At 58.8% G+C, this 69,030-nt stretch overlaps 2 protein-coding genes across 2 annotated transcripts in view; one reads left to right on the top strand and one right to left on the bottom strand.

Annotated features, from left to right (window-relative positions):
* Positions 1-1,028, top strand: part of TNNT2 (troponin T2, cardiac type) — a 10,169-nt gene extending 9,141 nt beyond the window's left edge. The window contains 3 exon segments of the mRNA NM_001257353.1: positions 101-191; positions 713-753; positions 983-1,028. Of these exon segments, the coding sequence (NP_001244282.1) occupies positions 101-191; positions 713-753; positions 983-1,028 (178 nt within the window).
* Positions 15,099-61,162, bottom strand: PKP1 (plakophilin 1). The gene is made up of 15 exons (XM_021064508.1): positions 61,091-61,162; positions 60,772-60,999; positions 51,921-52,027; positions 34,002-34,396; positions 30,439-30,583; positions 29,185-29,392; positions 28,291-28,468; positions 26,390-26,504; positions 24,837-24,992; positions 24,031-24,207; positions 22,718-22,871; positions 22,207-22,393; positions 21,666-21,750; positions 19,188-19,291; positions 15,099-17,535 (listed from the first exon to the last, which is right to left on the bottom strand). Exons 2-14 carry the CDS (start codon positions 60,971-60,973, stop codon positions 19,217-19,219), a joined length of 2,184 nt encoding a protein of 727 aa, XP_020920167.1. The 5' UTR covers positions 60,974-60,999; positions 61,091-61,162; the 3' UTR covers positions 15,099-17,535; positions 19,188-19,216.

Below are 69,030 nucleotides of genomic sequence, written 5' to 3'. Positions count from 1 at the left end.
CTGGGCACCAAGGCAGGAGAAGGGCCGGCCTGCCAGCTGGGTCAGAATCAGAAGGAGGCAGATGAGGGTCTTTCCTTACTGAACCCCCCGGCCTGTAAAGGGAGAAGGCCAAGGAGCTGTGGCAAAGCATCTACAACCTGGAGGCGGAGAAGTTTGACCTGCAGGAGAAGTTCAAGCAGCAGAAATACGAGGTGAGCCAGCCGCAGCCCCTACCCTGCCTCTCCCCCACGACCCCACACTGTGGCTGCCCTGTGCCCCTGTCACCCACCACCCTATCCAGCCCCTCTTCCCTGTGCCTCCCCTGACCAGCTCAGTGCCCCGCACAGGCTGATGCTTCTGGAGCCTGGGGGTTACTTTCCTGGGGTTCCAGCTCTGGGGTCTCCCCAGCTTGCGGCCTCTGGGCAACAGCTCAGCTGTACTGAGCCGGATGGGAGGGCCAGGACTCACACGCCAGGCCTCCAGTGCGGGGGGTGCTCATGGGCATTGCAGCCACTTCACTCCCCTCCAACACCATGCGGGCGCAACTGGGCGGGGTCCTAGGAGCAGTAGGGGTGCCAGCAGCAGAGATACAAAGGGACTGGCTCAGTGCTGTCCTGTGCGCCCCCAGGGCCTCTGCTGAGTGCCCTCCTCCCCCTCTAGGCCACTTGGAGCCACCTGGGCCCCGAGGGCAGCCGATGCCAGTGATGCTCTGTCTTTCCCTGTTTTCTTGCAGATCAACGTTCTCCGAAACAGGATCAATGATAACCAGAAAGTGTGAGTACCCAACTCCCTCCCTCCCCTGCCCCTCCGGTCCCCCAGCCCTTGCACCCTTTCCCCTGTCCCCTGGGGGCTGGGAGTTCTCACCTGCCTGAGGCTACTGCCCTACTCAGCCTCTGGAGACCGGTCCAGGGGCCCCCCTCGGCCCTCAGCGCCCCCGCTTCCCCACCATGGATGCCCACTGCCCTGCTCCAGCCTGTCTGACGGGGCCCTGATTTTCCTGCAGCTCCAAGACCCGCGGAAAGGCCAAAGTCACTGGACGTTGGAAGTAGAGGTGGCCTCCTTGGAGGCTGAACCTCTTCCTGCAGGGTCCTGCCCTGCACCCCCCAGCCCCTGCTCCCTCCTGGGGTCCTCCGGCCACCAGAGGCTGACTGCCTCTGCAGACAGGAGCTGGCCCAGCTGGAAACCGCCTTCATGCCTGACCCCACACGCCCGCCCCAACCAGCAATAAAGGACACCACGCACACACCCATGGCGCCTCTGTCACTTCTCTTTAGAGGGAGAGAAAGAGAGACACCCTGTCCTTCCGGGGGCTCAGGCCCCTGGACCCGCCTGGCCTCAGAGCAGAGGGACCATGACGGGAGCCCCGGGCAGCAGCTTGCGACCCCCAGGGGAGGGCTCTCAGGAGCAGGGTCCCTGCATGAGTCACTCCCGGGAACAAGGTGGCCTCTGTGCCTGGCCTTCCTTTCTCCTCCAGACTGGCGCTCAAAGTGCCATTCTCTGTCCACCCAAAGGGGCTGCTTGAACACTGGGCTGGGGGCCTCCCACTTTTCCAGGCAGAGCCAATTCTTTGCTCCCTGCTGTGTGCAGCCTGGACCTGTGCAACCCTAGTCACTGTCACTCCACCTCCTGCTGCTCGGCAGTGACCTTGGGCGTCACCCCTGCACACTCGAGAAATGGTCTGGACTTTATATCCTGTGCACATGCCATGCCCTGCGGTGGATGCTGGTGACGCCGAGGGAAGGGGATACTGTCCCCAGATGCCTGGGAGAGCTGGGAGAGCGGAGCCTGGCGACTTGGCCTCGTCCTCATACATTCATTCAGTTCAGTAGATATACGCCAGGGGCTGGCTGGCTGGATGGGGTCTCTGATGCCACAGCCCTGCCTCACCCTCAGGAGCTCGCAGCAGCCACAGAAGGTCTCAACTCCCTGGGGCTGGCAGGCAGGAGGGCTTTTTGGAGGCAAGTGTCCTCATCAGGCCACAGAGAGGGAGGAGGAGAAAGTCAGGGTGGGGGGCGGGAAGGGAAGGGGCCCCAAAGACCAGCCTAGGTGTTCCTGGAGCCCAAGGGCTCGTGGTGGGTACAGGGGGCCCCCTGCTTAGCCCCAAAAGGCAGGGAGGCAGAAGCAGGGCCTCAGGACACCGAGGGCTCTCACCATGGGAGCTCCCAGGTGGCAGTGGATCAGTGCCCCAGCCCCTCCCCCATGATGGGCACTGCAGCCCCTCCCTCGCCTGCCAACCAGAGAGAGGGGTGTGGGGCCAGAACGGATGCCAGAACTTTCCCACCCCCACCAAGCCCCCACAGGGCCCTGCCTCCTGGGTCTCAGCATCTCCCTGGAGCAGCAGGAGGGGAGCACTTTGTGGTCTCGGGGCCTGTGGCCTTCATCTTCTCCCGTGACAGGGCCTGGGGACAATCCTTCTGCCCTAGTGGACGTAGTCTCACCTTTGAAAAGCCCATGCAGGGGCGGACGCGGAGGGCAGCCTGGCTGGCTGACTCTGAGCCTCCCTGAGGCTGGGTCACCTTGTGCTCAGGTCCTCATGCAGTGCCAGCTGTGCTCTGACTGCAGCAGGCAGTCTAGGGTCCCATCCTGGCATCGTGACCCCAGGGTTGCCTCTGATCTGAGGCCAGCAGATGCCCATGTGCACGGAGCCCAGAGCCCTTCCGAAGTGGAGAGTCTGGGCAGGTGAACTCAGCAAAGAGGGTTCGACTCAGAGTCCAGGGGCCCTTCCAAGCCCAAAGACAAGGGCGGCGCTCTCCCTGTGACCTTCCCTGGGGGGAGCGGAGGGGGTGGCCGTAGCAGGGGGGTGGGGGGTGGCGGGGGGACTGTGACATGTGCACAGAAACCCTCAGATGGATTCAGGACCAGGAGGTGCCAGGGGCACACCTGCCTCCCCTCAGCTCTCCGTGCCTGCTCTCACCCTGTGCTGTCCACACAGCAGGAGCAGAACCAGACCCTGAAGGCCAAGGGGGCCTGGGCGTCCTGAGCAGCTACTCCCAACTGCACTAACGTCCCCTGTGGCCCCCTCCTCCTCACCCTGCCTTGGGCTCACCCCTAACTCAAGGACCTGTGGGGTCCCTGTGCACCACGTGCTCAGGGAAGATAACCTCCAGGCCCCGCAGCCCTGGGTCTGAGTGGACCTGTCCACACCAGCACATGTCCCGAGTAGAGCTGGATCCATCTCAAGCCCACTTCAGAGGAGGAAAAGCCAAGAGAGAACGGTGGCTTCTCCAGGGTCTGCTTGCTTTGAACCCAGCAGCGCTTCCAGCTGGAGACGCCTGGTTCTGAATCATTCTCCCAGCAAAGGCCGGCCCTACCCATCCCAGCTCTGCAGCTTTGGGCAGGTTACTGGCCTTGGCTGTGCTTGAGTTCCCTTATCTGAAAAATGGGGGAGTTCCCATTGTGGCACAGTGGTTAAGGAATCTGACTAGGAACCATGAGGTTGCAGGTTCGATCCCCGGCCTTGCTCAGTGGGTTAAGGACCCGGTGTTGCCGTGCATGAGCTGTGGTGAAGTTTGCAGACGTGGCTCAGATCTGGCATTGCTGTGACTCTGGTGTAGGCCGGTGGCTACAGCTCTGATTCAACCCCTAGCCTGGGAACCTCCATATGCTGCGGGAGCGGCCCTAGAAAAGGCAAAAAGACCAAAAAAAAAACCAAAAACCAAAAAACAAAAAACAAAAAAAAACCCCAAAAAACGGGGACACCTCTGTGCAGTGACCAGCACGGTGCTCATGGCACACAGGGTGCATGATGAGTGTTGGCCGCTGTTCCTGCTGTTTTGGTTGTAACCTGTCACCAGCCCCTTTTAGGGCTCATGGTCTAGGGAGGCCAGGTCAGTGGTGCTGGGTCCTGGCTGGCCCTCCGTGTGTGGGGTCTACGGAGCCCCCAGAAGCCCCTCTTCTCTCTGGGTTTCTGGTCAGGCCTTCTCCCTGAGAGACCGCTGGGGACAGGGGTGGCTCAAGCCTGCAGGTGCTGACTGTTCCTCCCTGGGGCCGGCCTGCGATGGAGGTGGCAGAACTGGCTCCCAGGTGGGGCCCCACCCCTGACACTGCAGCCTGGTTTCTGGAAAGGGTGGGGCAGGACCCGCCTGGCCGGTGGGGGGGTGGGGCTCCTCCTGGCCAGCCTGGGGTAGACCCAAGTGGGGGTAGGGCCAGATGTGCAGGGTGGCCCCCCGCTGGGGTCTGTGCTGCAGGCGTGGCTGTGGGTTTGTTTCCCACCTAATGTCCAGCCTGCCCATCAGTCCGACCCTGGGGGACACGGCGGGGAGACCGTGTGAGCTGGAGAAACGCCCGAGTGGAGACAGACCCATTCCCTCCTGCTCTCGCTGTTTCTCACTCTGTCCCTGTGCGGGCCTGTGCTGGCTGCTTTCTGTGTGTTCTATCCCGCCAGACCCCCGTGGTCCCTAGTTGCAGTCCCAAGGCCACGTCCCCTGTTGACAAGGAAACCAAGGTTCCCTGGTTCAGGCAGCGTGTGAGGGCTCTTCACTCAGTCGGTGCAAAGCTGGGGCTTGAACCAGGTCTCTGGCTCCAGAGTCATGACTGCCCAGCATGTGGCCTCATGGCAGAGGCTCTGCCACCCGGCTGGGGTGTCCCAGGGTCCACCCAGGGCAGGCGTGCTGGGCTCTGCTCCCTCCCCCTGCCCACCCAGAAACAGCAGCCCCTCCTGGCGCCTCTCTGCCCCTTGGGAGCCTGGGGATGTACCATGTTCGGCGTGGAGGATGGCCTTGGGGGGCCTCTGGAAGGAGCAGCAGACGGGACCTTCGAGGGGGCTTTGCCCTGCTTGGGAGGGCACCGGCCATGGCTCCCCTTCCTGAGGTGACCACAGCACATCTTGTAACCCATGGGAGGAATTGGCAAGCACTTGTCATTGCTTTGCTGCTGGGTCACCCACTGTACAGAGATGGACCCCGGCTGGCAGCGGTGGGGGGGCTGGGCCTAGATGCCCTCTGTTGCTGGGGTGGCTGAGGGGGATGCCTCAGGGACACTTTGCAGCCCTGGCAGCCCTCTGTCCAGCCAGATGGAGCAAGCCCTGCTGTTTCCCCAAATGTCCCAAACTCTCCCACCTCCCCAAGGCTCTTCCCTGCCCCTAGATGGCCCCTGCCTTCTGTCTTCTCCCCATCCCTGGGGGCTTGAGTCGCTATTTCCCCCCAGAGCAAGGCAGTCCTGGGGGGGAAGACTGAGCTCACGTGGCTTCCTGGCAACACCCCCCTCTCCTTGGCCTGTGATTCAGAGCCCAGGTCTGGGCGCCCAGCCCCCTCCTTGGCCCCCTCCCTGGAGCCTCAGCCCCACCCACCTGCTCCTCCCTGTTTCAGCCCCCACCCCAACAGGGACAGGAATTTAAATTGCTCTCAACTGAAGACTCAGGAGAAAACTGCTTCCAGGAAAAGCGCCCAGGCCCGAGGGTGGGGGGGGCAGGCAGCCCCACCCTGCAGCCCGGCACTCCCACAGACCTGACCACGTGGCCACACCTTCAGGGAGCCCCAGTCCCACAGCAGTTTCCCTGCAAAGTCAGGCCTGGGCGCTGCCACCCCGCAGGGGGCGGTGGGCAGGGCCAGGGGGCGACTCCCGGGACGCTCCCTTGGAGACGTGCTGAGATGGGGCTGGGATTGTGCTGGGCTGGCAGAGGGTGGGCCAGGGAGAGCCTTTTAGCTCGAGCTGCCTCACCCCTGCCCTCTCCCCACCCTGCTCCCACCAGTTCCCCAAAGGATAGAATGCAGGGAGGGGTCACTTCGTATCTGCTGGGCAGTAGTGGACCGCAGCTTCCCCTCTGAACTTGACCTGCATACCCGTCCATGCCAAGAGCCCTCACTTGGTGCTTGCAGCCCCTGGGTCACCCAGCTCCTTGCCCTGCCCTCCCTCTGCTTCTAACTTCTCTGTTCTCACCGTGTACGGACCCCTGTTCACTGTAGGCTTCAGCGAAGCCCTGGCTCCCATAGTCCACGTGTGTGTGTGTGTGTGTGTGTGTGTGTGTGTGTGTGTGTGCGCGCGCACAGGCTGTGTCTGTGTGTCTCTTCCCTGCTGGGGCCCAGGGGAGGTGGGGAGCAGTGGGCTCTGCTGGGGGAGACTGGACATAACTTACACGCCAGCTCCCCGATCGCGCTAACAAGCGCTGTTAAGCTCCACGTGAGTTATTTGCTATGCACAGGCTCAGTCCTTCCACACGGAGCCAGCGCTGCATCAGTAACCCCACTTTACACCAGGCACCCAGACTCAGAGAAGTTTGGGTGATCATCCATACAGGGCAGGAGCCTGTTTTTATTTTTATTTTTTTCTTTTTAGAGCCACACCCGTGGCACATGGAGGTTCCCAGGCTAGGGGTCGAATTGGAGCCACAGCTGCCAGCCTACACCACAGCCACAGCAACACGGGACCCGAGGTGCATCTGCAACCTACACCACAGCTCACAGCAACGGCGGATACTTGACCCACTGAGCGAGGCCAGGGATGGAACCTGCAGCCTCACAGATACCATGTCGGTTGGATTCATAACCCATTGAGCCACAGCGGAAACTCCAAGCCTCCTTCTTGTTTTGCTTATGATTTTTAAATTACTTGCAGGGTATGCTGTCTACCAAATCGGGTGTCTGTTGCAACTTTTGATGGCTCTCTGGACACTTGGCCTGGGCAGTCTGGGAGGCGAATGTGAAGTCTGACTGCCATCTCTACTCAGAGAGAATGACTTGTGGAGGAATTCCTGTCATGACTCAGTGGTTAATGAAGGCGACTAGTATCCATGAGGATGTGGGTCGATCCCTGGCCTCACTCAGTGGGTTAAGGATCCTGTGTTGCCATGAGTTGTGACGTAGGTCGCAGACGCAGCTTGGATCTGGTGTTGCTGTGGCTGTGACACAGGCTGGCGGCTACAGCTCCAATGCAACCCCTAGCCTGGGAACTTCCATATGCCGTGGGTGCAGCCCTCAAAAGACAAAAAAAAAAAAAAAAAAAAAAAAAAAAAAAAGAATGATTCGCTGATTCACGTCGGCATCATGGCACTCAGCTGTTGCTCGGTTTCCTCCTCTCTCTGTCTAAACTGGGTGCTCCCTGGGGCTCTGGCTTGTTCATCTGTGGATTCGCCATTTATGGTGAATGGATCTGGCACATCCAGGGATCTGGCACAGGATTTGATCATGTGTGTATCTAATACCGATAGGGAGGGAAAACAGGGCAAAACCATCCCCTTACAGCCATAGCGTCCTGTACGGTTGTCAAAGCACCGAATCAACACAAAATACTGCAAACTTGGAGTTCCCGTCGTGGCTCAGTGGTTCCAATTAGGAACCATGAGGTTGCAGGTTCCATCTCTGGCCTTGGTCCATGCGTTAAGGATCCGGTGTTGCCATGAGCTATGGTGTGGGTTGCAGATGTGGCTCGGATCTGGCATTGCTGTGGCTGGCAGCTACAGCTCCGATTTGACCCCTAGCCTGGGAACCTCCATATGCTATGGGTGCGGCCCTAAAAAGACAAAAGACAAAAAAAAAAAAAATGCAAACTAGAAAAAGAATGATTTGATTTCAAAAGGTTGAGATGTCCACCTCACACACGTGATACAAGTGTGAGCATGGGGTCTGCTTGGTCACCAGTGTTTCTGTCATGAGGGGGGCAGATTCATTCACCAATTCTGTCCTTCCATGAGCCCAGGGCAGGCGCTGGCTGTTGTCAGGGCCATAGCTGGCAGCAGGACAGGATGCTCCAGATCTTCACAGACCAGGAGGAGAAATGAAGCAGACAGGAAGCCAATGGATAGATAGAGAGAACTATCCAGTAGAAGGACACACACGCACCCACAGACCCACCCAGGCACATGCTCACCTGCACACAGACACACATGGACTGTGGAAGCCATGACTGTGTTGGAGCCCCGTTTACAGGTGTCTGTGGACCGGGAGATCGGAGATGTTGAGAGCAGACAGAGGGTAAGGCAAGGAGCCGGGGGTGACCCAGGGGCTGAAAGAGCTAGGGGAGGGGAGCGGGAGTGGGAGGGGGATGAGTCAGGGGGAGGGCAAGGCCCTGGGGGCGGAAGTGAGGGAGGGATTTTACTCAGTGCGAGGAAGTCGTGGAGGGTTTTAGGCAGTAGGACAGACTTTGGTTTACGTTTCAATAAGATCATTTTGGCTGTGGAGCTGCCAGGCGGCACATGGGGAGACCAGGCGGGAGGCTGTTACCATGGCAACGGCGGGGACGCTAGCAACCTGAGCAGAGGTGATGGAGACGGAGAGATGGGTCCAAGAGCTGGTGGTGCAGAATCACCGGGCGAAAGTGCCCCGCAGGTGGCTTTGTCTTCAATGCACAGGTTCTGATCCACTCCCCAGCTCCGCCTCATACGGTTTCCTCCAGCATCACCCCCGGGCCCCCAGGCGGGCCTGGGAGGACAAGGACTCTGCTGCCTGAGGGATGGGCCCTCAGAGTCACCCCACAGTGAGACAGGGATTTTCCCCAGAAACTGAGCCCATGTCCTGTTTCTTTCACCAGGGAAGTGTCACTGCGGCCAAAGCACACACCCAGCTGGGTGTCTTCCCAAACCCTCCTGGGAGCAGGCAGTTGTCAAAAGGGGTTGTGCCCCCCCCGGGGGTGGAGGACAGTCCTGCTCCCTAGGCGCTCTGTCCTGCCCACTGGAGGGTGTGTGGTGCTGGGGGAGGTTCTAGGCAGAGCCCGGCCTGGGCTTTTGCTGACGATGTCGTTAGAGGAGACGGAGCTGGCAGGGCCAGTCTCAGAGCCTGACTCACCGGCTTCTTCATGGCAGAGCTGGGGGGCTGAGGCGGGAGGGAGTGGCTGTGGGCCTGGCCCCATCCTGAACCCTGGGGGCAGGGGGACAGAGAGGCAGAGAGAATCGGAGGCCAGCACAGGGGGGCGGACCTGGAAGGGACCCTGCACGTCCCCTCGGTTTAGCAGAAAGGACTCTGATGGGGAGTGGGGAGGGGGCGTTCCCCAGGCCACACGTTGACGCTGGCAGCTCAGGGCTTTTCTGGCAATTATCCTGAGGCATAAGTTTCTCCTGGGCAGCCCCCCCCACCCCTCCCCGCCAGAGCGGAATTCCCTCAGAATCAATGTGCCCAAGACTGGGTCTGTCCACACCTGAGAATCCCCTTTTCTAATGCACATGCCAGCTTCCTTTGCTCCTTGGGATGCCAGCTCCCCGAGGGGGCTGCAGAGTACCCGCCCCCGCACCCCAACCCCTGTCAAAGCGGGGGCTCTGGGGGCTGGCCCCTCAAAGAGGACAGCGCCTGGCGATTTCCTGGAGGGGAGAACAAAGCAGGTAAGAAGTGGATGGCCTGAGCCTGAGGCCACCTGCTGTCCACTCCTGACGTCCCCCACCCTGTCCAGTCTGGCCCTCAAGAGGGACGATGACAACCTGAGATGCGCTCAGAGAAGGCCGACAAGACAAGGAGAGGGACTCTGGCCTGTGTCCCCCAGGGAAGGGTGACGGGATGGAGGGCAGAGCCTGGATGTGAGCTGGCATGGGCACAGATGGCAGAACGCAGGCAGTGGGAGGCCTGTCCTGCAGAGATGGCCCTGTTCTCTGTGGCCCTGGGTGGGGGAGATAAGGCCAGGACGTGGCGGGGGTGGGGGAGTTGTCTCAGGGGGAGCCTAGCCATCAGAGCAGCTTCCACCAGGGGGTCCTTGACCAGACTCCCAGGGTCCAAAGCAGGAGGCAGGCCTGGGAGGCTTTTATTTATTTATTTTTCTTGGCTTTTAGAATCACGGCTGGATGTGAGAGCCTATGACTCCACACCCGGCGTCACCTTCAAGCGGTTTATGAATGTTGGGTCTGTGGGCGGATGACTGGGAAGGGGCAGGGCAGGGAGGGGAGTTTTGGGGGGGCACCCAGCCTGGGAGAGCCTTGCGGGGCAGCCTTGGAATCCCAGCTACGGAAAACTGGGAGCCAGCTGACGTTTGTGGGCAGAGGAAGGGTACCAAAAGCATCATTCTCCGGATGGCTCTGGAGGCTGGGGGCCTTGGGGACACAGGTGCAGAGGCAGCTGGAGGTACCAGCCTCTCGCGATGGTCCCAGCGGGGCTGGATGGGGGCCCAGCCAGGACAGGGTTGGCGGCATTTTAGAGCGCAGGCCTTGGGGCCCGAACGGGAAAGGAAGTAGCAAAGATGAGGCCAGAGTAGTTTGGGTAACTGGTGTGTGGAGCTGTCATCAACCTTTGTCTTTTGTTTCTCTGAAGCAGACAGTCTATGTGGAGCCCTTGGCGGGGGTGTGGGGGTGGGGAGTTTGTCTTATTAAGCATTTCTCTCCCCCCTCCTTTCTTTCCTGTTCCTTTAGAAAATGACCCCCGCCTCTTCTCTGTGGCAGGAGCTGCTGGATCTCTGCTGAGACAGGGGTTCCCTGTCCAGTGCAGAAGAAGACAGGGATTGTAAGGACCATTGGGGAGGTGAGGGCTGGGTGGGCTCCCAGGAAGTACACCCGACCCGTGGGAGGTGAGGCTGGTGCAGGAGGAGGGCTGGGCCCTTGCTGCTGGAGCTGCTGTGTGACCCTGAGCAGGTGGTTTCTCCTCTCTGGGTTGGTTTCCGCACCTGCAAATGGGGGGCGGGGGGGTTGGACGTGACTGGAGGTTTTCCAATAACTGCTGGGGACCAGGGTTCTAAGGACCAGCGCCCCCCCATGCCCTGCCACCCCGCCTCCTTCACCAGGCCGGCCCCAGTTTTACCAGTTTGGTGATGTAGCCTTCCACGTTTCTGTGGCTGGAAAATGTGAAAATCAGTTGACAAGGAGAATTAGGAAACCCTGCCACAGCTCCAGAGGCGCAGGTCGTGGATGCTGTGTGGTGGGTCAGGTGTGTCGCCTGCCATCTAGCCCAGGCTCCTGTGGGGACACCTGTTTCTCACAGCCCTGCCCTTTCTCCTGCCATCAAAGGGCAGGGCAGGAGTGACCTAATTGTCGGCCACTGCTGTTGGATGCAGCTCAAGGAGGGGGAGGAGTGGGCCTCAGACCTGGTTCACATGCCAGTTCTGTCCCCTACCAGCTGTGTGACCTGGAACAAGTTACTCAACCTCTCTGAACCTTCATTTCCTTATCTGTGAAATGCGAGTGTACATTCCTACTTGTGGCATCGAGATGAAGAAGTAGGTGATGAAAGTGTGATCACTTTTCTTTGGATCTACCTGTCCCCATAGCCCAGCTGTCCCCAGGGAAAGCTTGGGGTGGGTCCCAGAATGCCAGGGTATGAGACTGGGAAGGTCCTGAATGACACTCATGGCTCAGCGGCGGCAGGGGGCGGGGGTCCCCTTGACCGTCGAGACCCAAGCAACGTTTCCTTGCGGTAGGGGGTGGCATTTCGGGCCCATATATTTAGAGCCATTTGCTAAATGCTTTTTTTCTTAATTCACCAGCCGTGATGCTTCTTCATGGTTGGCCGAAGAGGATGAAGTCCTTTCTTCTTTTTTCTTTTTCTCTTTTTCTTTTTTTGCTTCTTAGGGCTGCACCTGTGGCATATGGAAGTTCGCAGGCTAGGGGTTGAATCTGAGCTACAGCTGCTGGCCTCCACCACAGCCACAGCAATGAAGGATCCCAGCCATGTCTATGACCTACACAAGAGCTCACAGCAATGCTGGATCCTTAACCCACTGAACGAGGTCAGGGATCGAACCCTCAACCTCATGGATCCCAGTCGGGTGCGTTAATCACTGAGCCAGGAAGGGAACTCCTGAAGTCCTTTCTTATATGGGGTCTTTGCTGACCCACCACCCGTGGGCTTGTCAGCTTTGCACGCATCCCTGAGATGCTGAACAGTGACTGTCCCCTGCTGAGCCAGTGGCAGTACCGCAGAGTGACCAGTTAGGCAGGACGACCAAGTAGGCGGGGCGGCGGGGGGTAGGGACACGGCTGCTGGAATCACTGAGGCATATCTCGCCCTGAGGCCTGGTCTCATTAGCCCCCGTATTCTAAGCAAGCAAAGCAGCTGGCCCCAGATGGGATGGTTCTCCCAGAGTATCTGGGACCTGCTCTCCCAAGAATCAGCCCTTGCTCCTCATCCGCAGGTCTGCACAGCAGTCCAGATGTGCCATCTTACGAGGCCTCGGGCAGCAGAGCCAAAAACGCGGGCTCTGTACAGGGGCACCAATTTAGTCTCAGAGCCAGAGTTTTGGGTGGAGCATAAAGAACAGCTTTATTGCTTTGCCAGGCACAGGGGGACACAGCAGGCTAATGCCTCAAAACTGTCCTGACTTGAGAGGGGACAGCAAGGGGGTTTACAGGTTTAGCTCAGAAGACAGGGTTATTGATTAAGGTGTTTGTATTATTCTCCTTCATCCATAGGTCCTTTCGGAGTCATCAAAGCCAGCATCAATGGGTCCAGGGATGGTTTCTGGTTGTCTTGGGGCTTATCCTTCCTTGACCTTCTCTCTGGAGTGAAGATGCTTGCAGGGAAGGGCTGTTAGGGAGTAGGTGCAATAGAACTCTAACTGGAAAGCAACCATGCGTAGGAGTTCCCGTCGTGGCGCAGCGGAAACGAATCCGACTAGGATCCATGAGGTTCCGGGTTCGATCCCCGGCCTCGCTCAGTGGGTTAAGGATCCCCGGCGTTGCCATGAGCGGTGGTGTAGGTTGCAGACGCAGCTTGGATCCTGAGTGGCTGTGGCTCTGGCATAGGCTGGCAGCTACAGCTCCGACTCAACCCCAAGCCTGGGAACCTCCATATGCCGCAGGTGCAGCCCTAAAAAGCAAAAAAAAAAAAGGGAAAGTAACCATGAGTAAAAGAAAGCAGTTAATCAAGGAAGAGATCATGTGTGAAAAGCCAGACACAAGGTGCAATGTGACTCTAACTAGAAAGTAACCATTTGTGGCCAAGGTGGGACATAACACCATGAAGGCTGTTTTGACTAGTTTTTAGCCGTAACAATATTTCCTGGTTATTCACTCTCGAGTCAGCCTTTTGAGACTGAGGAGAGGCCTAGGGGGCTAAAGGAAAAGGCTTTTCCTTCAAAACACAAGGATTTAGGGTCTGGCACAGGGTTTCAGCAGCACGGGCTGCTGAATCACTGAGGATGAGTTTTGTACGGCAGTGCCCTCGGGTGGGCCCATCTTCCCCAGTCCTCAAGCTCAGGCGCTGGGCAGCTCCCCGGGGCCGAGGATCCTGCCCACTCGCTTCTCCTGCAGAAGCCCTGCATGTGTCTGGGTGGGTCTCCTGGGGCCTGTTTCCTCATCTCTGAATCGGAGGTCAGGGCCTTGAGATGTGCCTGTGTCTCTAAGGCCACGTGAGGATCAAAACGGAAAATGATCGCCTTAAAACTGTGAAAGGTGATTTTGTGGCCCCTCAAGTAAAAAGCCTGCTGTTATGATGAATAACGTGTGTTCCCTCTTTGGGCCGCTGGGCACAGAAGCCCCTACACTCTGACAGGTGCTGCGAGAGGTCAGATGGTCGCCAGGGTAGCCTGGGCTCCAGTGGGGGACCTGGCCCGGGGCCAGATCAGCTTCGAAGGGGTGGCAGGAAACAGCGTCATGGCTCTGCAGACTGTGGGGTCTGGGGTCTCAGCTCTGGGACTCAGGACACCCCTCCCTTGCAGTCCAGGCTTCCAGAGGCTCCTGTGGCCCCGGCTCTGCCCTCTGCTCCTGCCCCCCCAGACCCACTGCTCTCACCCACAAGTCCTCCGAGGACCAGAAGGGCCTTTCACCCTCTTGGTCAGGGATGGCCGGGTTAAGTCCCTCTGGTGCCCCACACATTAAATGCCCCCACCTCCCACAGAAATGCAAGTTCTTGGAGTTCCCGTGGTGGCTCAGTGGTTAACGAATCTGACTAGGAACCATGACGTTGCGGGTTCGATCCCCGGCCTTACTCAGTGGGTCAAGGATCCGGCGTTGCCGTGAGCTGCGGTGTAGGTTGCAGATGCGGCTCAGATCCCGCGTTGCTGTGGCTCTGGCATAGGCTGGCATCTACAGCTCCGACTCGACCCCTAGCCTGGGGACCTGCACATGCCACAGGAGTGGCCCAAGAAATGGCAACAAGACAAAAAAAAAAAAAAAGCAAGATCTTTACCATCAATAAAGACTACTGGGCACGGAGGCAGCCAGTCTGCATGGGGGTCTCATGTCCGTAGACCCTCGCTGTGACAATGACGGAGACAGACCTCGCATTCTGCATTGTCACAGACGGGCGGCTTCACAGCCCTGATGGCGACACGGAGCCGCAGTGGACAAGCCTCATGATCATCAGCCAGGGGAGCCAGAAGGGCGCTCTGACCCCACCCATAGGACGTGCAGGGCCATCAGACAGGGGCCCCCCTGGGCAGTGGGACAGTCACAGGCGGTCACCTTCTGCTCCCGACTTGGGGCTGGCCTCTGTTCTCCCTGGGCGGGGATACACACAGCCGGACGCGCGAAAGTTGTGCGCTTTCTTGCATGTGTGTTGTACTGCTTTTCAGGATAGCTCATGCATGAAACGCGTCCTGATGTGCGTTTGTCGTGTGATCTCCCATTTTGGAGTCAACGTGTTTCCAGCAGACCCCAGACCCGGTGTGGGTGCAGCCTGGACCACAGACAGGCTGTCTTCCTGCCCCTGGGCTGAGGTCTACCTGCCCCCCGCCTCCCGCTGCCTGGCTTCTCTGACAACTGAGGTGACCCGGGAGGTCAGGGCCACGGGCTCTATGGAGAGCCTGAGCCGGGAAGAGCCATCTCCAGCCTCCCCGAGGCCTGCCCTGCTGGAAGCCCCGGTCTGACCACCACGTGGCCATGTACTCCTGTGTCTCAGAAAGTTCCATGCGCATGTTTGTGAGGCGGGGCCCCTTATCCTTGGGTCTTGTGACCTCCAGCCAGTCCCACAGACCCAGGAAGAACACCTTTCGGTGAACGTGAGCTCCATGAATAGCCCCTGCAGTTCGATATCCCCTGGACGTGTCCCCTTGAGGTGGCATCCCTGTCATAAGCTGTGGCATTGGGCATCTGTCCATTCTCTGAGCTGCACGTTACTACCTGTAAGGTCAGGGCACCAGCATCCCAGAGCTGAGGATGGAATGTGGGGCTCCGAGTGGGGACATGGGTCCTCCCCCTCCCCCAGTGCCCCCACTCCCACCCCCATGTGCTGCCCTGAGTCCCTGCCGGGCAGGGCCAGCAAGAGAAGCTCCCGGGAGAAGGTGAACGGCCCCTTCGGTCCTCATCAGCTCCCCAAATAACCCACGGCTTGAAAATGTTCAAAGAAACGCCAGCGATTTATTGATTTAGTATATTTCCAAAGAAGCAAACACATAGAATAGCCCACAGGGAAACTGGGCCTGGCCAGCCAAGGTTCTTACACAAACGCAGAGCAGCGGGCACGACAGGCTGCAGCGGGGCCCGGTTTCCCTCTCTGCCCATCGTGAGCCCCCGCCTAGGCCACCCACCCACCCCGCCTCTGGGTCAGGCCCCAGGCTGGAAAAGAGAGCAGCGCTACCCCTGAGACCCTGAGCTGGAGTCCGTGCTGCTGGGCCGGCTACTGGTGGCCAGTGACTGGATCTGCCTTTAGCATGGGAGGCCCTGGGTCGGGACAGGACAGGGAGACCCTGAGCAGTCTGGTGTCCCCTTCACCCCGACCTGGCTACATGTGGGGGTGTCCTGTGCTGGGTGTTGAGTCTGGCAGCCCTGGCAGCGTGAGGCCAATTGGTGCTTCCACTGCCCTGGGCCTCAGGCCCCTTGCTGCCTTCAGGAAATGCATCCACAGGCCCCTCCCAGCTCTGCTTCTTCCAAAGTGATGGGCCCAGCTGGCCAGAGTCACGAGAGAGGTGACCTAAACCAGGCCTAGCTGTCCCCCTGGAGAGACTGATAAGCCGCCCCTCCCCAAGGCAGAGGCTGGGCCCCGGCTCTTGGCCCTGCTGGGAAAGGAGAACTTCCCTGAGGCTGTGCAGACTCACTGGTCACAGGCTGTTTCCCTGTCACCCTGATGGGACTGGCCGGTCCTCTCACACTGGCCGGGTCTGGAGCCAGAGACCTGGGCGTCCCCTTTCCTCCAGGACAACGTAAGGGCCAGGTCTGGGCTCTTGATCACTGATGTATCTGGGCGCTTATAACCTGCCTGGCTCCGAACGGGTTTCCTCTGGGTCCCCAGGGCTGGCGGAGGGGACACTCTGCCATGACCTGTTGCCCCTGGGCCCCAAGAGGGAGGCAGGCCTCCATCCTGAGGGACAAGGAGGCTTGTGTCCCTGACTCCAGCACAGAGGACACCACTGGGTGGCCTGTCACCGTGTGTCTGCCCTGGTCCTGCTGCCGTGTCACTCAGCAGGTGGGTCCTGGGTCCAGAGGTGTTTTCAGTTCTGACTGCTGGGTGGGCGGTGGGGCTGGACGGGGGACAGGGCAGATGGGGAGGAGGCTGGGTGGGGGGGCAGGGGTGAGGAGGGTAGGCCCAGGCAGCCAGTTCCCACTGGTCACCACTGGTGCCACTTGGCAAGGCAGCTGCAGCCCAGGAAGGCCAGGGGCAAGGCGTCCTGCTCAGCCTTATCTCACAGACGACGGGCTATTTACACAAGCCTTCCTCTGCTTCTCAGCTGAAATGCTCAGGAGTCTGGTGTCTCAGGGTCTCAGGGTGGCTGGTGCCCCTGCCAGGCCTTTTATCACACTCCCCCCCCTGGTTTTCACAAAGTAGAGAGATGGCAGGGTTTGGGGAGGGAGAGGCCGGCCTCTGGCGGGGGTGGGGGCTTGTTCCGCCTCATGCAACAGCTCCCTTCCTGGTCTGTCCAAATTCCTTTCCTCCAAGTCTCCTGGGACCCAAACCCTCCCTCCCTTGGATCCCGGAGGCATGCAGGGAGTGTCCTCTTGGGGACACCCACGGGAGGCTGGAGCAAGTCCGGCCCCAGCCCAGCTCACGTTCTGCTGGGAGAATGAGGACCCAGCAGCCATTCGCTGACCAGCTCCTAGGCTTGAAGCATTATCTTGCCTTCTTCCTTCTGCCAGTGGGGTGCTTCCCAGGCCACACCTGCTCCGATGGGACACAGTCCGAGAGAACGGCCAGCCCCTCCTGGCTCCTGGGACAGACCTCATGCGGCAGAGCAGGCGTCCTGCCAGCCCTGGTCCCGCAGCCCCGCGGAGAGGCGGCCAATCATATTAGATTTTCCCAGGATCTGCACGGAACCCACCAGCCTCCCTGACGGCAAAGCGGCCTCCTGCAGGTGGGGTGGGGCGGGGCGGAGGCGGGGAGCCCCAGCCCCATTACCCTTCCCCGCCCCCCACAGGACTCCTGGTGAGTTTGGCCCTGATGGGGCCCCCTCCCTGCAAACACACTTCAGGCAGCTCAACCCAAAGCACCTGCTGTCCATGCCAGGAGCGCGACCAACAGCTCAGCTGGTGCTGTGCAGGGGGCCGTGCTTCTAGCACTCACGCACACGCACACGCACACACTGTACACGCGTATATATACCATTTCTCAGCGAAAGAAGTATTAACATCAGACAGAAACCCCCTTAACTCAAGAAAGGCCCCCCCGCCCTCCCCAACCCCCATCGCCTATCAATTCCCCCCCCCGCCCCCGGAAAAAAAGGAATCTAAAAATATTTTCATTATCCACAGCATCCCGATTTGCTTTCAGCTGTGTTTGAACGTTTCCGAATACTGTGCAGGTGGGCAGAAGACCCGTGGCTTCTCAGCTAGTCACGTCACGTCTGGAAAAGGAGCAGGTCTCCGGTTAGCACCCATGGGGTTGGGGACACGTCTGCACTGCCGGCCTCGCCACACTGTCCCCTCCCGCTGGGCCTGAGACCGGGGTCGGGGCACCCTTGACACCTTCCTAGGTTGCTCCTGTTGGGGCAGAGGTGCCCCTGTGCCCACTTGCCCTGCCGCAGTGGCCAGCAGAGGGCCGAGCATCTCTAAGGAGCGCAGGAGGCAGCTGCTGGCTTGGTCTCCTCTTTTCCTATTGTTGGGCCCATTTGCCGGGAGAGGCAGTCTGAAGTCGAGGTGAGCCTCTGTCTCAACCAGAGTTACAGCCCCTTCCCCAGCAGGCCCCTCTGTAGGTGCTGCAGCCTGTGTGTGGAAGGCAGCTGGGGCACTAGGAAGTCTCCTTTAGCTCAGAAGACCTTGTCCTCATCCCTGGCTCTTTGCAGAGATGGAGCCACCTCTGTGGCCCTGCAGGGTTGATGGCGTCTGGTTTGAGTCTCTATGTGCGGCCCTAGGCTTTCCTACATCAGAATTACTTTGTCTTTTTCTTTTGGTCTTTTCCAGGGCCACACCCGCAGCATATGGAGGTTCCCAGGCTAGGGGTCTAATCAGAGCTGTAGCCACTGGCCTACACCACAGCCACAGCAACAGATCTGAGCCACATCTGCAACCTACACCACAGCTCACGGCCATGCCGGCTCCTTAACCCACTGAGTGAGGCCAGGGATCGAACCCACAACCTCATGGTTCCTAGTTGGATTCATTAACCACTGAGCCATGGCAGGAACTCCAAGAATTACTTTGGATTTTTCATTTTTTTCTTTTTCAGGGTGACACCTGTGGCATGTGGAAGTTCCCAGGCTAGGGGTCGAATCAGAGCTGTAGCCGCTAGCCTCTGCCAGAGCCACAGCAACGTGGGATCCAAGCCGCATCTGCAACCTACACCACAGCTCATAGCAATGCTGGATCCTTAGTCCACTGAGTGAGGCCAGGGATTGAACCTGCATCCTCATGGATACTAGTCAGGTTCGTCAACCACTGAGCCACGAAGGGAACTCCCTGGATGTTTTCTTTAAAATGTATATTCCTGGCCCCAACTCTGGAGCCACTGAGTCAGAACTGCTGGGATTGGGACCAGGAGTGTGTGGTTTATCTGCGTTTCAGGTGAGTCTAAGGAAGAACTTGGCTTAGCGTCTCTGTCAGAGAAAACTGCATCTGAGTTTCTGCTCCCTAGACTCATCTGGTGGAAAGAAGCTTGCCCTCATAGCAGGCATGATGCAGAACTGCAAAGTGGATTAGCAAAAGGCAAGCAGGGGAGCTGTAGAGGCCCAAATCCAGAGTGACACTGTGTGACTGCAGGAGCGCCCTTCACACTGTAGCCCACATGAATGGCACTCCTTGGGTTTGGCAGTGCACAACCTATACAACTGTACCCAGCAGACCTCTGGCCTGTTGATGCTAGCAGGATGTTGCATATCCCCAGTGTCCTTGTGGGATGGTCAGTGGCCCCCTGGCAAGGCCTCAAATGACCTGTGTCATTCAGATCAAAGGATGCAGCTGTGTCCCTGGGGGGCATGGCCTGGCCCCTCTTTCTGAGCCTGGTCGAGGCACAGCAGGGGTCCTTGGAGGCGCCCCCTACCATGGGTGGGCCGATTCTCACCTGCAAGCTGAGCTTGCGTGGGCAGCCTCTTAGAACCGGGAGGTGAAGTTCCTGAAGGTGTTGGCCCCGGGAAAAGCTCCCAACATGTTCCTGTCGAAGCCTTGCTGTGGGAAGAAGTGGCAGCCGCATGAGGGCATCTGTGGGGTCAGAGGCTGCCCCCAGAGCACCCTCGGCTTGATGCAACCCTCTGGACGCGCTCCGTGTGTTGGCGCTAAAACCAGCCTCATGATCCTGCGACTGAGCACAGGGCCAGGCACACCCATGTGTCAGTGAGCTTGGCCCGGCCTTTGCACGCTGGAACGTCCATTCTGCCTTCGTGGACATCCGAATCAAGGTATTAAGGGTTTAGCTAGCGGTTGGTACTCTAGAACAGCTACCAAAATCAGATAAGAAAAGTCGTTTTCTGTCCTCTCAACGTCCCTGCTTTTTTCCCCTTAAATCTCAACAAGAGCTCTTGGCAGGGACTTTGTGTCTGGCGCCCTCCTGCTCCCCCACCCTATACTGGAGAGGCAGGGCTGGAGCCCGGAGCAGGAAATGCCCCTCACAGGCTCTGTTCTCCAGCCCTGAGTGCCTGCCTGCTGAGTACAGGCCGAGTTTTACTCCTGTTATGTCTCCTAGCACATAGCAGGTGCTCAATAAATGCTTTAGGGTGACTGAGGACAGCCCTTGAGAAGGGGTGCCTGGTGCTAGCCCTGGGCTCTGGGACCTCATTGGTTTCACTGTCCTGTGGGGACACGGGGGGCCCGAGGCAGGGGGCTCAAAGCCCTGGTCCCAGTGGCCTGGGCACAGACCACGTGATCACCACTCCCCATGTGCCAGCTCCCTCCTGCTGAGCTTGTGAGACCTCGTGGGAGGTCCCAGGAGAGACTAGTCCAGGGTCCCAGCCACTCCCTGAGTCAAGACCAACGCCAGGGCCCTGACTCCCTGCTCTGCAAGAGGGACAAGGGCCCATGGCTGCCTCACTGCACTGTGACCGCCCAGTGACCGGCAGATGGTGGCAGAAGCACCGACCCAGTCCGGTCAGGCCTGAGGTCCAGCGTGGCTAGAGGGGGAGTGGGGATGACAATGAAGCTGGGAAAGGCACAGAAGGACCCCAAGGGCTTCCCTGTGTGTCCTGGGTGGGCATGGCCTCCGTTCCTCGCGGCCAGCTGGAGCAGCTGGAGGAAGCCCCCACCGGTCATCTCACCCACCTCCCCTCCTCTTGGCCTCCCAGGACCCTCCTCCCACTGTGGGAAAAGAGCAGGACATGGGCCACCACTGGCTGTGGCTGCACCAGCCCTTGGTCACCTTCGATCACGTGGCTCCATGGCCCTGCCCATCTCCCGGCTGCGCTGGGGAGGAACGGTCCTCTTTCTGCCCGGGTGGCTGGTCTTCCATCCCGTCGCCCACTGACAAGCAGCCCCTGATGCTCCAAGACCCCGTCCTCCCACCCCGCACCTTCCTCGCCCTCCGGCAGCCCCTTCACCTTCTCTGCACAAATGTCATTAAACAGGTGGCTTTTTACCCTTTCTTTTGTCTCCCTTCCCTCTGGCCAAATGGAGATGATCAGGTCCCCTCCTGCCTCCCCCTCCCCCGCAGTGGACCTGGCGCCCCCTCCCCTGCTGCCCCTGCCCCGTCTCCCCCTGGTAGCATTGCCTGCCATGCCCTGAAGTCGCCAGAGACATGCAGATCTCAGATCCAGGCCCTTCCTGTTTCCGTGTCCTGGACCACCAGTAGCCCCAGAAACGGTGCCCCGCTCCGCACTGCCTCCTACCACGTGTCTTCACCCCTTCCTGGCCCCTCTCCCGCAGCCCCCAGGGGAGGGACTTCTCCCTGCTCTGCCCTGGACCCAGAGACTTTTCCACAGACACGTGCCCTGGGGGTCCTGTCCCCTCCCCGGCTTCTCCCACCTGAACAACCACTGCCGCCTGAGCTGTGCACAGCCTTGCCCTTCTCCCCAGGCCCCCACCCACCCTCCAGACTCCCCTCCCCAAACCGGGGCTCCATTCACTCCTCCCTCAAAGCCCGCCCCACCCTGCTGATCCATCTCTAGTGCAGGTAACCACAAGGTGACTCCTTCCTTCGGCCCCCTGCCCTTCATGTCCACGCGCTGCTGCCTAAAGAGCAGTGACCACCGGATGGGAACAGAGCATCAGTGTGAAGGACCTGACCGTGAAGGCCTTGAGGACAAATCCAGCAGCCCCGTCCCGTCCACTCTGCCCCCCACAGGGTGGGCTTCCTGGTGCTGCTTTCAGCATGAAACCCTCTTCTGCAAACCCCAGTGGCCGCCCAGGGCCAAAAGCAAACCTTCCGGGGACCTCGGGCCTTGCACACTTCCTTGGCTTCCTCTGCCCCCATCCAGGCTGAGATGTGACAGCGCCTGGATCACGGTCACAGTCAGGCACGTCCATCTGCTCCTCCCAACCCACATGGATCTGAGTCAGTGCCAAGCAGGTGCGGGAAAGCCTTGCCGACAGGGGTTTCAGGTGTGGCCCTTACCTGTCTGAGGACCCCCTGCAGCTCCTTGCTGGACCACATGTCAGACAGGAGGAGTCGGGCAGCCTCTGCAGCCTTGGGGGAGGCACTGTGCAGGCGGAAGTTCATTTGGGGTAAGACTCCAGGAGACTCGAGGGTGAACACATGCCCCTTTCCTCCCCCTCAGGTCCTCCAGGGGAGGTCCCGGGGTGCCTGATGGATCCTCAATCCCACCTGGAGGTCCCCCGGGACTCTCTCTGGGGTCCCATCCTCTCCCCTGGCCTGTCCCGGGAGGAGAGAGCCGCTGGGAGCAGCATACAGTTTCTGCACAGCTGGGTCTGTAGCCCCCGGTGCCCCCTGCTGGCCTGTGAGGACTCAGTGTCCCTCAGGTCCCCGCCGAGAAGCGTGCTGCCTAGGGGCCTGGATGCAGGACCCCGGCTTGTGGCGCCTCCCCCAGGGCCAGCTCCCTGTGGGTTCCCCCTGAGCCGCAAGGCTCCTCTCCATGCTGCCTTCTCAGGGCTGCGCTTGGGGACGGGCGGGGCGGCAGGGGTCCCACCCCACCCACCTGCTGCGACACAGGTTGATGACATTGTTGATCATGTTGCTGGAGAAGTACTGCTTGGCCATCTGTGGTTGGGAGGCCATCAGATTCCTCACGGTGTAGCAGGCCGACGACAAGATGTCTTCCGAGTTGCTGGTGTTGCCGGTGTGACTGGTGAGGAGTCGGGTCACCTCTGGGAATACCTGGTTCCCTGGGACAGAAAGGAGCAGAGGGCATGGGGTAAGTGGCCGAGGGTTCCGCTTGGGACCACAGTCCCAAGCTGCCCTCAGCCCGGCCCCAAGCAAGGTGGTCCCTCGAGGCTCAATTCCAGCTCCAACCGGGCTCAGGACCATCTGGACACCGCACGGCAGCCCCTGTGCCCGGGCGACCTGCACTTCCTACTGCCAGCCCTCTCCCGGGCCAGCTTCCCCTCCCAGGAGGCTCCTCCAGGGAGCTGATAGAGGGGCCCTGCCAGCAGGCTCTGGAAGCTGGGAGTCAGGTCCCTTGTTGGGGGTGGGGGGCGGTGGTCACTCACCCATCACTCTGTGCAGCACAGGGTGGCGGGACATGTTGCTTAGGAGGGAGGCACCAGACCTCACCACGTCTGAGTTGCCGGACTGCAGGAGGCGGGCGATTTGCGGCAGGCCCTTCTCCTTCAGCCCGATCAGCTGGCTCATGCCACTGGACATCTGCAGAAAAGGACGTGTGAGGCCCTAGCCTGGGCGGCCCCGGTGCCAGGGCGGGCAGGAGAGGGCCAGTCACCCCAAACCAAGGAACCCCAGGACTTCCCCTCTCACATTGGAAGCCCCGGCAAAGACAAGCACACACCTGGGTGTTCACGCCTGGGTAACTGCAGCACAAACCAGGGCAGAGGCACCTGCACCTCACCTGGGCAGCCTGGAGCCCAGGTCAGGGCTGGGAGGGAGGGAGCTCCCGGCCCCTCCCTCAGGTGGGGTGGGGTGGGGCATCAGGATCAACCTCCAGACCGAGCCAGTGCCAGTGGCCGCCACTCGGCCATTGCCTGGGCACGCCTGCCTCCTTCCCCACTGTACGCGCTCACGTGAAGCCTGTGTCAAGGGCATCTGCCACCTAGACAAGGGTCACCGTCTGCTGCCAACCCCCTGGCCCTGCAGAGTCAGCACGGACTTTTTGAGAGCTTGCAAGTGGAGGAGCGATAAGAGGGGCTGGGCTGCATGGAGATGCCACCCAGGGTCCCCGGGACACAGGCCAGTCCATCCCGGCCTCTGGCAGCAAAGCCATCCTGGCCGTATCTGGTCCAGGCTGCTGTGGGGTTCTCGAAGACCCCCAGCCTCCTCTCACAGTGGAGAGGTTCTCCTTCAGCCTCTACGCACCCCGTCCTGCTTCCGCCCGACCCCCTTCTGCCCTGAGCCCAGGGGAGGAGGGTTGGCCTGCACCCCCACCCGTTCCATCACGTCCTCTAGACTGTCTTTGGCTCAAAACCACTCCTGATTCTCCCACATCTCCCTCTGGACCTGCCCGTACCCCAAGCCCTTAACTTCCACTGCTATCGAGTCAGCAAACAGGAGACCCCTCCTGTCATAAACGCACCCCTCATCCTTGTCTCCTGCCCCAGGCATGGCTGGAAGACTGGACCCACGAGGCAGACAGAACCCAGGAGGGCTGGGTTCCACCGCCCTGTCTTCCACCTGACCCTTCCCAGAGGCTGGAGGTTTCCGCCCCCTCCTCATGTCCCCAGGACCTGGCCTCCAGCAAGCGGGTTCGGGCCAGACCCTGGACTCAGGCAGGGATAGGCTGGTGGGGAGCAGGGGGCGGAGCCTGGGCTGCAGGGGGAAAGGGGGCGGGGCGTCGTAGGGGCGGGGCGCTCACCAGCCCCTTGCTGGCTGTCAGGTTCTGCAGGGCGCCTGCGCACGCCTCCAGGGTGGCGTCCTTCTTGCTCTTGCCCATGAGGTTTAGGTAGGTGCGGATAGCGTCGGAGTGGTACAGCCAGCTGCTGCCCTTGGGGTTGGGCTCCTCCTCGGGAAGCGGGCAGTCGTAGTTGTTGTTCTGGGGACGAGATGCCAGATCCTAGGTCAATAGGGCCGAGCAGGTGTTCTGCTCCCCCAGCCATGGTCGTGGTTCCTGGACAGGGAAGTACCCGCTGCCCCTTCCTCCCAGCACTGTGGCTGCTCCAAGGTGAGGCATGGCCGTGCTCTCTGCCATCTTCAAGGGGGCACAGAGCACCTCTGGGGCTGGGCCCCACATCCCGCTGTGGGGTGGCTTTGGGTCTCACTCCTTGATGCCTCCTGCCCTCTCAGAGTCACAGCCCAAACTTGACTGCCCAGTGGAGGCAGCCAGCCCCCCACAGCGCCCCCTCTGCTTCTGGGGGCTCAGGGGAGACCTGGGGGCTCAGGGGTCAATGGGAGCCGACAGCCCCCCATTCCTCAGGGGTGACAGAGAAGAGGGGGACTTCGGGGCCTGCAAACCCTGGGCTGGAGCTTCTGGCTTCTGGGTCCCCAGGACACACACAGACCCCTGGGTCGTGGGTGAGATGGAGCTCACCAGCTCCTAGCCCTGTGTCCCCCAAGGTTGGGCAGGGGTCCCTGGGGCTGGTCTCCGGCTCCAGCAGGGCAGAGGGGCAGGGAGGGGGAGGCAGTGGGCAGGGACTCCCAGGAGGGAGGGACACTTGCGCTCACCATCATCCTGTCGCTCTTGTTGCTGAAGCAGCCGGTGGAGGACTTCTCGGTGTAGGTGTTACGGGCATTGTAGTCCAGCTGGCGGTAGCGGGTGGGCACCTCGGCGTCCAGGCGATAGGAGAGGTTGTGCAGGATACACATGCAATTCTCCACAGACTGGGGGCGGAGCAGAGGGGCGCTGAGCCTCGTCACCCCGCCCCCTGGCTCAGTCCCGCCACAGCCAGCCCCCTGCGCTGCTCCGAGGAGGACAGCAAGACCCCGCAGTAGGCTGAGAAGGTCACCAGGGACGCTTCCCAGGACCTACCATGCCCAGCTGTGTGAACATGAGTGACCGGCTGCACATGTCTCGGCCTCAGTTTCTTCAGCTGTAACAGGGGACAGAAGCCACCTGCGACCCTGGCTACAGGGGAGGTTCACCATGGAAAGTGCAGGCAGGAGGCTGAGCTCTGTGATAGGCTGCTGCCTCTGCTGCCTTCGCCAACGGGCTGATGGCCAGCCTGGCTCTGGGAGACACATCCATCAGGAGCTGCCCCAAGCTCCTCGTCAGGTTCAGAGCCATCAAGTCCCCATGACACCACCAGCCCCTCTGTTAAGGGCTGGGCTTCGGCTTCCAGGATCAAAGGTGCCCTCCATCCCAAGAAATCAGTGCCCAGGAGCAGGGACCTGGCACCCAGTGCTTCCCAATGGCAGCTGTTCCCAGGTCTTTGCCGCTTTCCTTTCATACAGGCCCCTGGGCGGCGTGAGAAAGCAGATCCGCCCCCCCAGTGTCTGGTTCTTCTGGGCTTCGAGAGCCCCTGATGTCCAGGGCCCCAGGGTCACCCAGGTGGAGGGGTTGTTCCATCCCAAGCAGAGAATCACAGTGACAGCTGAGCAGACAAGGGACAGGCTCTCTCCTGCTGTCACTTCCAACAGAGGGAGCAGGCGACAAGCCCCTCTCCAGGAAAACTGAGTGCAGGATGCAGGGGCCGTGACACCGGGCCAGCCCCCCGGGGACCTCTTGCTCACTATCACCGCTGAGTGGAAGGACCTCAGCCTTCAGGTTGTCCTCCTGCCATGATTTCCCCTTTCTGCTGCCTGGGCGGGGGTCCAGGGTCCCGGGGGCGGAAGTGGCTCAGAGGACCCAGGCCCTGGGCCGGCAGCAGATGCCTGCTGGGAGCGCACCCTGAGCTAGGTGCTCGCTTTGTGTTTTGCTAATTAACTGAGTCCCCAAAACAACCCCTCAGGGAGGTACGTGGTAGACGGTGACCAACTTCATTTACGCAAAAGGGGCACCACGGAGCAGAGGGTGAGGGAGGGGATCTACCCCCCCTGCCCGCCAGGGAAGGGACGGGGCGCTCAGCATCCAGATGAGCACCCTCGCTGGCCAGGCTCTGGGCTCCTTCCCACCACCAGGTACTGCCTTAGAGGCTCCCAGGAGGGCAGACCAGCCCCGGAGTCTTTGAGAGAACGCCGGGACCTGGAGTCCCACTGATTGGAGAGGAGACCCTGGGCCTTGGGGCTCTGGGCAGAGAAGAGTCTGGGGGTGGGGGGTGTCACCCGGGGGCCACGCTCACCTTGTCATCACAGCGACTGGCCGCCACGCAGTTCTGGACATAGGCCATGAGGGAGTCAATGAGCCCCGTGTAGTTTCGCATGGTCTGGCGGCCTGCATCCGCGGAGCTCAGGTTCCTGGAGGGGGCGGGCGAGCGGGCAGGTGGGAGAAAGGGAAGGAGGGAAGGAGGGATGGGGGAGGAAGCGGGGAGGGGAGATGCAGGGAGCAAGGGAAGGCAGAAGGGGGGGTTGGGGCACAGGGAGAGCAGATGCAGAGGAAGGAGCCAGGGGGAGGGGGCGGAGGATGGAGGATGTGGTGGGATGGGGAGGGGGCGGGGGGAGGAGGGGACAGGGAGGAAGGAGGAGGGAAACGAGGAGGAAGGGAGGAAAGAAACACCTTTCAGGCTATTCTGCCCAGGCCTGGCTCAGGCTGGGATGGGGTCTCGGGTCTCGTTTGAACTTGGTGCTTGTCATCCTTCTCTGTCCCCTGGGGTCCAGGCTGGAACTTGTTTTTTTTTTTTTTTTTTAATTTATATTTTATGTATTTATTTTGCTTTTTAGGGCCACTCCCAAGGCAGATGGAAGTTCCTGGGCTAGGGGGTCGAATCAGAGCTACAGCGGCCAGTCTATACCACAGCCACGGCAACGCGGGATCCCAGCCGTGTCTGTGCCTACACCACAGCTCACCGCAACTCCAGACCTTTAACCCACTGAGCGAGGCCAGGGATAGAACCCGCAACCTCATGGTTCCTGGTCAGATTAACTTCCACTGCGCCACAACGGGAACTCCACCTAGGCTGTGACTTTTATGTGTCATGGCTCTGGTGCTGCTGGAGCCCAGGGTATGCACCCTGCCCTCGTAGCACTTGGGGCAGGGAGCTTGGCTGGCCAGTGTGCCCCTGGGGGCAGCAGAATCTCTGTGGGGTGCTGGGGGGTGACCCGAGCTGAGGCGATGCCCCTCCTGGCGGAAGCCATGTTCTGCCCACAGCAGCGCTCTTCCCAGAGCAGTCTGGGCCCTCTGCCTGGTGCAGGGGGAGTGGCTCCCGCCACCCATAAGTCCCCCATGACCCTGGCTTTGCATGTCCCCAGCCTCTCCAATGCCTGGAGGCTGCTGCCCAAGGCAGGCAGGAAGGAGCCCAGGCCAACCGCACCCTGGTCTTTGGGCTTCTGGGAGTGGGGAGGAGGACAAAGCCCCTTATAGCAGGTGAGACCCCAGGGGGATTTGCTCCACGGCTCCGCCTCCAGGCCTGCTCGTCCCCCAGCGTGTAAACCCCCTCCAAGAGGGAGCACACCCAGGTCCCTCCGCCAGCAGGCCCCAGGGCCCTTGCTACACCCTGGGGCAGAACTCAGGAGACTTTGGGCAAAGCGGTGCCAACCCCATGCCAAGCAATATGACGGCAGATAGTGGCATCACAGCCCGGAAGTGACCCCTGGGGAGCCAGCCAGTGGACTTTTTTTTTTTTTTTTTGCTTTTTAGGGCCGCACCTGCAGCATATGGAGGTTCCCAGGCTAGGGGTTGAATCGGAGCTGCAGCTTTAGGCCTCCACCACAGCCATGGCCACGCGGGATCCTCAACCCACTTAAGCAAGGCCAGGGATGGAACCCGCATCCTCATGGGGTTCAAAACCCGCTGAGCCACAATGGGAATGCCCTTTTAAATTTTTTATTTAGTTTTCAGTGGATTTTTATCTAAAAGGACACTCTTCCAGACTGCCCAAAAAAGGCCTACCCGTGAGTGGAGGAGGGGGACACCTGAGCCAGCTTTTGGATCTTCAGATCCAGGGGCACCTCTGCTCTGCACCCACGCTTGTCTCAAGGAGGTCGTGAGATCTTGAGTCAAATCCAAGGAGGTTGGGACCGTACCCCAAGTCGGGGGGGAGTCGAGGCGCTGTTACCCTCCCCCACGGGCGCCCTCCACCCTCACCTCAAGCAGCCTGTCGCGTTGAAGAAGACCTCGGGGTCCACGGTGTCCCGGGACAGGTTGCTGTTGCCGTCACGCCAGCCGGAGAAGGGGATGATGACTCGGTCGGCCAGGACCGGCAGGGCGTCTGCGATCAGCTCCTCCTTGAGCTCGTCCGTGGAGGACAGGTTCCACAGCAGCCCTGGAGTGGGCACCACCAGCTCAGGAAGGCCCCATCCTCGGGGCCACCCCACCCCCGAACAGCACATCCTGGACCGGCCTCAGCTACCCAGTCTGCTGTCTGATGGTCTCAGGAGCCCACCACCCCACGTCTCCACAAGCCAGCAGGTTCTTGGGGGCAGAGCAGCTAGAATTCTCTATGTGGGTCAGAGTGACACGCATTTGGAAGTGGATCAATAACATCTGATGGATCAGTGTTTTCTGATAGAAATGCCAGCACTCGGGATCAGCTCCTGTTCTCTGCCTGCCACCAAAAGTCATCCCTAAAATTGCGACTCGGTACGTGCTCTCACCCTCCTGTCCAGTTCCAGGCCCCTGTGTCCCCATCCTGAGTGCTCGTCAGCTCCTGCTCTGGACACAGCTAGCTGCTTAGGACCTGCGAGCTCCGCCCTCTTCCCCTGGCCTGCACTCCTCAGGGTCTGCTGACGGGATCCTGCCTGATGACCAGCCTTCCGCCTACCCTTTCCCTCAGAAAGACTGGGATCCCACACACGTCGATAGATGGATGATGGCTGGAGGGACAGGATGGGGCCACCGACGGGGACAACACTTATCTGCAGCCCATGGGGGTCCCAGGATGTCCGCCCGAGGCCGACCCTGCACGATGTGCCCTGGCCCCCTGCCCCCTCCTCGTCCTGGGCCCGTCCTGCGCCACCCACTCCGGGGCTGGGCACCCACCAGTCAGCTGCTTCTGGATCTCTGTGCTCCTGGTTCTCCCCAGGAGGCTGACGGCCTCGCGGATGCCGTTCTGCCGGCGCGTCTCCAGCTTGTTGGTGGTGCTGCGGAACACCAGGTTGCGCAGGGCCCCGGCCGCAGCCTGCTGCACGTTCTGGTTGGGGCTGCGCAGGAGTTCCACCAGCTTGCAGATGCCCCCCAGCTGGTACACCTGCAGGACGGGCGCCGGACAGGGAGGTGAGACCGAGCCGGCCACACTCCACTCAAGGCAGCTTTGCTCGGACAGAAGAGGTCCCTTCAGTTCCCAAATGCCCAGGACAACCCACAAATGTGCAAGCAGTGTGGAGGAACGGTCACCAGCCAGACCAGGGGCCAGGCAGGATTCAGATGCCAGCGCCCTGCATCCCAGCCAGCCAGAACCCCTCGGTGCCCTCCTCCTGGCCCTGAAGTCCTGCCGGGGAGTCTGGGGGTGAGGACCAGATGGGCACACACATAGAAATATGCGCCAGGGTCCTAGGGAGGGCACGCATGGGGGGAGCCTGATGTGGGGGGAGCCTGATGCAGACGGACCCTGAAACTCACATCATACCCTCAGGCCGAGCCTCCAGGTGCCCCACCAGTCACGCGTGGGAGGGAGGTACCCTGGCAGCCACACTCGGGAGGCACAGACAAGCCCTACTCCCAACCAGAGATGAGAGAGGACGATGACATGGAGAGACAGACGGAGAGATGGAGACAGGCAGAGACACAGAGACAGAGACACAGAGACAGAGAAAGACAGAGACAGAGAGACAGATGGAAATAAAGACACAGAGACAGAGAAAGGCAGGGGCAGAGATAGACAGAGACAGACAGAAATACACAGAGACAGCCGGAGGCAGAGAGAGACAGAGACAGAGACAGACAGAGAGAGACAGAGATAGAGGCAGAGACAAGGGTATGGAGGAAATTGAAGGGGAGGAAGTTGTGCCAGTTCCTTAGGGGACTTCGAGAAGGGACTCGTGTCAAACCCATGACTGTCACTCAAGCGTCTCTTCCATGAACGATGGAGGAAACGCAGCTGATGGACGTCTCCCCAAGTGGGGCTCTGATCCCCTCAGAGGATAAGATGCCCGCTCTGGTCTCGGGCACTGCTGGGCACACACCTGCCATGGGCAGCGGGGGTAGAAGGAGCCAATCGCAAGTGTCCCCAGCAGCTCCAAGTGCCAGGCCAGGCTGCCCCGCCGGGCGCAGGGCAGGAGGGGTGCCAAGGCTTACCTGCTGCTTGGCAGACTCGTCCTGGAAGCAGGTGTGCTGGATGTAGTAGGCACCAATGGCCTGGCACTTCTCGTCCTGCGAGCTCAGGTACTGCACGGCCTTCGGGATGGTCAGCCCGCTGCACTCAATATCCTCACTGCAGATCCTGCAGGGCAGGCATGCGGGAGGGTTACAGGGCCTCCCAGGAGCCAGGGTGCAGGGCCTCGGAACCCCCTTGCATGCCCAAGCCGCGGCCTTGGCCGGCCCTCTGCCAGCCAGAACCAGGCAGCCCCTGGTCCATCTGTGGATGGCCCCTCCAGGGAGGGAGAAGACTCGCCCCACGCTGAACACCTGCTGGGATGAGGCCCTGTCATGGGCTCAGTGACATGTCCGAGTGGGCAAGTTACCTCCACCCTGAGAAAAAACCCTGCCCTATTCCTGAGGGAAAGCTCCCCACCCACCCCGCCATCTCGCATGTCTGTGCCTGGAAAATGGAAGAGAATGGCTACAAGCCTGTCCCTCTACCCATGTCCATCGTCCATCCATTCTCCTGCCATCTATCCATCATCACTTCCTCCCTCCATCATTCATCCCCATCCACCCCTCCATCTACTCACCATCTATCCATCATCTCTCCTTCTGTCCTTCCTCCCTCCATCTGCCTATCCATGTCCACCATCTATCCAACCATCCACCATCCATCTTCACTCTCTCCCTCCTTCCATGCATGCATTCACCCATCTTCCCTCCATCCATTCATCCATCCTTCATCACCCATCCATGCATCCATCCAACAACCATCTTCCCTCCCTCCATCCTGCCTCCATCTATCCATCCCTCCATCCATCACCCATCCATGCGTCTATGAATCCATTCATCCATGTATCCATCCACACATCCATCTTCCACCCATCCACCATCTTCCCTCCCTCCCTCCTGCTTTCCTCCATCCATCTCTCATCCATCCCTCTCTCCTTCCCTTCCTCCCTCCATCCATCCATCACCCATCCATGCATCCATCCTCCATCCATCCAACAACCACCTCCCCTCCCTCCACTCTACTTCCATCCATCCATCCATCCATCCATCCTCCATCACCCATCCATCCATCCTCCATCACCCATCCATCCATCCTCCATCAGCTATCCATGCATCCATCCTCCATCCATCCAAAAACCATCTTCCCTCCCTCCACTCTACTTCCATCCATCCATCCATCCATCCATCCTCCATCACCCATCCATCCATCCTCCATCAGCTATCCATGCATCCATCCTTCATCCATCCAAAAACCATCTTCCCTCCCTCTGTCCTGCCTCCATCTATCTATCCATCACTTCACCTATCCAACCATCCATCACCCATCCATGCATCTATGAATCCATTCATCCATGTATCCATCCACACATCCATCCTCCATCCATCAACCATCTTCCCTCCCTCCCACCTTCCTCCATCCATCTCTCATCTGTCCCTCCCTCCTTCCCTCCCTCCATCCATCCATCCATCAATTCATCTATCCATCCATCTATCACCCATCCATGCGTCTATGAATCCATTCATCCATGTATCCATCCACGCATCCATTCTCCATCTGTCAACCATCTTCCCTCCCTCCTGCCTTCCTCCATCCATCTCTCATCCATCCCTCCCTCCATCCATCCATCCATCCATCTGCTCTTGCCTCCCTCCATTTCCAAGTCTAGCTTCTAACTCAAAAGTTCTCACAGCTACTCATTCCATCTTCATGGCCATTACCTTCCTTCTGACCATGATCACTCTTGCTGGAGCTACAGCAGGAGACCCCCACCACTGGCTCTCTGCAGATTAGCGCCCCTAAAACCCACTCGCTGTGTTGTCCCCATCGGCAGCTTCTCCATACTGTAAGTTCAAGTTCAGACTGCTTAAGCTGATATCCAAAGGCATGTGTTAGATCAAACCACATGAAGTGGCTGATAACCAACCTTTTTTTGAGCCACAGAACAAGAACGACCATGTTGTAACCCAAGAGTCTGGCTCTGCCGTGTCCTGCGCACTCCCAGCCCTAACTTGGGTCTGCCCCAGCAAGACCATGCTCTTCTCTGCGCCCTGACCAGGGCTCAGGTGCAGCGTCCTTCCCCTCACCTGGCCCCAGGGGACCCACTCAAGCCCTACTGCTGCGAACCTTATATTGGAAAGGAAGCCTCTCTTCCCAGAGCCCATCTGGCTCCCGTGGCGCTGACTGTGGGCGGCCTCCCCAGCTGTCTGTGACCTGGGTCCCAGAGACAGCAGGGCAGCCCCTTCTTGACCCCCAGCTCTGCCCCCTAGAAATCCATTTTCGGAGGGAGCTGCTCCTCATCTGTACCAGCCTCAAGCCTTCCATGGCAGGTACCCAGCTCCACTTCTGGATCAGTGACCCACGGGGCAAACCTTGCTCTCCCACCAGCAGCATCCCGCCTGCACCAAGACACCATTGCCCAGCAACTGCCAGTCAGTCGTCATCTCCAAAAGGCCTGTCACTTATCCCTTCTGGGGCTCATCTGGCCCTGCCCTCTGGGCTGCTGGTGTGGGGCAATAGCCAGGGCCAGATGCTGCCCCAGTCAGTGTCCGAGGGACAGGGGAGCTTTCTGAGTCCTTGTCCAGCGCATCCTAAATGCACCTCACAGCCTCCAGGGAGCTGCGTGAGGTCAGCTTTGTAACAATTCTGTGAGTTGGCGGGACAGAGTGGTGTGGGGGCGGGGGGAGCACAGGCTCCAGCATCAGCTGCGTGGCCTCAGGCAAGCAGCCTACTGTCTCTGTGCCTGTTTCGCCTCAGGTTCTAGCCTGGAAGGCTCTGAGGGCTAGGGATGAAGCCTGCAAGGCTCTGGGCTCCGTGGACAGTGGTTAATCCTGCAGCTGCAGGAAAGCCTTGGGCCCTTCTGCTGGTGGCTGTCTCCCTGCTGGACCACAGACCCTGGAGCGTGGTACATGTTCCATGACTGTCAATGAAATGACCAAAGGACCACTGGGAGGTGACAGAGGACAGCTCCAACATTCATGAGGCTCTGAGGCTGGAGGGCAGCCCCCACGACTCCCTCCCCCCGAGACACCATGGCCATCCCCAAGCCACCCTGTGCCCACCCCCCTGCTGTCTATGGCTCTCTCCAGGACCCCTGCTTCATCTCCTGCATCCCCACGTCTGGCACTAGGTCCTGCCAGTTTCTGTCTTTTGTCCTGTAAGACGGCCCCGGCCCCTCTCCCGTGGTTGACCCCAGGGCACATGCGTTTGCTTTTCCAGAACATGGGTAAAGCCTCACCCGCCCAAGCTCAGAGATTCTCAAACTCGGGGCAGAGTTGCGTGGCCCTCCCAGGTCTGGGCAGGGCCTGACAACGAGTCTTTCTCATGAGTTCCCACTGAGGCTAAGGCTGCTGGTCAGTCAGAGGAACACCCTTTGAGAACCCCGTGCCCAGCCGGCCTCACTCTCCCCCCTCCGTTCATTACCGGTGACCTTTAGAGCCACAACACTCGACCTGTGCGTTCAGTGTCAGGGTTCTGGGTCCCTCCCCCCCCCCCCCCACCAAGAACTCCCACAGCGCCCCGGTGCCCCCAGCTGAGTGGCACTCACTTGGAGCTGGCCCTCGAGTGGTTGAAGGACAGGTCCTTGCTGCAGGAGACAGGCGGGATGTACACAGGGTCCGGCTTGGGCGTGCAGGAGGGTGGGCACACCGGGTACTTCTTGACGGCCTTCTGGCCGCTGCAGGTGCTGTAGAAGCTGTAGCGGTTCTGGGTGGTCTTGTGGCCCTTGCTGCTCAGCGTGCCCTTGCGCAGGGTGCCCCGGGGGTCGCAGTAGAGGTCGGGTTCGCTGCGGCTGGCTTTGATCTTCTGCATGAAGCAGATGTCGCTGCCCGCGCCCGGGGCGTGGCAGCCGCTGCGGGGGTAGTTCCGGCCCCAGCTCTCCATCTGGCTGTAGGAGCTAAAGCGCCTGTTGTCCGCCTCCCGCTTGAGGGTCCCGTTGTAGATCTGGCCGGAGAAGGGGAGAGGCTCACCAAGGGTCCAACCTGGGATCCTGGCTCCCGTGCCCCCGATGAGGCTCCTAGAGGCCCGGGAGGGCCCCTTGGCCATCAGCTCATAAACTGCTTTTCAAATCACTGGTTGTGACCCGCGATAGATTGTGAAATCAATTTAGCAGACTAGGGCCATTCTTTTTTAAATAGGATTGAATAATAGACACAAATAAAAACTAGAGAGTGCAGTGCAGGGACAGAGGACACGGCTATTATGTCGAATGTACTTCTAGCTGTGGGCTGTACTCCGAACAGTGTGACACCGATGGGTCCCAGCAGGTTCTGATCCAGGAGCGGAGGCCCAGGGAGGAGATGGGAAGGGCAGCAGCGGGACATGACCCCGGTCCCCCGGTCCCTCGCCCTGCTACCCTGTGCCCTTGCCGGACACCTGAGCTCCTGATCGCCTGGGGCCCTCAGACTCAGCGTGGGAGAGCACTGTCCACTGTCACCTCTCTCCGACCCCCTCCGGCAGCCTCCTCTCTGCCAGGGCAAGAAGCAAATGGCAACAGCCACTGGAAGGCGACCCGAAGGGCCAAAGGGGGGGTCCTGCTCCCTGGGCCTTCTGCACACCCTGTCAGGAGGGCAGTGGGGGAGAGGCTGGCCGGGCTCGATCCTGCAGGAATGCTTATAACAGGGACGTGCGCCCGGGCTGTGGGAGCCCAGCTGGGGAGTTGGGCACCCTGGGAAGAGGCTCGCTGGAAGGGAAGCCAAGCTGTCTAAGGAGCTTTCCCAGGAGCTCCTGGGCGCCGGGTCTGCTTGCTCTGACTTGTCCCAAGACCAGAGGCTCAACACACAGCCTGAGAAAATGTCTCCACAGGTGTTGACTTGGGCTCAGCTTTGCTGGGATGAGCTGGGGCAAATGTCCAGCAGCCAGAGCCTGCCTGCTCTACCCCAGAGAGAGGGAGAAAGAGAGCGAGAGCGAGTGTGTGTGTGTGTGTGTGTGTGTGTGTGTCCACGTACGGGACGGTGGTTGGGCAGCCAGGTAATTCCCCCACCTCCAGATCCAGCCTTCAGGGCAGGGGAGGCCTCTCCTCTCTGCAGGGAGAGCACCTGTGGGTCCAGCTCCTGTCAGCAGGGAATCCAGAACTCAGAGGCCACCCCTACTAACCTTGGCAGTGGCGCTCTGGTCAACTCCACCCATACCTGCAGCTGTGTACTCAGGAAGGAGCGGCCAGCCATCTGCCCCAAACTGGGTCAAACCAGCCAAGCCCCCCAGGAAACTGGTGTGTGGGCTGGGGGACAAGGAGAGGCTGAGGTCAGAGGATAGGGCCACATCTGAGCACCCACAGTAGACACCCGCATATCCCAGGAAAGGTGCATGGGGGCCTCCAGGCTGCGGGCCGTGGCCATACCCCCACCCCTTCTGTCTGGAACAAGGGGGACAGAGCCCTTGGAGAGAAGGCTGAGCCTTAAATGAAAGGAGCAGAGGGCACCCTTGTTTCAGTAAATGACACGCCTGGGCGTCACCTAGACCCCCCGTGGAGTTCAAATGCTCCCCTGGCACAAATCCGGCGCAAATGCAGTCCAGCAGCTGAAGCTCAGGGTTTGCTGCCTGTGCTGGAAGGAGCAGCGGGCGCCCCACTAAGTCCTGGGGAGAGGGCTGCCCACAGCAAGGGTGCCAGCTGCACCACAGGGGCAGATGTCAGGGGCGGAGGTGGAGTGGTCCTGTGGGGCCACACCCCGGTGGTATCATCTGACCCAGCTCGTGTCGGGGGCCTCAGGCGGGCTGGCTGTCCGGGGATGGCTGCGGGCAGCTGTGGACTACGCTCCCACCATCAGGCCTCTGCTGTCACCTGACAGTGGGACGAAGCCTCCTCTCTGCCTGGCCAGGGCTCCTCAGGTGCCCCAGAGGGCCTGGCCTCCCCTCCCAGACCTGCTATCCCGTGGGAATGTCAGGGCGTCTCAGGCTCAGGGCGCTGAGGCTTCTGCAGCCCCAAATGCAGACTCTGGAGCCAGGTGGCTTGGGTTGAGCTTTGGCCACATCAACTGCCCAGGGGGTGGCTTTGGGCACACGTGCCTCGCTTTTGACCTCTGTAAAGGGGCATCGAGTAGCTCCGTGTTCATGGCTGTTGAAAGAACTCAGTGTGGAATGTTTGGGAGGCACTTATCACCGCGCAGGATGGAATTGCTCGTCTAGGGGACCATCGGGGTCCCTCTGACGCTCAGACTGGGGACAGGCCGGCTGCCTCTGGGACTTGCCTGCCGAAGAAGCTTCCAGGTTGGCACACGAAGGGGTGGACTGGGCAGCCAGACAGCCCTGGGAAAGGGGTGCATGCCTGGCTGCTCCCGTCCCAGGGCCACACATCAGGCTCCAGGGGTTTTGGAAAAGCAGAAGCGCCTGGTCCGCGCATGTGGGCAGCCAGCATGAAGCTGGCCTCAGGATGAAAGGGGGCGCTTTTTCCCGCATGGGTGCTGTCAGCTCTCAGGCAGGACAATTCCTCATTGCACAGGATGCCCCAAGCACTGTGGATGTTTGGTGCCCCAGCCCCCAGGCTCTCAACATCAGTAACACCCCACAGCCATTGTGATCAGTGAGGATACCCCATGCTTTTCCAAACACTGCCTGTGGGTCCTGAGCAGCCGCCAGCCTGGATGGGGAGCAGGGCAGCACGTGGCTCAAGTGGCTCACGTGTCCACAGTGGGCAGGAAGGCTGTGCTGGCCAGGCCGGGTCTCCCAGGCCTACGCCCACACAGACACACACACGCAGACACACACATGCAGACACGTACAGACAGACACACAGACACACACACACACACATACACACAAGCCCTACTGTCTGGTTATCTCACTTCCTTGGGCAACTCCAGCCCCAGGTGGGATGGGCCATGGCTCAGAACATTCCAGAAGCTACGAACTTGATTTCCTGGGAGCAGAGCTGACCTCAGCCAGAGAGCAGACTGGGCTGGGCAGCCCCAGGGAAGCCTGGGTGGTGTGTCCAGAGGGACAGGTTTCTGCCCCTGGAAGCATCTAGGCGGTTCCCTGAGCCTGGCCCTGCTCGGCTCCCTTTTCTGCTAATGACTCAGGTCTCGAAACTCACACATTTTCTCTGCCTCTTCCTTTGAACTGTGGCATTTTGCCCTGCTCAGTGTCCCCCAGCCCCTCAACATAACACCTCTTCCTGCTCCTCCTCAATCAGGAAGTTCTCAGAGGTCAACCCTTGTCACCTGCAGGCAAGGACGAAACGGGGTGACCAGACCAAGGCAAAGCAACACCAGCCCGAGGTCCAGGGCCTCGAAGAACTGGACCCACTTGGCTCCTGGCAAGCCCCCTGGGTCCCCAGCGGCCAGGTGCGGGCTGGGCAGGTAGAGATGAAAGGTGTCTGTGTCCCACCTCCGAGCCCATTTTGAAACCCAGCTTCTGCCTGGCAGGTGGGGCCGGCCAGACCGGCTCTGGGCGGGATGCACCCTGCCCCTCCCTGCCCGGGCGCGCGCCCAGCCCGTCGGTAGTGTCATCTCCAACGCCCTCTCATGAGAGTGAGTCCATGGGCCATTTCACGGGGTCCTCAGGTCTGGTGGGCTGGTGAGGGGTCTCCTGAGAAAGGGCCTGGAGTGGAGATGCCTTGGGATGGAGCTCAGTTCCATTCGCTTTGTGTTCGCCATCCCCACTCGGTGCCAGTCAGGGCCCCAGGACAGCGGGCAGACTGCAACCCTCTGTCCTCCTGGAAATGCGGTCAGGATGACATCATGTGCTGGTCGCAGGTGACAGGGCCTTCCCACGCGGCCTCTTGGCTCCTCCACCCTCCCTGGGGGTCTGGAGGGCACAGGTCCCCTCCCAGCAAGGGTTCCCTTGGGGATGGGACCTGGGGCCCAGGGCATGGGGAGCGGCTGCTTACTCCGCAGTCTGTGTCAGCCTGAGTCACCACAGGGGGCCCGGGAGGGGTGGGGGTGGGGGAAGTGCCGGGCCCTGCCCCCTCCTGGGAACTGCTCTCCCTCTGTGGCTAGGAGAGGGTCCCACCCTGGGCCGGCACGCCCTTCTCTCCCTGGCACACAGTTTTGTGCAGAGTGTGGGGGACAGAAGAGCCCTGGGGCCTGGAGGCAGCTCTGGTGGGTGTGCCTCCTGTGAACGCCCCGGGTAAGGAGATGGCCCCGAGGTTCTGTCACCTGCACCCAGGGAACAGTCTGTGAACTGAAGGACAAGGCTGATGGGTGACCAGCTCCCAGGCTCCAAGGCAACACTCCCTGCAGCCACCATCCCCAGATAGAAATCTGAAACAGCCTGATCCTAGGAGCCTTTTTTAATCACCTGGATTCTTTTTTTTACAACTGCACCTGCGGCATATGGAGGTTCCCAGGCTAGGGGTAGAATCAGAGCTGCAGCTACCGGCCTATACCACAGCCACAGCCACGCCAGATCCGAGCCAAATCTGTGACCTACACCACAGCTCATGGCAATGCTGGATCCTTAACCCAGTGAGCAAGGCCAGGGATTGAGAGTCTTCATGGATATTAGTCGGGTTCTTAACCTGCTGAACCACAGTGGGAACTCCCTCACCTAGATTTTTTTAAATGTGAAAAAAAAAAAAAAAAGAAAGAAAGTTCTGATGTCCCCTCTGGGAGCTGAGATTTGACCAGAGACCTGATGAAGAGTGGCTGTGTCCCTTATAAGCCTGGAAGGTGGGGACTGAGTGCACAGCCACCAGGGCAGAAGTAAGACATGTTTTCTGAAGTATCTGGACAGTGATGCCCAAGTGGAAAAGAGCCTAGAACAGTCCAGGCTGTAGCCCTCGGGTCTTTTACTGGTGCCGCTCTCCAGGGAGGTCACGATTCCAGGGAAAGAAGCACCTTTGCCCTCTTTGGCTCAGGCCAGCAGGAGGGCCAGGTCCCCTGCTGCTGCTGCTGCTGCTTCTGTGCACCCAGCACCTGGCCAAGAACTGGCCGCCAAGACATGTTACGTCCGAAAGACAATGGTACCAGCTCCAGGACCCAGCTCCAGCTCCCAACTCCAGCACCTAGCTCCCAGTCCAGGACCCAAATCAAGTTCCCAGCTCCCAGCTCCTGCACCAGTACCAGCTTTAGCTCTAGGATGCAGCTCCCAGGTCTGCCTGCTCCCTGCTTCATTGCTAAACTGTGGGAGAAACTGGATTTTCTGAAAATCTGTGCTTGGATCTCTCCCCCAACACATCTGAGACAAGGCTTTTCTCCGCTTCTGACCCCTCGGGATGGGTTTGGGGCTCGAGGACCCCAGAATTCACACACACAGACGTCTCTGATTCACTCTGGGAAGCACCCCCTGGCAGGTGTCTGCTGCTTTAGAAGCAGCTCTCAACAGGCCCAAGAAGCAATGGGCCACCTCTCTCGTGGGCTCAGATGAGTCCCAGGCACCTTCCTTCTGCTCTCCAGGAGCCCCATGTTCTGTGGTTGCTTTCAAATCCACTTCCGGCTTTTGAACCAAGACCAACCCCTTTGTCCCAGTGATGGTTCATCCCGGGGAGGGAAAAGCATGGTCCCTTCCAAGGTCCCAACATGAAATAATTCCTGGAGCCTCAGATGAAGTGCCGGCTTTCTGGGAGAGCATACCTGAGGGTCAGGTACCCCCACTCTTTGCGGGGAGCCTGGGGGGGCTCCCTGGCCCCCTGACCTGCCCCCTGTGCACTGAGCCGGGAGGTGCTTCCCAGCCCTAAGAGGAGAAGGGCCAGAGGCTACAGGTGCTTCCTTGGCCCCCAAAAGAGCTCCTTGGAGACTCCTTGCTGAAGGAGCCACTTCTGCTGAGGACACAGCCAAGAATTTCACAGGAGGGGAGGGAGGGCTGGCTGGACCGTCCAGGGCTTACTGACAGAACCCCCTTTGGAAGATGAGCTTGTGTGTGTGTGCACGGAGATGTATGCACACCTGCCTACATGCACACTCCATGTGCACACCTGCCTGTGGGCTTGTGCATGGACGTATGCACACCTGCCTACATGCACACTCCATGTGCACACCTGACTAGGCTTGTGCACCCACGTGTGCACACCTGCCTACACACACACTCCATGTGCACACCTGCCTGTGGGCTTGTGCACCCACGTATGCGCATCTGAATACATACACACTCCATGGGCACACCTGCCTATGGGCTTATGCACCCATGTACGCACACTTGCCTACACGCCATATGCGCACCTGCTGTGTGGGAAACACATCACTTCGCCGGGGGTGGATTCAGGTGGGGAAGGTCTTTGGAAGGGCCTTGAACTTACCCTAAGAACACCACAGCAGGCCTGGCACTGGACAGTTTGCAAAGAGCTTCCCCAGTCACCCTCTTGCTGGAGCCTCCCAGCCAATGAGGTGCCGGCGCAGACGGAGTGTCCACATTCTCTTGGAGAGCATCTCTTAAGCTTGGAGGACCTGAGGCTGGGCCGAGGCCATGCAGCTAAGACAGCGTAGACCCTGAACTAGGACTCAGGCCTCCAACCTCTCTCGGTGTCCACCCTCCAGCACTCGGCCACAAGTCAGCGGATACGAGCGAAATCTATAAGGCCAAGAGCCTCTGCAGGCCCCAACACCTCTGGCTACTTGCTGGCCCTGACCACTAGAAGCCCCCTCTCCAAGCCCCAGACTCAGGCGGTACCTGCCCCCCACCCTCTGCCTGGCAGTGGGAAGTCCCAGGAGATGTTTAGGAAAAGCGTGGCTGCTTCACTGTGTGACAGACATGTGACAAGGCTCTGGCACCCACAGAGCCGGGCTGGAAGGCCCCGTCCCACAGGATGCCTGTGGGCATGGTGGCCCTGTGATCACAGCAAGTGGCTGTCCTGGCCAGGGTGGTGAGAGGGAGGGCATGGAGAAGGGGGCCCTGCAGCCCTGGAGCCGCACCTGCCCAACCACACACGCTGGGCTGAGAAGTCAGGACGACACGTGACTGATGTCACGTGACTGGGGCCGAGCCAGAGTCTCCTGGAATTAGTCAGGTCTTGTTGAGCTTCTCGGGCTCTTGAAGCTGGGCCATCTCGCTCCCAGCCTCGGGCCAGCCTCGGGCCGGCCTCGGGAGGAGCAGGGCCTGCCCTGAGCCCCCCAGGCCCTCCAGGCTCCCTGCCCAGCTCTTCCTGCAGATCCTGTCCAGGAGCAAAGCAGCCGCACAGAGCTGGGCAGCCAGCAGGCCCTTGGTCAGCATAGAGGGCCTCAGACCTCGGCAGAAACCACAAGAATGCTCCACTCAGAAAGGCCTTCGCTGGGAGTTCCCCTCATGGCTCAGCGGAAACGAATCTGACTAGCATTCACGAGGATGCAGGTTCGATCCCTGGCCTCGTTCAGTGGGTTAAGGATCCGGCGTTGCCGTGAACTGTGGTGTTGGTTGGCAGCTACAACTCTGATTTGACCCCTAGCCTGGGAAGCTCCATATGTCAAGGGTATGGCCCTAAAAGACAAAAATTAAAAAAGGTCTCTGCTGGGCAAGGGGTGGGGAGGCAAGGGGGTACCCTGGTCCATTTTCCCCTCGGCCCTCAGCAACTCCTGACCCACTGGACCAGCTTTGGGAAAACAATCCAACATGATGACCTATGACCCTGGACCACCCCCCCTTCAAGTGTGGGACATGCTCCTTCCATGGTCGTGAGGTGACTTTAGGGCATGGAAGGGCATGGTGCTATTTGATGCCAAAGCTCCTAGAAAGTTCTTTCCTTTTCCACTATGCTCACCACGAGGAGAAGGTCGAGGTTGGTGCCAGGATGCTTCTTGAATACTAGTCAACCTCCCTTTTTGAGCCAAAAGGACAAAAAAGCTTTATCTCTCTGGAAGTAGATAATGATGGGTTTCCATTCTTTTATTTCTTAGTGATTCTCAGGTATGGTAAGCCTTCATTTAGGCTAAAGGCCACTGTTGTGTTTTTTCAAAGTTACTGAGACATCGTTTCCTTCCAAAATAAATGCCTTGCAATTTAAAAGCAAGTCTATTAAAAATAAGTGAATAACAGTTGGTGTGATGGTTTTGTGAAAACAGTGACAGCAGAAATCGGATGACACGGCGGCCCTGCTATGACCGTGGGACAGGGGCACTGGGCAGTGGGTCCCAAGGTCAGAGTTCTAGTCCTGGGTCTTCCCTGACTGTCTGTGCAGCCTTGGGCAGTCACCTCACTTCTCTGAGCCCCAGTTTCCCTGACTAGAGGCACCTGTGACGTAGCCGCACTGCAGTCACACGCCCCTCTCCCCAACCTGGCTCAGAGCAACCTCCACTGCCTCCATCCCCTTCCAGGCCCTGCACTTGTGCGGGTGAGGGGAGGGGCTCCTGTGGAGCCCCCGGAGCTTCTTCCCTCCCAGCTATGTCTCTACCTCCCCCCAGCCCCCACCCCATTTGATTGTGGTTTTCAGCTGAGTCTGCTCTTCTGGGGCAGGGCGGCCTCCGCAGAGACTCGCCAGGGCCCTGGGGGAGGATGCTGAGCCCCACCCGAGCGAGGGGAGGGGTTGGGAGAGGCCCCTGCATTTGTCTTGCTGAGCCTGGTTACAAAAGGACCGCTGCCACCAGGAAAGAGGCACCAGCTGACCTGCCCAAGGCTTTGTTTCGATGGCCCCCCTTCAGCACCCCCCATCACTACCACCTCGATGGGTCCTGATCCATCTTCTCTCCCAGGCTCCCAGCCCAGTTGGCTCCTTCCTGCTCTCACCCTCTACCACCCCCCCCGCAACCCTGCTGCTGCTGGCTCTGCCAAGTCTACCTGTGAGGTTCCGGGCAAGCCCCTGCACTTTGCCATAGCCTGACTTCTCTGCTAATGAAATCGGAACGAGAGCCAGGTCACCTCCTGATGCCAGAAGGACTGAGACCAGGTGGGGAAGCGGAAACGAGATTACCATGCATCAACTCAAATGGGCCAGAATTCAAAGGTTCTGAGGCCTGGACTTCCTCCCCCCGAGGGCCCATCGCACTCTGATGTGGGGGGCCTGGCAGAGCCCCAGGGCCCCGTGCTCCCGCCTTCAGGGGACCAGGGCTGGTGCTGCACTGAAGGCTGGGCGGTCACCTGGTCCCACTGGCCACTTAGAGACTGAGGCCTGGAGAGGCATAAGGACCTTGTGCTGCAAATCTTAGCTTTCCTTACATGCTCTCTTATGGTTTCTTGTGCTAGCCAATTTTTTTTTTTTTTTTTTTTGGTCTTTTTAAGGCCGCACCTGCGGCATATGGAGGTTCCCAGGGTAGGGGTCTAATTGGAGCTGTAGCCGCCAGCCTACACCACAGCCACAGCAATGCCAGATCCTTAACCCACTGAGCAAGGCCAGGGATCGAACCCGCAACCTCATGGTTCCTAGTCGATTCGTTTCCGCTACGCCACAACGGGAACTCCTGTTAGTCATTTTTAACTATAGTCTGGGGACTTTCAACACTTGCTGGGTAAGTAGATTAATTCTCGTCAGGACTGAAAAAGGGGTGGGGGGCAAAGATGAAACTCACTCCTGGTCTTCTGGAGCAAAATAAAGACTACAATTGTCCCCGATTCTTCAAGTCTTCCCTCCAGAGTTTCAGAGGCTCTACTTTGAATCGTGTGTCAGAAGGATGCTGGGAACAATGGCCACTCCCGAGGGAGCCTCCTCCTTAGGGGTGACACGGATCAGACATGACCGGTGGAGACTCGCAGATGGATTAGAGACAAAGGCAGATGTACCCCAAGCTCTGACCCCTCCCAGGAGTGGGGAACTCCTTCCCGGCATCATCTGGGAGGCCGGGCGGGCTGTGTCCAGGGCTGGTCAGGCTCCCTGCTGCCACCAGCCGTTCAGCTGTGACATCTCGCCCTGAACGTCGCCACCCAATTGCCTGCCCCTCCCCCACCCAATCACCTGCCCTTCCCCCACAAGGGTCCACCTGCTGAGACAGGGACAGGTGACATTCTGCCCCGTGTCTCCTGGGCCTGGTGCTGCTCATGCGGCAGGAGGAAGGAGGAGCTCAGAGGCGCGCTGTGGCCTTGGGGTCCCAGAAGGGGGCTGCATGGACCCTGGAGCTGCCCCTCTCGGGGGGCGATGCCTGTGCAGGGTGTATAATTGGAAGATGGGCCCAGGGCTACTGTCAACCCCGGCCGCAGGCCAGAGGGATCCCTCCACCGGCCCCTCTTGGCTCAGGGCATCTCCTGGTTCAGCCGCCTGCCAGGAACCCACCTTGGATACTGCCTGGCCGGCCCTTCTCCCTTCGCAAGCCCACGGCGCTGGCCTCGCTCCCTGGAGGAGGGACACCTGATCCAGAATGTCAGAGCCCAGGAGGCAGCCGCGTGGTAAAGCTGGGGCACGGCCGGATGGTGGTCCCGGCAGAGACCCCGGGCAGTGCTGAGCCGGTGCCCTGGCCAGCGGCCCTCTGGCCTCTAGAGTCCTCCCTGGCTCACCCGAGCCTCAGCCAGGAGGAGCAACCTCTTGGAGAGGCTGTGGTCATCCCTGCGGGGAAAAGCTCTTCCTCCTGCTCTCCGACCCAAGCAGGGACCCCCATGGACACAGCCACCCCAGGGACACCCCAGCGCAGGCATGGAGCTAGGTGCTGCTCCTGCAGGGCTGGGACCAGAGGCACCCGCAGCCCCACAGCCTCACCTGCCCCCCCCCAGGCACACTCTGTCCCTCAGCAGGTGGGCGGGGGCGATCCTTGTCTATTCTTGTTGGGTGGGAGCTTGGGGCCTGTGGGACTGGGTGGGGTGAGTCACTGCTGGCAGGACACCCAGTTGGCAAGCAGGTCCATTGCTCCCTCTTGGGGCAGGAACTGCCGCATGGGACAAGGAGCCAGTGTCTCCTCATCTTTTTCTCCCCTGGACTTCAGCCAGGGAACCCAGCTGGTCTAGAAAGCTCCCTAGAGAGGGGACCAGGAGAGGGGGCTGGGTCTGGGCTGTCCAGGCAGGGGAGCTGCCAGGTAGAGTGGCTTCTGCTTCCTGGCTGGGCTGCCTTCCCTCTGGAAAGCTAAAGGGATCACGGGTCTGCCGCCTCTCCATCCGGCTGCAAGTATTAATTAACTGCTGTTTTCCTGGTGCCTGGAGTTGCCCAGATGAAAGTAGGGAGGCAGTGCTGAAGCCATTATCCACTCCAGGCCTGGGGGGCGGCCCCACCCACCCAGAAGACCACGGTGGGGCCCTGGCTATGGGTCCTGCAGCTTCTCAGAGGCAGTTCTCAAGCTGCACAGAACCCTGAAAAGTCAGGGCTGAACGCATCCTCGGCTAGGATCTAGTCCAACAGCCTTGCTCCATGGATGAGCAAAAGCCAAGGTGTCAAGAGCTAAAGACCTTCAGGTCCCGCTGCCTGTAGCAGCCATGTTGAGACCAGAACCCGGCCTCCTACTGCTGAGGGGATGCGCTCATCCTGCACCCCTGATGGCCCTTTGGAATAAAAGCTCCCACCCCTTTCAGAGCTGGGAAAGCCGAGGCTCAGGCAGGCTAAGGACTTGCTGTGGGTCACATAGCCAGCTGAGAGCCCAGGGCTGGTCCCTAGGCCACCGCCTCTGGGAGCAGTCTGTGTTACCTAGACCAGCAAAGGCACTCTCTTTTAAAGGCAAGGGTCCTGCCACTTTCTCTCTAGCAGCCCCCAGCCTGACATGGCCCGGGACTCTGCTCCTGTGGTCCCTGTATGCCCATGGATCACAGGGGCCAAGTTTCCATTGTGCAACCCCAGGCCTCTCTACACAAGAGGGCCACTGGCTGTCTGTGGGCCGGGGTGGGCAGGGCCAGGCCTCCTCGGGGGGGGGGGGGGTCCCTGTCGTGATGGAATTGTCAGATACTGACTGTCACCTGAGCAAGTGTGGCTGAGAGAGAGATGTCTTAGTGACTCCCAGGTTTATATAGAGAGATGGGGTCAGTGACCAGGTTGAAGGCGGAACTTCCCCTGGACGCTGTCCTGGGGCTTCTGTCCCCCGAGCTGGGCTGGTATAACTGAGCTCGGCGGAGGGACTCGGCGTGTGGCCCCCGCCCCTACCCCAGCCAACCTCCTGCCGCACTGCAGGCTCCTCTCCCCTCCTCTGCCGCTCAGCTCCGCACCCGAGAGGGATGCTCCGGTCCTGTCTGTGACCAAAGCACCTTTCATGGGCTGCCCAAGACGGGCTTCCCAGCTTGTGAATAGGAAACCCCATCAGGGCCAGAGGCATCAGGAAGGGAGACGACGGCCTTAATCCAGAACATTCCCTGGGAGTCTGACTTGTGCACCTGCCTCAGCTTTGTCTAGGACACACCCAGGCGACAGAAGCCCATTTTCAGCTTTGGACAAAAGGGCTGTGTCTGCAGCCCCTCCCATTCCCGCCTCCCTTGGCCAGCTCTCAGCTGACCCAGGAGAATGGGTTCAGGGAACCCGGGACAAGGAGTCTTGGGGGGGGGTCCATGCAGCCTCCATTTCCCACCCTCCCAAGTATCTGCTTGGGTCCCCGGCCTAGGAGAGGGTGCCTGGGGAGGCTTGTTTTTACTCCAAGGAATGGGGGAAACACACACCCTGGCCTGTGTCGCCAGGTCCAGCAAATGAAAATAGGGGACACCCTGTTTAATTTGACTTTCAGATAAACAAGTCACCTCTTAGGATAAGTATGTCCCAAACATGACATTTCAGATAAACAAGTCACCTCTTAGGATAACTATGTCCCAAACATGACTTTTCATTGTACCGTGCTTGGCTCCCACTCATGCCTATGGCTGTGTGGCTGCAGCTTGAGACTAGGAAGGAAAAAGGGCCACTCTCCTGGGTCTTTGGTGCCAGACTGACTCCTCAAGGGCAGAGTAGGCTTGGCTGGGGGGCAGGTAGAAAGGAAGTGAAGAGATCTGGACTCCTGGGTCTTTTGCAAATCTCTGGGACACGAGGTAGCGTTAAAATATTGAGATTCAAAAAAAAAAAAAAAAAAAAAACCATTCAAGGACCATCACCAACAAAAAATACCAATGCCTGGAGCTGTGATAGAAAACTCCACTGGGGAGTTCCCATGGTGGCTCGGTGATTAACGAATCCGACTAGCATCCATAAGGACGCAGGTTCGATCCCTGGCCTCGATCAGTGGGTTAAGGATCTGGCATGATGTGAGTGTGGTATAGGCTGCAGATGCAGCTTGGATCTGGTGTTGCTGTGACTGTGGTGTAGGCCAGTGGCTACAGCTCCAATTTGACCCCTAGCCTGGGAACCTCCATACATTGCAGGTGTGGCCCTAAAAAGACGGAAAAAAAAGAAAAGAGAAAGAAAACTCCATTGGGTTAGGAGTTACGAGGCCAGAGGTCTAGGGTCCCATTAATGAGCCACGTGACCCTTGTCCTCACTGGCCCTGCATGTCCTCAACATAAAACGTCAGTCTTGCTGGGGTCGAGGATTCCCTGATGTGTTTCTGAGAACTGGGATCACAGAGCTGAGTCTGTTCATCTGAGAAACAGGGCTGGACACACCCTGTCCTTGGCCCTGGCTCACTGGCTCCTCCCTTTCCAGGTCCCCAGCCAGCAGATATGGTCGGGGGAGGCCGGGAGGCTGCGGCGGCCATCGGAGAATGGACCACTGACTGGTCCAAGGTCAAGACCACTGACTTTCTTTGGGCCAGTTTTTTCTTTCCCCTTAAGCCCCCCCCCTTTTGTGTGTGTGTGTATGTGTGTGTGTGTCTGAGAGAGACTTTGTTTTATTATAGGAATCTCTATCTTCAATTTTCTTAACTTGTGAAATAAATGGTCCTAGATTACAAATAGTATGATCTATTTTTTGGCTTTTTAGGCCTACGCCCACGGCATAGGGAAGTTCCCAGGCTGGGGGTAGGGGGTCAGAGCTGCAGCTGCCAACCTACACCCCAGTCACAGCAACGCCGGATCCTTAACCCACTGAGTGAGGCCAGGGATGGAACCTGTGTCCTTATGGAGATGATGTCGGGTTTTTAACCAGCCTGTGCCACAACGGGAATGCCTATCACCTATTTTTTTTTTAATTAGAAGATTATTGCTAATACAGAATATAAGGTAAGATCATAAAGTAACATCACCTTTTTAATTTATTTTTAATTAAATTAATTAATTAATTAATTAATTTGCCTTTTTCTAGGGCCGCACCTTTGATATGGAGGTCCCAGGCTAGGGGTCTAATCAGAGCTGTAGCTGCCGGCCTACACCACAGCCACAGCAACACAGGATCCGAGACGCATGTGCGACCTACACCACAGCTTGCGGCAATGCTGGGTCCTTAAACCACTGAGCAAGGCCAGGGATCGAACCTGCGACCTCATGGTTCCTAGTCAGATTCGTTAACCACTGCGCCATGACGGGAACCCCTTTTTTTCATTTTTTTTTTTTAAACATCACCTTTTTTAAAACCATTTTTAGGACTTTCTTTTTGGAAGTGCCCACAGATCTTCTGCTTATTTAGATAATATTACACTCAATGGGGGCAGATCTTTGTTATCTGAAGTTGATGTGATTTCTGGAACCGAGACCAAAATCTGAGGAGCGAGGCTCTCAGAGCCATTTCTGGTCACCATTTCTGGTCAAAAACAGATCGTAATCACACAGAAATGGGACTGGTTTTCTTCGATGGCCCCTAAAATGACACTGGTGACAATCCTCTTTTTAAAACACATTTTAGAGGCTGCAGAAACACTTTGAGCAATGGCAGAAATGGTGCAGCCCTCCAGGGTGGCAACCAACAGCTGCTCACTTGATCTGCTGTCTGGTCCCTACTTCCGCCAACCTCACGTTCACAGGGGACGGGCCTGGCTCGGCTATGCAGCCTGGGGAAGATCTCGCGGCCGGATGATCTCCCCCTGTTCCCCCTCCCCTTAGTCCCAACCCGCTGGGTTTGGGCGCTGCCATCCTGCCCCGGTGATGTGTGCCTGGTCCCAGCATCAATTCTTCCATTCCCCGCCCCTCCCTCTGCCAAAGCCCCATGTGTGTGCCTCTCTGTGCTGTTCCCAGAGCCTCTCGGAGCTCAGTGGAGCCTCGACGTGCCCCGGCAGCTCCGGACCTGAGTCACATCTGAAGTCTCGCCAGCAGAGAAGGAGCCAGGAGGGCCGGCTGGGCCTTGGGTGCCAGGCAAGGGAGGGATTCTCACCGGTTGTCAGAAAACAGGCACAGGGCGGGTAGGGGCGGATCGGAGCTGAGCATTGAGCTAATGGATCAGAAGAAACGCTCAACACGGCCACAGTTCTCCTAAGAACCCCCGGCAGGGTTCCCCTGCAGGTCTCAGTTTCAACTCTCCATGTGCAATAGATAACCCCTCACTGCCTGTATGGTGACACCTCCCAGGTAATGTGACACATCAACCCCCAAGCCACGGCGAAGGGCACGGATGAGGACACTGATGCCCAGAGACGCCGAGAGCTTGGTCTCATGTCCCAGAGCCAGAGTGCGGCCGGCCCAGGGCTGGAACCCAAGCACCCAAGTTCTGATGGGACAAAGGGACCTTGGGGAGACTGCACCGCCAGCACATGACTCGTTCTGACTCTGGCCCAGCCCAGGGATCTGCCCTCCCTGCGTCTCCTAATCCCTTTCATGCCATCACTGTCATTCTCTCAGTGTCTGGTGGTCATGAGTCCTCTTACTCACACCTCTGCCTGATCTGCCAGCTTGCTGGGCTCAGTCAACTGCCCTTATCAGTTATCAGCACAAAGGGTATCAATGGATAGCAAGAAAAAGACAGGGAAGTAAATTTGCAGCAAACCTAGTGAAGTCTCCCCTTTAGTCTGACCTGTGACAGGCAAGAAAGACACCTCCTCCAAGATCAGCCCCAAAAGGAACTTTGACGGGAAAGATTCGAGCAGATGACAGAGAGCGCCTAACTCAGAAACCCACCCGTCTCTCTGTGGCCGGGGACCCGAGCCATCAGCGCGACATCCCTGAGCAACGCAGACTCTGAGCCAAAACTGCTGGAACCCAAGCCCCGCACAGACGGAGCCCAGAGTCTCACGGAGAAGCAGCCTCTCTCCCACAGGCCTCAAGGGACTCACAGGAGAATTCCCAGAACCACACAGGCTTGTGTTGAAATCGGCAAGAATAAAGGGGCAGAATTTGCAGACTGGGGGAAAACCTGGGCGTCACCTAGCCCTAACTCCCCGGATTTAGAGTAGAAAACTCCTGCAAGGACTTGTACGCTTAAACCAGAGCATCTGCCCCAGGGCTTGGCGCAGAGTTAGGGCTAAAGGAATATTTGTTCAGTAATGGATGGAGGAGCACAGAGGGTTCAGCTTACACAGGGCTGAAAGGGTCTGGAGTAGTCTCTCTGCATGCTAATTTATTAAAATTCTTAAGAATGATTATAATCAGGGTTTTCATGCACCTTATTTAATCCTGACAAACCACCCCAAGAGGCAAACTTTGTTCTACCCACTTTTTTTTTTTTTTTTTGTATTTTCTAGGGCCACTCCCGTGTCACATGGAGGTTCCCAGGCTAGGGGTTCAATTGGAGCTGTAGCCACTGGCCTATGCCACAACCACAGCAACACCAGATCCGAGCTGCGTCTGCAACCCACACCACAGCTCACGGCAACGCCGGATTGTTGGCCCACTGAGCAAGGCCAGGGATCGAACCCGCAACCTCATGGCTCCCAGCCAGACTTGTCAACCACTGCGCCATGACGGGAACTCCTCTATCCACTTTATATGTGGGGAAACTTAAACTAGGGTGTCCCTAACCCAAGGCCACACGCTCAGTGGGTTGCAGGGCTAGAATCTGGATGCAGGTTTATCCAGCTTACACTCTTGAGCCACCCTCCACTTGGGGACACACTCCTTTTTTTTTTTTTTTTTTTTTTGTCTTTTTTTGTCTTTTTAGGGCCACTCCTGCAGCATATGGAGGTTCTCAGGCTAGGGGTTGAATCGGAGCTGTAGCTGCCAGCCTATGCCAGAGCCACAGCAACGTGGGATCCGAGCCATGTCTGCGACCTACACCACAGCTCATGGCAATGTCGGATCCTTAACCCACTAAGCAAGGCCAGGGACCGAACCTGCAACCGCATGGTTCCTAGTCGGATTCGCTAACCGCTGAGCCACAACGGGAACTCGGGGACACACTCCTTATTCAGGGCCCAGCAGTGGCCACCCCTCCTGGCCTCAGGGGGCCTGTAGAGCCCCCTCCTTGGTTGTCAGCACGTAACTGAGGAGTGGGGTCCCTTTAGGATTTTTCTGGACACATCTAAATATATCCACACCTGGACAGCAAGAATTCAAATGGCTTTCAGATCCATGATCAAATCAGACATATTGGGAAATGGACTCTTTTTCTGGCCACTCCCGTGGCATGCAGAAGTTCCCAGGCCAGGGTTCGAACCCACGCCACAGCTGCAACCGGAGCCTATGCAGTGACAATGACGGATCCTTAACCCACTAAGCCACCAGGGAACTCCTATGGACTTAACAAGAAATGCCCTTTTCTTTACGCTTTATCTAAAATGTTCTCATTTGAGACATTCAGAAACGTCCAGTCGGTGCAGACAGGAGGCTACAGTCGGAGCCAGCTCATAATGGCCAAGCAGATGGACCTGGTCAGAGATGGGGGGCTCACCTCCTGATAGAAGCAGCCCTTCCCACCCTGCCCCACTTTCTCAGTGAGCAGGACGCCTTTCTCCCGCAAGGACCCTAAACCAAGCCCGCAGACCTTCCAGGAAGCGGCCCTTACCGGATAGCCCCACGAGCCGTTGCCCGCCTGGAACTTGGTGTAGTAGCTGCCCCGACTGGCGGTCCCGTAGTTGTTGTAATTGTCGGCCAGGCCATCGTACAAGGAACCTTGGGGACAAGGACAGGGGTTAGGACAGGGATGCACGCTCTGCACCAGCCCCCCTCCCCGGAGCAGTCCCACTGCACCCAGGCGCCCACACTGCGGAGACCAGGTCTGCCCTTGGAGGAAGACGAGGACAAGGCACCTGCCCTCTGCTCATGTCACCCTTGCTCTTCTGGCCTCCTCCAGGCGGCTGCAGGGTCAGCTCTGAGGGGCCTGGCTGACCCCTTCCTAAGAGTCTACCCTGCTTCCCCGGGTGGGGCTGACACCTACAGGTCAGGAGTTGGCCTGGAGGGCTTTGGACCACCGCCGTCCTGTTCCAGGGGATCACGACGCCGTGCTCCACGAGGATAAGCTTCCCACTTGGGGAAGACAGGCAGGAGCTCAGCATGCCAGGTCCAGGCCCAGGTCAGGGCCACAGGGCAGCAGCGGGGAACTGGAGCCAGAGCGAGTCGGGACGCTGGTTTCCAGTGCAAGCCTCCACCCCCCCCACCCCCCCGTGACGAGGGGACCTTCCGCCCCTCCTTCATCTCCCAGATGCTCCAGCTGCTGAAGGGGGAGCAGGCATCAACCTCAAAGGCCCAGCGAGGGCTAATTACTGTTTTCCCAGGGCTTGGGGGCCCCCAAATGACAGGGTCTCAGGGAGGACAGAGTGTCATTATTAGGGGCAAAGTGGCTTTGGATCATGGCAAGAGCCTGGATGTTGGGCTCCTTCACCAGATGGCAGGGGAGCCCTGAAGGGCACCTGGACACCACGGAGCTGGTCTGCCCACGGTCCTGCTGCCCGTGAAGCGTGACTGACAGCGACCTGCCCACGGCTCTGCTCACTCACGCCCCTGGCTGCGTCTACCTTCCCTCCTGGCCATGGCCATTGCACGGCCAAGCTTAAAAACTCCACCCAAACTCCACCCAAGGGGCTGTCCTGCTGCCCGAACCACAGGTCACATCCCTCCTGCTGTCTCATTTCCTAGACCAGGAACCACACCAGGGACAAACCACTGCTCTGTGGCCTGGGCGTCCTCTTATTAAATGATGCGCTCTAGGAAGTGGATCCAGCATTGCGGAGGGTGTGAGCTGATCCCACCCGGCTGTTAGCCCCTCCACATCTGCCAGCTCAGCGATGCCGGTGGAGGGGCAGGGGGGACCAAAGCATCTGGGCCAGGGGGAGAAGGCGAGGGGGGCGCGGGGGCAGCTTTGGAACGTGAGTGGTCCCTGCCTGGGGCCACCTCCTTTGTCCAGAGCCAGGTGACCCCCCCACACACAGCTCCTAGGAGGGGCCACTGCCCCATTCCCCAGGCCCAAGCCATGGAGGGTCACCTGGACACTGGGGCTATCAGCTGCAGCAGGGACAACCTGTCCCGGGAGCCTGGAGGTGTCAACACCGGTCCTGGCCCTGGGCCTCTGCTTGTAGGAACAAGAGGCCAGCCTCTCCATACCCAAAGTCCCTCTCTATACCCAAAGCGACATGTGCCAGATGGCATTCAGGGGAGCCTGACCTCTATTCTCTAGGGCCAGGGTTCAGCTTGCAAGTTCGGGCATCAAAGGCTATGTCCCTTCCTCCTCTGCTGCCAGCCCCCAGGTTCTCCCAGAAGGGTCCCCACCCCGGAAAGCCCAGGCCTGACTCCCTGAGTCCCTGACTTCCTGTGAGCCTCTCCCTTTCTCCAGAAGCCCCCTCTGGAAGGGCTGCCTTTGTCAAGAGGAATCTGGGGGCGATCTTGGGGGCCTGGACGCCCAGAACTAGCTCTGACCCAGGTACCGGCTGCAGCCAGGACCGCAGGCAGCAACAACTAGGGTGTGGTCCACTTCCCTCCATCCAGCCCACTTCTGCCATCCCCCCCACACACCTGGGGTGGGGCAGGTTGGGGTTGCTGGGGCAGGAATCTCTCACCCAGGGGCAGGGGTGGGTCAGCCAGCTGCTCTGGATGGAACATCTGGGGCAGTGACAGACAGAGTTCTAGGACAGGGTCCCACGGGGCCCCCCCACTCAGGAGGGGGTCTGTCGGCAGTGATGCCACCAGTCATTGCCCTCTAGGTTGCCAGACGAGGCATCTCCTTCCCTGCCCCCACCTGCCCGCCTCCTCCTCGTGCTACACATATGGCAGGAGGGAGTTCTCTGCTGTGGAGGCAGATGACCTCTGAAATATCCTATCATCAAGGCCAGCCCCTCTGACCCAGGGGGGCCTGCAGTGTTGACAGGTGTGGGCTGTCACTCTCACTTCTGGTTGGGCCAAGGACTCCAGGCCCTTCCAGGAAGTTCCTGAAGGCACCACCCCTAAGATCATCTGCAACTCGGGGTCAGACCACCTGACTCCCACCTATAGCTGCTTGGCTTGGCCTCCTTGTGACAATGAGGCTGCCATCACACCAGCCAGCACGGCTTCTCCAGCAGAAGGCAGCTGCCCTTGGGCCCAGGTTTGGAGGGAGGGGAGTCCAGAGACCTTACACACTGGAAGTGTGCCGGAGACCCAAAGGGGTGCAGGTGGGGGCAGGTGCTTCTCCCACAGCAGAAGCGAGGTTTCCTCTCCTGACCTGGTTGGTGGGTCTGCTTGGTAAGCACTATCCTCTGAAAGTCAAGTTCAGCAGCAAGAACTCCTCCTCACTGAGAGTGATGGGGCGGCTCTGATGGCTTCTCCACGAGCCCCTCCACCTCTCTGACCTCAGTCCGAGAAGCCTTTCCTGATCATCCCCACCTGGCCCCTGTACCCTGGCCCTCAATGATGACGGTGCCCTGGTGCCTGGAGGCTCTGGGTCCCCATCACTGCATCATGGGGCTGGGATCTCTGACTCCACTCAGCCAGGCCCCCATTCCCACCCAGTCTTTGGTGGGTGGGTGGCTGCGGAGAGAGGAGCTAGGACTCCCCAGCCTACCCCCTTGGGGAGGATTCTCGGTAGGGGAGGGGAGAGGACCCCGGCACCAGCTCGACTCACAGTCATCCCGCTCTTCTCTTTGGAAGGCCCACGAGCAGGAGCTAAGAGGGCAGTCTCTCCATGAAGTTGATGTGTGTCCTGCCAGGAGGCACCTGCCCTCACGGAAGCCCGGGGTCAGAGAGCAAAGGTCTGCCTCCTGGGCAGCTGGTGCGCTGCCCATGCGCAGCAGCATCCGGTCACATCAGGGCTCCAGGGAGAGCAGCCACCTCAGGAATCGACCACAAAGCCGCTGGCGCCCCAGGGCCCCATTCCTTTGAGCTCCCCCCTGTGTCCTGGGCCAGTGCAGGGGGCTTTGAACATGGAGGCCCCTCCTTTGTCAGGACACTGGCCAGGAGCCCTGGCCCATGACTCACCCTCTTCACCCCCAGGGTCCCAATTGCGTCACACCCACCACACCTGAAACATTCCTTCTCTCCTTCTCAGCCAGGCCTCTCCCTGCGCCCAAACCCAGCACAAAACCAGCTTTCCAGCTTCCCCTCGCCATGACCACCCCCCCACACACACACACCCACCCTAAACCCTAAACCCTCCAGCGGAGCTGTGTCAGTGCTCAGCCCACCGGCTCTAGTCACTCAATGCCGAAATTCTAGGCATGTGTGTGTGGGGGGCGGGGGTGGTTCCCCTACCCCAATCCCAAGACCTATGGACACTGGCCAGCCTGGCCGACAGGCTGCCCAGGGCAGAGATCATCTGAAACATCTGTCCCCCACCCCAGCCTCCCCCACAACTGTCCCTTGCAAGTTACAGGCCCTCAGAGAGGTGTGTCTGTGAGTCTGGCCCATGTCTCCGCTGGCTTCTGCAGCTACATCTGCTCCTCAGCACAAAAAACTTGAGAAAGGGAGCCCACTATGTTTTGGCCTTGAAAATGCCTTGACTTCACCCCCTGAAGTCCCTCCAGATTGCCCAGGAGGGCTAGGCCCACAGCAAGAAGAACTTAAGTGAGACAATAAGAAGAACTGTCAGAAGACACTTCTGAGACCAGCTCCCCTGCCATGTTCAAGTGGGCAGGAGGGGTGCCTGCAGGACAGTCCAGCCTCCAGATGTCTCCCATGCCCCCTGCCTAGGCCAGCGGGGAGTTCGTGGACACGCTGGCCTGTCGCGGACCAGAGGACTTCAGCTCAACCCGACCGGGCCCTCTGGTGCCATTCCCTCCCCTTTCTGGGCACATGTAACAGAGCAGAAACACCAAAGCAAACTGGATCACCCTGGCCCTGTCCTCTCCTGTCCCTCACCAGCACACGTGACTCCTTTGCGCCCAGCTGGGGCAGGTTCAAACCCAACTCTGCCCAAATCCTGCCTCTCTTTCTGACAATCTGTGCATAGCCACCACTAAACCTAAGAATTGGGCCAAGGGTAGGGGCACCCTGGGGACAGGACTGGCACAGGGGTAGAGCCAGCACCGGACTCCAGAATAAAAACTTGTCACTAGCAACTGCCACACTAGATATCTGTCCATCCGTGTGTGTGCGCATGTGATGGGGTCGGTCCCCATGTCGGGTCCCTGTGCCATGAGGATGGGGGTGAGAACAGCAATGTTTGAACTTTGCTGTACATCGAAATGGCCTGGGGGCTTTTAAGAGTCCACTGCCCACGCTGTCCCCATACTAACTAAACCAGAATCTCTGAGGGCGGGACCCATGCCCCGTAGCTGCGTTCTTGAAAATTCACAGATGATTCCAATGGGTAGCCACGTCAGAGAACAGGGCACTTGGGGGTGTTTTTGGTGATTTGACGCTTGCCAGAGGGAAGCTGTGAGGGGTACACCTTGAGGAGAGGAGGCTTTCCCCAGCTGCAGGTCTGCGGAGGCAGCGCCTTATACAAGCTATTTCCACTGATCTAATCCTACCTCTTAGCGCAGAGACCCAGAGAGAGGCAGCAACTTGCCCAAGATCACACAGTTGGCAGTAGATCCACGGAGAACTAAGCCTCCTGACAGTGGCAGGATTCCTGACGCAGCACAAGCTGCACAATGGGGCGTGTGTGTGTGCGCGCGCACGCGCACAAGTACACATGTGTGCACAGGTGTGGTTATACGTGTGCCCACGTGTGTGCATGTATCCTGTGTGCCCACAAAGCCCTGCATGTGACGCTGTCTTCCACAGAAACATTCTTTCATTTTGTTCAAACATCACCCACCTTCTAAGGTCACACCCTAAGGCAGATTTCTAAACCTAGAACCACCGCTTATAAATATTGATATTTACAAGTTGGTGTGTGCGGAGACAAATTGGTTTGGTTTTGTTTGTTTTTCAGTCCCTGCCGAGATGCGGAGCAAAGGAGCAGGATCCAGGGGAACAGTGGTTGCAGGGAAACATGCCAGGATACATGGCATTTCTGCACGTGTTGTAACAAGCTGATGGAAATTCTGGCTCAAACCTCAGCTCCGAGCCAAGAGGCATTGTATAGAAACAAGAGCTGGTTCACTTGAAGTTTAATTAGTGTGTTTCACTGCTGGGACAGGCAAAAGCACAGAGCCCTTTCCCACCTCCCGTCTCAGCTTTGGTCCCGGGGAAATAACCCCAGAAGTGGTGCGTGTTCCAGGCTGCGGTCAGGACGAGGCACCTTCCAACAGGAGAGAGAACAGCGCGTCCCGGGGCGGAGGTGCACACACAGACACACATGCAAAAAGCTGCCCAGGAGGGGCCCTAAGGCGGCGGGTCCTCTCTCCCCAGGGGCCCCCCAGGAGGGCTCAGGCCGTGCTTAGCAGGTCCCTGCCCCTCAGGTGGGAAGTGGCGCTTCTGAGAAGCATGGGGACGCGGGCAGTGTGACAGTGAGCTAGGGGGTCCCTGGAGCACGGTGATGCAGCAGTATGCAGAAGGAAGGAAGCTGATTCCATGGAGCCTCGTGGGGGTGTGTGGGTGTGGGTGTGGGTGTGTGTATATGTATGTGTGTTCGCGGTGGCGGCAGTGGGTTTGGACTGGGATCAGATGAAATTGGGACTAAGCTTTAGGAGGAGAATCCAAGGGGACGCATAAAGAACGTGAGTGTGTAAGTGTCGGGTCCCGTTCCCCCTGCCCAGCCAGGCCTGATGCCAGTGTGCCAGCCCTCCCCAACCCCCGCCCCACAGTTCCCCTGTTCTGACTCCCCACTCGGGGGGGTGTCAGGGTTTCCCAGCCCCCTCCTCCAGCTGGGCAGCCTTGTCCCCTGGATTGTTGCACCTGCCCACCCTCGCCCCCCCCCACCCCCGCCCCCTCCCACCCCCGCCAGACCTCAGGATGTGCAGGCAGCAGTGCTTAGGGGCCACCTCAGGGAAAGGGAGTCCACCGGTCCCCAGCAGCTCCTCCTCCCTGGGGATGGCCTGACAGGGTGGGGCATCTTCCTCGGGCCGTGTTTCAGGGAGGGCACGGGCAGAGACGGGCGCTGGTGCCAGGCCCCTTCCACAGGGACCCTTCCTCGAGCCCTCGGTGGCTCAAGGCCATCTAGCAGGATGAAGACAGCCCCTATGGAGACACCACTGAGCGGAAGCCACTCCTACTGCCGGGACCTAGGGCGATCCCCTCCCGACCTCCATGGGCTACAAGGGGGGCAGGTCCTCTGCAGGCAAGGAGGGGGCAGCTGACTTTCTTCAGGGCAGGGACCCAGGAGAATCAGAGCCCAGAGAACCCCCTCCTCTAAGGAATCTGAGGGAGAGTTGGAGCCCGTCCGGGTGCGAGGGGAATGGCTTGCAGTGTCGTCTGTCCACCGCTGCCAATTCAGCCTCCCGGGAAGCAGAGCAGACTCACAATGAAACCAAGACACCAAGACAAAGGGGGACGGAAGCTTGGAGAGGTGTCCCAGAGCAAGCAGGGGATGCTGGCAAAGAGGAGGGGAGCCTGATGAAGACAAAGCCAGATAAACCAGAAACACCAGCTCCAGGTGGCCCAGCTGCCTTTCCCAGATACGATGATGCTGCTCCCTCCGCCGCCGCCGCCGCCGCCGGGGGAGGCTGGCCGGAGTCAAGGGTGGAGGGGACACGCCTACAGGGCCAGTCCTCTGAGAGGTCAGCATCGCCACCTGCCGACGCCCCCGACAGACTTTGGGATGGGAGAGTGGAGAGAAGAGGGATGGACGCCGGCCACAAAAAGCAAGTCCAGGGGCAGAGCACTCCATGGCAGGTGCTTAGCCAGTGCCCCATCGGTGGGAAGAAGGGGCATTTCAGGCATTGGATGGTTCTGAGACTTTTCTGGAGCTGTGAGCCCCCAGCTCAGGCCACAGACAGAGCAAAGGTAGCATGGGGACCTGTGAGCCTTGCACAGGGGAGTGGGGATGCTGGCTTGAGCTGTGGCTGGGCTGTGGCCAGAAATGTGGACACTTTGTTTCCCAAATCTGCTTTGCCCAGAAAAGGTTGGAAGCAGCTACCAAGGCACTGAAGAAAGGGGCAGGAAGCAAGTGCTTTGAAGGCTGGGACCCTGGGTGGGAAGTTGGCATGAGGGGAACCCGGGGCCCAGACCAGGGCAAGGGACACAGGGCCACGCAAGCTTTGGGGTGGGATGCAGGAATCCTCAGCCTGCCGCGTTCTCTCCTGCAGCTCTGCACGGGGGTGCCACCCAGGGATCAGAGAGAGACAGAGGGGACAGAAGTAGAAGTGGAGCTGGGGTGACTGTGTGAGCGGGAGAACAGCATCCATCCTCTTTGTCTCTGCCTCCTAACTACACCCATTCTCCCCTGACCAGCACACTCTATAAATAAATCTTTTTTCTGCTTTTTTTTTTTTTTTTTTTTAGAGTCACACCCCCAGGCTAGGGATCCAATCAGAGCTACAGCTGCCAGCCTACCCCACAGCCACAGCCACGCAGGATCCAAGCCGTGTCTGCAACCTACACCACAGCTCACGGCAACACCAGATCCTTAACCCACTGAGCGGGGCCAGGGATTGAACCCACAATCTCATGGCTCCTAGTCAGATTTGCTTCTGCTGCACCACAATGGGAATACTCTCTCTCTCTTTTTTTTCTTTTCTTTTCTTTCTTTTTTTTTTTTTTTTTTTAATAAATCTTGGTTGCCCTGTGCTGGTTTGCAGTCTATAGATTCTTTAAGAGCATTTAACTAATTTTAACTATCGAAATAAATAGAAGGTTCACTGATTTGTGTGTAATTCTTACTGGAAACACTTTTATTAAAGTATTGGTCTAGAAATGCTTCACAGATGCCCGCCAGGTATCATACCTCCTCCTGGAGTTTCAGGGGTCCCACCCCCTTCCCCCTGGCTGCCCCAGTGGGGCGACCTTACCCATGGTCAGGAGGGGGCTGGCCAGGGCAGCACCTGGATGGGACAAGTGCCCACCACGAGGGCGGGGAGATTCCCAACCTTGCTAACCTCACCCCCTACTCGCTCCCTAACACACTTGCTTCTAGTCAAGCTGCATGGGGCAGAGCCACTCCCTTGGGAAGGAAGGCATCCTAGACCCCTTCCAGGCCTCAGTCCCCGCGATCCGCCATGGCCTGGGATGACCTTGGAATCACCCTTGCCCTTTCCAGTTGTGAGGCTTCCGCTAACCAGCCGCAAAGTTACAGGGGCTTGTGGGTGCCTTGAGCCACCTCCCAGGCCACAGCGCCCCTCCTAGGCCCAACTTGCGACTCTAGGCAAGATGGGACGGGGGCGGGGGCACACACGACAGGCAGCCCCATAGAACAGGGTGCGGGGGCTGTTCCCCAGAGCAGGTTGGGGAAGAGAAAGCCATGGGACCAAGAACGTTCCAATTGTGTCTCTCGGTAAGCCCGCCCTCGCGCTCGCCAGCGCGCCATTGAGCAGAGCGTTCCGGCCCCGGGGGCGCGCGCCCCTTGCCCGCCACCCGCCAGGCGCTCTGGGAAGAAGCGCAGGGCCGCGCGGGCATCCAGCCTTTACCTCGGTTGGAGTGGCTCAGGGTGGACGACTGGGACGACTTGGATTTCTGCCTCCTGACGGTCATCATCACCTGCTCTTGCACGCGCTGCCGGCCCGACGTACCGGTCTTCATCTTCTGGTCGGACGGCAGAGCCAGCGTCGAGTTGTCCTGATCCTGGAAGCATTCGTAGGCCAAGGCGGTCTTGAGCGGAGAGTGGTTCATGGTGGTGCGGGGCGTGGGGCGTGGGCCTGGAGAGCCAAGCGGTGCTGCGTGAGGAGCGGGGCGCGCAAGGTGCGGGGCGGCGGCGGGACCGGGCTCTTCTCGCGCTCAGCGACTCACTGTGCCCATAGAGCAATGATCCGCGCGCGTCAGGGCTCCGGTTGCTGCTCCCGGCGCCTCCACCCCGGTCTGTCCCTGCTCAGGCACTGGCGGGCCCGCCCTCCGCCCGACTGGATATACCGCCCCGCCCCGCGCCGCCCCCTCCACGCCGGCGCGCTCCATCCGAGCCGCCCCGGGCGCTGCGCTGCGCTGCACAGCGGGCCGGGCGCTCTCGGGGGCAGGGCTTCGGAGGCCGGGTGGACCGCTGGCGGCTTCCCGCGCTCTCTTCCTTTCTCCCCCTTCCCTCTCCCCACGACCTGCGGGAGGTGAGGCTCCCGGGAGCCACCCTCCTTCCTGGTCCTGGGCGCTCAGGGCTAAATTAAGTCCTAGACTTCTCTCTAGGAAAACGGGGTCCTTCTCCACTGGGCCCCGTTCACGGCTAGAGGCCCATCGCCCTCTGTCCCGAGGTCTGGGCAGAGAGCGCAGCCCCCTGTCCCACGCTCAACTCTAAGGCAGCTTCCAACCTGCAGGAAGTGGGTGGGGGCGTGTGGGCCGGGGCCAGGAGACTTGAGATGCAAAACCACAGCCTTGCCATCTCCAGCAGGGGCTTGCTGGGGAAACACCATGTAAGCAGGGGCCGGCTCTGAAATTCCAGACTTAGCTCCGAAAATGGAGGCCTGGCACATCTTAAGGGTGAAAAAAAAAAAAAAAAAAAAAAAAAAAGTTTTAATGGGAGTTCCCTTCGTAGCTCAGCGGTTAATGAATCTGACTAGGATCCACGAGGATGCAGTTCGATCCCTGGATCCATGAGGATGTGGGTTCGATCCCTGGCCTCCCTCAGTGGGTTAAGGATCCAGCGTTGCTGTGAGCTATGGTAAGGTGGCAGACGCGGCTCGGATCCCCGCATGGCTGTGGCTGTGGCCAGCAGCTGTGGCTCCAATTTGACCCCTGGCCTGGGAACCTCCATATGCCACAGGTACGACCCCCGAAAAAAAATTTAGTGGATGGTTAGATGAAGACTACCTAATTTTAGGAGATTAAGCCGAACTTGAAACCTACCCAGATCCTTACTGAAAAACTGAAAAGTTGCCTGTCCTTTCAAACTACCCCGCTGTGAGCTTATTATCCTAGGACGTGGGTAGTTTCTCCTTCCCGTACTCCCTGGAGATGTGCGTGGTGATGCTTCATTCCTATAACATTGCCCTCAGGCCTGGAGGTGAATGTGGTAACAGGAACTGGGTATTAAACCAGCATGGATGGAAATCTTCCTTAAGGCAGCACACCCTGCTTTTCCCCCTTCAAGAGAAGACCCTGAGCACATCTGTGACTTCTTGATGACTCAAGGTTCCCCTGCTGGACATCCACTGCCAAACTGCGGGGCAGTGCAGTCTGGTCCGCTCCTCTGTGTGCGGGTCTCCCCCAGGGATCACCTCTGCTGTCATTTGTAGTTGGCCCTCACAGCTCACACCCTCCACTTTGCGTCTGCCCTTCTGCTCTGCAGAGGACAGGACCAGCATCTGTGCTTCTTGGGATGTCTATGAGGAAGAATTGAGAAGCCTGGGGACAGTCTCAGGGACCACATGAGAGTCACACGCGTGCTTCCTGAGAGGTGGGTGTTCTATGCCGAAGCCCCAGCTGTCCTCCATCATGGGTTCCTGGGAGCCACGTGCAGAGCAGAATATCATAAAGCATGTCACGGTTTCAATCAAAATAGCTTTATAATTGACGGTTGTGCTCCTAAGAACTTAGCGTCCAATAAACCAGAGACGTGACCAATGATACGTCATAGATACAAAGGTTCAACACCTGTAGCCCTCAGTCGTCACTTAAAATTGTCCGATGCTGCAGCCACATGGATGGACCTGGAGAGAATCATGCTAAGTGAAGTAGGTCAGAGAAAGACAGCTACCATGTGACAGCTCTTATACCTGGAACCTAATAAGAAATGATACAAAAGAACTTATTTATAAAGCAGAAACAAACTCACAGATTTCAAAGTCGGATTTAGGGTTCACAGAGAGGAACCCTTGGAGGGGAGGGATTACTTGGGGATGGGATTGGCATATACACACGACCATGTAGAGAACAGATAACGGGCAAGGATTCGCGGTATAGCACAGGGAAACCTACTCAACATTCTCGAATAATGGACAAAAAGAATGGATATAGGTGTATGTATGACTGATTCACTTTGCTGTACACCTGAAACTAATACAACATTGGAGTAAGTCAACTATACTCCAATAATTTTTTGGACGCTTTTTTTTTTTTTTTCGGTCTTTTGTCTTTTTAGGGCCACACCCGTGCATATAGAGGTTCCTAGGCTAGGGGTCGAATCGGAGCTGGAGCCGCTGGCCTACGGCACAGCCAGAGCAACGAGGGATCCAAGCCCCGTCTGCAACCTACGCCACGGCACTGGGCAACACCGGATCCTTAACCCACTGAGCGAGACCAGGGTTCGAACCTGCGTCCTCATGGATGCTAGTCAGATTCGTTTCTGCTGAGCCATGTTGGGAACTCCTCCAATAATTTTTTTTTAATCACAAGATACTACTTCCAGCTATGGTCTGCCAGGGATGGACTGAGGCTTGGACATCACCCAGCCCATTTTTCTGATGTGGAGAGGAGGACGCTTGCCTGTGGTCACCAGCTAATATGTGGCGAAGCCTCCATTCCCGTCAGGCCTGGTGACACCCAGGTCAGTGCTCTTCCCTCTGTGCTCCCCGGCCTCCCTTGTAAAAGTGCTATAAAATGGGCCCTAAAGTGCAGTGCACCCCGATTATAGAAGGGCCCCAACGTACTATAAAGTATATGTGACAGCACGTAAAAATACAACTCTATTGTATCACACATTTGGCTCATCTAAAACCTAATAAATGTTAATTACATCTTTAAATAATGATAATTTTGCCACCTTTAGGATGTAGAAGGGCCCCGAAGGGGAAGATGGAGAAGCCTGTATGGCTATAAAAGGCCATACTTAGTCCCCGGAGGTTGACACTGAGGCTCCGTAAAATTATTTCCAGATATGAAGTTTTTCTAGATGCCGCTCTATAATTTGGATATTCATATGTTGATATATAGATGGCCACAGCAAGTATGCATCTATGAATCAGGCACCACCGGGGCCCTGTACATGGACCCTCTCCTCTGAATCCTGAGAGTCAGCCTGTGATGTGGGGACCCGTGCCATCATCTTTCTTTTTCAGATGAAGAAACAGGCTCAGCAAGGTCACCGAGCTGGGAAGCGGCAGAGGCAGGGCCAAGCAGTCTGGATCCAGTTCCTGGGCACTTGGTGGTGGTGCCAGGCTGGGTCCACAGGATGACCCTGTGGCTGACAGTGTCAAAAAGCCTTCTGTGGACTAGTCCTCTTTTTTTTTTTTTTAAATTTTTTAGGGCCGCACCTGCAGCATAGGGAGGTTCCCAGGCTAGGGGTCCAATCAGAGCTACAGCTGCCGGCCTATGCCACAGCCCACAGCACTGCCAGATCAGAGCCGTATCTGTGACCTACACCACAGCTCACGGCAATGCCGGATCCTTAACCCACTGAGTGAGGCCGGGAATCGAACCCACATCCTCACGGATACTTGTCAGGTTCATTAATGCTGAGCCTGGACCAGTCTTTAAACAGCATCTCTTTGCATCACATGGTGCCAGAGCCGGGCCACCACAGGTTCTGATTTCAGCTGTGTCACTAACTTGCTTTATGATCCTGAGCAAGTCCCCTCCTCCATCCTCCCCACACATCTGTAAAGTGAAGAGGGAGGGTTGATAGACCCCAGTCCACTGTAGCCCTAACACCCTATAATCCTGCTGTGGGTTATGCGGGGTTTAGAGCAGGAGAATCTTGACTCAGATCCTCTGGATAAGAGTCACCATCTTTTCTGCCCCAAAATCAAGGTGAAGGGAGGTGGGGACATGGAGGGAGGGAGGGCTGAGCTGACACCTGCAGAGCCAGCCAGGCATCAAGAGCCTGTCCATTTTGCATACACTTTTTTTTTTTTTTTTTTTTGTCTTTTTGCCATTTCTTGGGCCGCTCCCGTGGCATATGGAGGTTCCCAGCCTAGGGGTCGAATTGGAGCCGTAGCCACCGGCCTACACCAGAGCCACAGCAACGCAGGATCCGAGCCGCGTTTGCAACCTACACCATAGCTCACGGCAAGGCCGGATCATTAACCCACTGAGCAAGGGCAGGGACCGAACCCGCAACCTCATGGTTCCTAGTCGATTCGTTAACCACGGCGCCACGACGGGAACTCCTGCATACACTATTTTATCTCCTAAGAACCTTCCAGTTCCCCGCTGAAGGTGAGGAAACACGATCAGAAAGCTAGTCAGCAACATAGCCAAGATCTGAACAGAGTCTGGCTCCCCACCTGAGAGAAAGAAAGGAAGGGGACTCAAGCCACACATCTGGGGCCATAGTGAGGTTTATTCTGGCTGGGAAGATTGGCCTGGGGTTCCAGTGTATGGCTTCCTGCCACTTGTCAGCTCATCAGTCCTATTTGTCCCTGCCAAGAAATTCCCAAACTGAATTCAGTGCCCTCTCCTGGGACCTCTGCGGTTGGTGTCTACCTGTGTCCCAGCCCCTGCCCCCATCACCATATTAGCCTGAGAGAAGGGCCGTCTGCTATTTGTTTCTCTTTCCTCACTGCCTACGCCAGAGCCACAGCAACACGGGATCCGAGCCATGTCTGCGACCTACACCACATCGCACAGCAACACCGGATCCTTAACCCACTGAGCAAGGCCAGGGGTCGAACCCACAACCTCATGGTTCCTAGTCGGCTGCGTTAACCACTGAGCCACAAAGGGAACTCCAGAAGTGTTTATTTTGTTGAATGGAGTCCATCCTCTTTTTCCAGAGCCAGGCTCTGGGATAACAGAGGCTCGGTGCATCTGTGTTAAGCCTTCACCTTTCTAAAGAATGATTTCTCGGAGTTCTAGTCGTGGCTCAGCAGGTTAAGAACCTGACATAGTGCCTGTGGGGATGTGGGCTTGATCCCTGGCCTCGCTGAGTGGATTTAGGATCCCAAGTTGCCGCATCTATGGCATGGGTCATAGAAGTGGCTTGGATCCTGCGTGGCTGCGGTGTAAGCTGGCAGCTGCAACTCCGGTTAGACCCCTAGCCTGGGAACCTCTATATGCTGCCGGTGCGGCCACAAAAGGAAAAAAAGGAAGGAAAAAGACTGACTTCTCTGATGGCTTTGCCCTCATCCTGGATGGAAGGGGGTCCTCAGGGATGTTCGCATGGTCCCAGGCTCTCTGGGCTTCCTGGGAGCTTCCTGAGGGACATCCATATCAAAATGTCACAATTCCTTCCCCCCAGTCGTCTTGAGAGGAACACATCTAGAGTTATTGTCTGGGGATCTGAAAGGATGAACTCTGCAGTGACCCCTGGCAGAATCCTGCACACTTCCTGCTCCAGGGAACCAGGGCGGGAATGCACAGACTCTGGAGGTGACTCCTGTTGTAACCCACGATACCTGCTGCCCTGTCGTCCTGGACCCATCACGGTGCGTTGAGCATCCAGAAAGGCCACTGGTGGGGAGAGGGGGCGGAGGGGCGGGGAAAGCAGAGGCCACGCCCCAAGCCCTTCGCAAGAACCCTGATTGGAAGACGGGATCACGTGACCAGCCCCCCCCATCCCCGAGCCGGGACTAGAGGGCTGGCCTGTATCCTTTCAAACCACCCCAGCTCTGCTCAGCGTGGGACACGTGCGCGGGAGGAAGGGCTGGCGGTGGCGGTGGGGGCGGGGAGGGGGGAGAGCAAAGGGCTGGGTGCACAGGCCCGGAGAGCAGGTGCGCCTGGGTGGGTCCCAGCCTGGGCTGGGCTGGGCTGGGCCGGGCCGGCTAAGGGGCAAGGCCAGAGTGTGCACTTGGCCCCTAGAACTCTCTAGGAGCTGCTGTTCTGGTCTCCCGCGGCCGGGGCGGGAGTGAGGGAAGGTGATGAACAGCAGCAGTGGTCTAGCCCCAGCCCAACGGGCTGCTGTCAGCACTTGGTTTGCTTGGGCCCCGCCCCTCTGCCAACCCAAAATTCCAGTTCTGTCCTCCCCACGCGGGCAAACCCAGGCCCTGCCTTTCCATCTGCACCCCCATCCCACCCCCGCCCCGCCAGCCCTGCTGTTTTGCAAACCTGTGATACCACTCCTGCTCCTGGCCGAGCCCCAGCCTCAGGATGGTGGGGGCGGGGGTGTTCTCTGCAGGACCAAAGCCACTGGAGCAAAGATGGGGCCTTCCCAGGAGGCAGCCTGGGAAACTGGAGCCTGGGCTAGCTGTGTGACCTTGACCAAGCCCTTAGCCTCTCTGTACCTCAGCCTCCTCCTTTGGGATGTTGGGTCACACCCGTCTCACAATCTTCTTGAGACCATAGATGTGTGTAAAATACTTGCCAAGGTCTAGCTCGGTTCTTGGTCAGTGTCGGAGGCTAATGATACACACAGCAGCCCTTTCCCCTCTGGCAATTCCCTCCCATCCAGCCCCCAGTGTTCCTCCCTCCCCAGGACCTGCCCCTGCCTCCCCTCCCAGGCCAGTACCCTGGTCTAAAGTGGTGGCTCTGCCCACCCTTGACGTGGAAACATCGGGACGTCAGAGGTGGAGGGCGTCTCAGAGACCCTCACGTCAACCCCTGGGTCCATCAGATGAGGCCCCTGAGAGCAGATCTTCCCACAGCGGCAAGTCTCTGCTCCCTTTGGGGGACAGACAATATGCGTGAGGGCTGGGGACAAGCCAGAGGCTTAAAGGGAAGCCAGGCCAGGAGGGCATCTGGGCGCAGGTTCCTGCGCTGAGAGAGTGGCAGGCATCTGGGAGGTGGAGCTGCGGGAGAAGGGCTGTGGGATCTGCAGGGCTGGCGGCTGGGGTGTGGGGGAGCCGGCGGGCAGGCGCTCCCCCGTCTCACAGTCACCTGCCCCAGCCCTGCATGGCCTCCATGGTAATTGGATGAGTCACCCACCCGCACCCACAGACAGGCAGCCACACCCAAGGCAGCTGGCACCCCGGACAGACGGGGTTTCTGCTCTGAGCTGCTGGCCCGGCAGCCTGCCAGGCCCCCACTGAGCCCCGGTGAGGAGCCAAGATGCTCTGGGCCTGGGCCAAGCTGAGATCCGCAGAGTCTCAGGGCCTCTGCCTGCATTGCCCTGGCCAGGGCCCGAGCCTCTTTTTTTGTCTTTTTAGGGTGGAACATGGAGGTTCCCAGGCTAGGGGTCCAATCAGAGCTGTAGCCGCTGGCCTACGCCACAGCCACAGCAACGTAGGATCTGAGCCACATCTGAGAGCTACACCACAGCTCACAGCAATGCTGGATCCTTAACCCACTGGGCAAGGCCAGGTATCGAACCCGCGTCCTCATGGATGCTAGTCGGGTTCATTAACTGCTGAGCCACATCAGGAACTCCCTTTTTTTTTTTGGTTCTCTTCTGATCAGGAGCCTCTGGAACCAGTGGGCCGGGTGCCTCGGCATCTGTGCTCAGGGGAGCCCTGGGCTTCAGGCTGCTCCCGAGGGGTCTTTCACTGACTCTGCCTAAGTCGGAGTCATGGGGTCACCTCCCCATAGGTCCCAGGTGTCCTGAGCTGGATGTGGGTCCTCCCTCCCCTGCTCACCTGTGCCACTCAGCACATCCTGCACAGGGCCTGAGTGTTGCAGTGGCTTGGTGAGTGCCAGTCCTGTCCAGTGACATTCCACTCGTGTGTTCTATTGTGACATCCTGTGACCAGAGGCCTCTTTCGGCGCCGTCCTGCCCCCACTCTCCTTCTAGGAGGTGTTGTCATCCCAGAGGCCTTGATGTCAAGCCCTGACCTGGACCCATTGTGACAAAGAGCTGGAGAGGAGCTGGCGTGTCCCCGCTATCTCGGGCCTTAGCTCTGCACCCGAAGAGGGAGTGAGGGAGGGCCGGGCAGCCAGGCACCTCTCCCTCCTCCCCAGAGGGGCCTCTCGACACACTTTGTGTACCTGTCGTTGTTGGC

The sequence above is a fragment of the Sus scrofa genome, chromosome 10 (assembly GCF_000003025.6).
Source record: "Sus scrofa isolate TJ Tabasco breed Duroc chromosome 10, Sscrofa11.1, whole genome shotgun sequence".
NCBI classification, from domain to species: Eukaryota; Metazoa; Chordata; class Mammalia; order Artiodactyla; family Suidae; genus Sus; species Sus scrofa.
The sequence above is the reverse complement of the archived record's forward strand: the minus strand, read 5'-3'. Positions and strand labels throughout refer to the sequence as shown.

What these genes read in the sequence shown, in the direction of transcription:
- PKP1 (XM_021064508.1), bottom strand. Translation starts at nt 60,973, where the DNA reads ATGAACCACTCTCCGCTCAAGACCGCCTTGGCCTACGAATGCTTCCAG. An exon ending in ACAAGAGCGACAGGATGATG is followed by an intron (nt 24,208 to 24,836) that starts GTGAGCGCAAGT and finishes TCTCGTCCCCAG; the next exon opens with AACAACAACTACGACTGCCC. An exon ending in TGCAGGGGGTCCTCAGACAG is followed by an intron (nt 19,292 to 21,665) that starts GTAAGGGCCACA and finishes TTCTTCCCACAG; the next exon opens with CAAGGCTTCGACAGGAACAT.